This window comes from Mytilus galloprovincialis, chromosome 8, assembly GCF_965363235.1.
Source record: "Mytilus galloprovincialis chromosome 8, xbMytGall1.hap1.1, whole genome shotgun sequence".
In the NCBI taxonomy this organism is placed as follows: Eukaryota; Metazoa; Mollusca; class Bivalvia; order Mytilida; family Mytilidae; genus Mytilus; species Mytilus galloprovincialis.
The window spans coordinates 96,439,071-96,511,159 of NC_134845.1; the positions used below are offsets into that span (position 1 = coordinate 96,439,071).

General features: G+C 34.4%; 4 protein-coding genes across 7 annotated transcripts in view; 2 read left to right on the forward strand and 2 right to left on the reverse strand.

The window, feature by feature from the left end:
• Nucleotides 1-627: 627 nt before the first annotated feature.
• Nucleotides 628-12,649, reverse strand: LOC143042890 (uncharacterized). The gene is made up of 2 exons (XM_076215393.1): nt 12,091-12,649; nt 628-6,125 (listed from the first exon to the last, which is right to left on the reverse strand). The coding sequence occupies exons 1-2, from the start codon at nt 12,331-12,333 to the stop codon at nt 4,008-4,010; spliced, it is 2,361 nt and encodes a 786-aa protein (XP_076071508.1). The 5' UTR covers nt 12,334-12,649; the 3' UTR covers nt 628-4,007.
• An 11,040-nt stretch (nt 12,650-23,689) lies between these two features.
• Nucleotides 23,690-43,058, forward strand: LOC143042891 (uncharacterized). 2 transcript variants are annotated; one of them, XM_076215395.1, is made up of 6 exons: nt 23,690-23,847; nt 36,333-36,413; nt 40,433-40,526; nt 41,306-41,430; nt 42,054-42,209; nt 42,450-43,058. In XM_076215395.1, the coding sequence occupies exons 2-6, from the start codon at nt 36,338-36,340 to the stop codon at nt 42,974-42,976; spliced, it is 978 nt and encodes a 325-aa protein (XP_076071510.1). In that variant the 5' UTR covers nt 23,690-23,847; nt 36,333-36,337; the 3' UTR covers nt 42,977-43,058. The 2 variants fall into 2 exon arrangements, with proteins under 2 accessions (XP_076071510.1, XP_076071511.1); XM_076215396.1 differs by lacking the exon at nt 23,690-23,847 and adding an exon at nt 35,729-35,884.
• Nucleotides 25,814-32,828, reverse strand: LOC143043852 (uncharacterized). The gene is made up of 3 exons (XM_076216036.1): nt 32,692-32,828; nt 30,220-31,261; nt 25,814-25,842 (listed from the first exon to the last, which is right to left on the reverse strand). Exons 2-3 carry the CDS (start codon nt 31,151-31,153, stop codon nt 25,814-25,816), a joined length of 963 nt encoding a protein of 320 aa, XP_076072151.1. The 5' UTR covers nt 31,154-31,261; nt 32,692-32,828.
• An 11,906-nt stretch (nt 43,059-54,964) lies between the features above and the next one.
• Nucleotides 54,965-72,089, forward strand: part of LOC143042892 (fatty acid hydroxylase domain-containing protein 2-like) — a 24,853-nt gene continuing 7,728 nt past the window's right edge. Inside the window, exons 1-4 of one of the 3 annotated variants that reach the window (XM_076215397.1) lie at nt 54,965-55,060; nt 57,147-57,295; nt 59,398-59,501; nt 64,747-64,868. In XM_076215397.1, the coding sequence (XP_076071512.1) occupies nt 57,150-57,295; nt 59,398-59,501; nt 64,747-64,868 (372 nt within the window). In that variant the 5' untranslated portion in view covers nt 54,965-55,060; nt 57,147-57,149. Of the gene's footprint in view, nt 55,061-55,097; nt 55,184-57,146; nt 57,296-57,861; nt 57,923-59,397; nt 59,502-64,746; nt 64,869-72,089 lie in introns of those variants that run through there. The other 2 variants (XM_076215398.1, XM_076215399.1) reach the window with 2 other exon arrangements.

The following is a 72,089-nucleotide window of genomic DNA, read 5'->3' on the forward strand; positions in this document are numbered from 1 at the left end:
TCCCAGTCTTTTTCATTTCTTTTTAATAACAGTGATCTTTGACCTGTTGGCAATAAAATATATAGAGTTCCATCGTTTATTTGTGAAAGTTCCCAGAAAGCAAGTTAAAACCCAAGATCACCACCCAGATACCATTGTTTTAACTTTATCTACGTTTAGTTACCTTGACATTGGCCCTTCAATCACTAGGCTCTTTCTCAAGAACCTTGACATTGGCCCTTCAATCACTAGGCTCTTTCTCAGGAACCTTGACATTGGCCCTTCAACCTTGACATTGACCCTTCAATCACTAGGCTCTTTCTCGTCTTCTGTATTTTACATTTATATAGTTAAGTTATTTTCCGTCCACAAACCATTTTTCTAAATACTTTTAATTTTTTTATGAATGGTGACCTTGACATTTTCAAGACTTTGATTTTACACTGCTGGGTATCGAACCCACGACTGTCGAGCTACCATAGGAACGTAGAGGTGGTTAAAAGAACCAGAAGTTGGTCAACAATGCTGGTGATATATTGTAAAGTCTCGTTGGTATAACAAGTCTCGTTGGTATAACAACTACTCCTACAAGTAATGTTGTCAAGTATCAAACATATCTCACAATTCAATGTACATTCTCACAATATATATTGTAAAATATTTTAATTATAAAAACTTAAATGTAACAAGTATGTATCTAGATTTTCCAAAAAGGAAATAAACAATTACAAATGTATGATCTACTATAGCGTACAAGTAATGAACGACAAACATTTATAACAAACTCCTGTCAAAGGTGTTGATTCCATGATGAAAGGATATTTATATAATTTCCCAAACCCTCCCCGAATCTCTGAATCAACCATACGATCTATTATTGATATTTACATTCGGACAAAGACAGACGAATTCTAGATTTTGGTTAGTAGCGCACTATATTAACAATGTTTGTCGATTTTACTGTTTTCTTCCCGTTTAAGAAAATACATTGAAACAAATCATCAGTTCTAACGTAAGTTGTATATGGTCGGATATTAAAATGACGCACCCAATTTAGATCAGAATCTCTATACTATGACAACACTAAGGCCAATAATAAAATTAAAATGGTTTAATGTTGCCTAACAATCAACATAAAAAGCAGCTTACCATAAAAAAAAATCTATGACACAAATCGTTTCGATATTTTTCATAAGTCTTTTTCTTGTCTAAATCTTTAACTCGTGTTGTTGTAAAAAAAAAGAAGCATACCTACCACCCCAACCCTAAAAGGCATGAGTATACGTAAGAAACACCAATCCAACAACTTATTATGGATGGCCTAAGGCATGGGTATACGTAAGAAACACCAATCCAACAACTTATTATGGATGGCCTAAGGCATGGGTATACGTAAGAAACACCAATCCAACAACTTATTATGGATGGCCTAAGGCATGGGTATACGTAAGAAACACCAATCCAACAACTTATTATGGATGGCCTAAGACATGATTGTTTGTCCAGCAGTTAAGGGTGGCTTAAGACATCATTGTTTGTCCAGCAGCTAACTTGGTAGGCCGAAACATCAAGACTAAAGTACCAGGCGTTAATATCACGAGGCATAATAAACGCACAAGCTCTATACATTCTATTATAACTATATTCAATTTTATACGTAAGATTCTTTGTGAAAAGACCTGTCGACTCTTAATATTTCCATTTGTGTATTCTGTACTTGTTCTACGATATTGTACATTTATATGTAATTAAGCCTTGTTCGTCTTGAACTGATGATTTGGTTTCGATGGATAGAGAAAAGCTAGATGAATACATTTCATGGACAGTCTATCTTTGCTATTGGTATTAACCATACATACTAAAATCTATTAAATAAATTCAAAATGATTACATGTTCTTTGTACAGAATGAAAAAATGCTTTAAAAAATAAATACAGTTTGAAATTTATCTACATGTATAAAAATTACGAGATCGACAACTCTCTGAAACGTACGATAAAAACTAAAACAATGTTATATAAAATGTGGAATATTTCAACCAAATGATAAAGATTCAATTTCCCTTGAATTTGTTTCACTTTTTTAGTGTCAGTCACTTGCAGATAATTTTGATGAAAGCTGTCCCACCATTATGATCATTGTGTGATGTTCACATGGGATATATCTCAAAAGTGCTTGTTGAATTCGACCAGACCGTCACCGTCGCTGTTTACTAAAATATCTATCAAACTCAACCATCAAATTTCAGTTTTCATATGAAAGGCTTTTTATTTTCCTCGTTTAAATCACATGTACAAATACAACGAAACCGCGAATCGCAAAATAGTTCGTATGTGTTTACCGATAAAGTATAAAATAAGATGTGGTAGGACGCCACAATTAAAAATATTTTGGTTTGCCCAAACCCTACCCAAAGGTTGAGACAGTGGGTAGGTAGGTAGGCATTTTCTTTTTTTTTCAAAAAGAGAAATTGAAGTATCAGGTGTTTATTAGTCTTCATGCCTATTTGATTAAAAAAAAAACTTCTTCAAATCAGGACAATAAAAGAATTTGAGTAGGCAGCTTTTTTCTGGGTAGGTAGCGTTTGGGCAAACAAACCTATTCTTTTTTATGGCCTGATTGCCAATGCCAGTAGAGTCCATACTGAGTAGACATGGGTAATTGCACGGCCTTCAGCAATGAGCAAAATTCATACAGTCTATTCAAAAAAGACCACAATGACTGTTTGGTGTAGCATATACGATGTTATAAATGGTTAACTCACTTAACTGCCGATATTAGAAAAAACACAATATCAACCAATTTGCTCGATTTCTAAAAATATAAAGACTAAGACCTCATTCTATCAATTTTTGTTGAGCACCAAATTATTTCTCACACATCAAGCAATTTTTCTAAAGTTGTGCTTTCCGAATATCAAATTATGTGATTTTTTGGGTAAATTCTGCATAAATTCAACAAGCATGACATATATATGTTTCATCTATCTACAAAAGTGATATCATGTGTAAACAAAAATCAGAGGAAATTGTCCCCATCTTTTTTCTTATAATTCCTTTACATATAATACAAGCTAAAAATCTGCCGAGGCCACAGGAAAATAAATTTTTAACTGTTAAACACCAATATTTTAATTGTTGTGTACAAATTATCAATCATGATAAGAATTTCTCTTTAACAAAATTATCTATTTTCACATAAATTGAAAGAATTTAATTACAATGATAAACGTGATAAATGTCACCCTCAACCCCCCAAAAAAATAAAAATGTTGGAACCAAAAAAATGCAAATTAATTAAAGCGTACTATTATTTTTACCCATTTGTAAAGAAACACAAAGTTTTTCACAGCGTTTGACAGTTTAATTTCAAAGAGTTATTGGAGTTTTATATTGTGATACCATGAAAACAGACGACACCTTGTTTCCAGTCTACATCTCTCTACACTCAGATTCGTGGAATAAATGCATTCATCAATAGGTGTAAATCTGTGTGTCATTGAGAGAAACATTAACATGATTAAGGTTACATGTCCCTTCACACACACAAACAAAATTTCATTGAAGTCACAAAACATGTATTTCATTATTGTGGCCTTTATATGACTGATAATAACAAAACATCAATTTGATGTGGCCTTTATCTGTTTTCTACGTTTCATTTGATTTAAATTTTCCCTGATTCAACATTCTTGTGATAAAAAGTAATAAGAAACTTATCTTCTACAAAGATATACACACTTCGAGGTAGTCTCCGGTTTCTTAAGTACTTTTGACTTATATAATTATCACAAACCATCTCAAGGTGTACGAAGTCATTTTACAGTAATGGATATATGCGTATTATGCGACACAATTCCGTCACACATGAATACTTATTTCGCATTGTTTAATTACCCACAATTCTTAAAGTCTCTACCTAATATGTACAAGTAACTCCTGAGATGAACCTTAAATATTTCTCGCAGTGGTTAAGTTTTATGATTTCGCGTAAAATTAAACTCTATGAATATGAATATCCACATTTATTCACAAGTCCCGGTTACCACTTAGAATTTCATCCAACCAAGCAGCATCACTGCTGACACCTGTACTTTGTGCAGCCATATTATCTATGTAATCGGAATTGCCGCTTTGAGAAGCACTATCTAAGATGTTCATGAAGTCATCTTGTTGTGGTGGACGCTGATTAAAGCTAGAGTTGTTTTGATTGGCCATTGCCATTCTTTGAGACATCTGCATGCCCTGTTGTTGCATCATCATGTGTTGTGCCTGCGCATTGTTTTGCATCATAGCTTGAGATTGCAATGCCGTCATCTGCATAGGCCTTGTCTGATTAACATTAGTCACAGTTGTTCCAGCTTGGCCTGCATATGTGTTGTTATACATTATATTGGGATTTTGCGGTCTGGCCATTCCGTTCATAGTTCCATGCATCATGTGACGAGGCCATTCTTGTGTACGGGGTTGTGAAATATTTAAGCCATCTGGTCCAACATTGACATTCGGAGGTCTCTGGTTTCGCATTATAGCACTCGTGTACCCATGTCCATTTTGACGATTTTGACGAACTAACGAAGAGTCTATACCCCCCGGGTACGACTGTTGACGTTGTATTTGTGGCATATGATACCCTGCATCGTTCTGTGATATAACTGGCCCCGTATTAATCGTTGAGCTAGAAGGTCCTCGCTGCATGGCGGCCATTTGAGCAGATTGCATCATGCCATTCTGGATATGAGGTGTGTTTTCAGTTTTGACACTTCCATATCCAGAAGTCTGCATGGTGTTTGTTTGTTCGACCATGTCTTGCATTGTTTGTAAGGGGTTTTGTCTACTAGCGGAGTATCCCTCCGATTGTTTATATTCGGGTGGAGGTCTCATGAATTGTTGCATGTGCGCCGCCTGCATGCTTTGATGACGTTGCTCCTGTCTCATTTTTTCTTGGTACATTTGCTGCATTTTCATTTGCTCATTCATGTAACCCGGTGACTGCCTTTGTGCCATGTTGTTCGGCATTGAAAATGACTGATGCTGAGACATTGATATGTTTTGTGGCGGTTGACGCATGTGCATCTGTTGTGTTTGAGACATTTGTAGTCTCCGTGATCCGTCACTAACGTGCATCTGTTGTGTTTGTGTTATCTCCATCTGAGGACTTTGACTGAAAGACTGAACCTGATTTTGTAATTGTTGTAGGGAAGAAGGCGTGGGGTTTCCTGCTACCCCCGGATAGTGAGTCAATGGTTTCGTTCCTGCATACATGTCACGATTTCCTTCCTGATAAACAACATTACCGTTTCTCATATTGCTTATATTCTGTTGGTTACTATATCCGTAAGACGTGTCCATAGCTGGAGGGTACTGATTCGTATAGTTCCCCTCTTGAATGTGTGTATTGAATTGTTTATACTGTGAGCCCCCGTGATGTTGGTTGCTTTGATGTTGAGCAGCCATTTGTTTAAGTGTTTCAGCTGCAGGACCAGTTTCAGTCATAGTAGTTATTGCCCCCGGTTGTCTAAATGGGACGGGTGGCGTTCTTACTGGATTTGAAGGTGGACTCTCGAACATATTTCCGGAATTCCCAGCACTTCCGGGATCATAAGGAGGCTGTTTGTGTAAGCCTGGAGAACTTCCGGTCATACTGCCAAACATACTTGAGTCATTACTATCCTCTTGGGACACTTTACTGTAAATTTGGTCAAATTTTTGTAATTCTTCGAAAATCTCGTCACTTAATTTACTTTCATCTTTTTCAATTGTTTTTAATATTTCTTCCAGCTCTTCTTGATCAAGGATTTCTGAGCCAGTGTGACTTATATCAGATTTATTAGAATGTATACCAGGAATGTCATCACAAGGTTCTTGTTTACACTCAAACTTTGTACTTGTTTCGACACTAGTTGATGGCTTATCTTTCGATTCTATGTGTGTTTTGACTGTAGTACTAACGGCTACGTTTGTTTGTACTTGTTGGGAGTTTCCGCCAGTGATTTCCTGAACAATGCGAACAGACACGTCGACTCCGGATCCACCTTTAACCGTTTTCTGTGTAGTAATGGTGTCCGACTCATCAAAATCGAACGCACTAGTGTCAAGATTCTGACTCTCTGATTGGCTACTATCGATCTTTTTCTTGAGTAATTTCTACAAAGACAGAACAAAATGAATTAATCAACAAAATTAATCAAAATTCAACTAATTTGGCTTTCATTCTCTTCGATTTCTTTCCATCATCAGAGGGTAATTTATCAAAGCTACAGAATAGTGGGTTAATTCTGGGGAATATAATATCCAATACGAGGAGACATTGGTCTTTAATTTCTACACAGTTAACCACAAAAAGACACTTAGTTATTATCAAAATGTAAAGTGTTCGACTATACGTGTACGCTTAAATATATGCCATTCATATATACCCGGTATAGATGGAGAGAGAGTAAAGTCATATTGACCTGCAGTTGTATTGCTTTATACTGAAATACTGACAATATTAGACACTTGTATAATTAACATTTTTGAAAAGGAACGCTATTGATTCTCGGTGCCAGGACCTCAACATACGGGACCTCAACATAACAAGTAACAAACCTCTTTCTTCGATGCTTTTAATTATCTTTTTAATTCCATTTAATTTATATATAAAAACACCGATTTAAAAAGGACATATATATATATCACATGCAAAGTAAATACATAAAATTCGAGGATTTTTTTTCTCCACTCAGAAATAATTAAAAAATTAAGTTCGATTATTTTCAATGTTTAAATATAATATGTAGAAAAAAAGCCCAAGAAAGGTTTTAGTTTTCGATTTAAAAAGTAGAGGTGCAGTAGAAGTATAATGAGACAGTGGTGGATAAAAAAAAAATGGAGGGGGGATTCCAGGGGTTTGAACCCCGCTTTTTTTTTACACTCAATGCATTTGATTGAGGACATATAGTTGGACCCCCTAAACAGAACTGCTTGATCCACCCCTGATAGGCAAGCTCCGATGAAACAGATGTGACGGTTTGGATATAAAGAAAGGTCCCCGGTTTTCCGTCAGAGGGTTACGATCGGCTACCGTTTAAGAACGGTCAACATATCCTTATCATAGAGGCAGTCGCCATGCAGCCAATCGCATTATTATAATTAATTTCTCCGCGTCCTCATGAATATGCATGAAATCATTTGAAATGGTCGTTTAGTAAGCTACAGTATCATAATTTTAAACTGGCGAAAGTCAATACACTTTAGGTTCGGAATCTGTAAACAGGAAAAGCATATAGATCTAGTTGTGTAAGGCCGGAAATAAAACGGAATTATTTTTCATTTTTAGGATTTTGTGATAAATAGACAAAAAGTAAAAATAAATCAATTGTATTATAAGATTGGCTCCCCTGTACTTGACGAGTACGTTATTGGATTTAGTACAAATGTACTTGGCGACCGTACTATACGCGCTGGAATGATTGGGTAGATGTACAATCTACACGCTGTTACATGTATGATCATTGAGTAAATGAACGATCTACACTCTGATATGATCATTGAGAAATGTATGATCTACATGTATACATACTGATGTACGATCTACGAATTGGTGAGATAGAATTAATGTACTATATTGTATCTTCATACTGGTACAGTGTACATGTATGATCATTGAGTAAATGTACTATCTACACGCTGGTACTATTAAATGTACGATCTACACGCTGGTATGATAGAGTAAATGTACAATCTACACGCTGGTATGATAGAGTAAATGTACGATCTACACGCTGGCGATGATAGAGTAAATGTACGAAATACACGCTGGTATGATATCATAAATGTACGATCTACACGCTGGTATGATAGAGTAAATGTACGATCTACACGCTGGTATGATAGAGTAGATGTACTAAAAAAATGTATCTACACGCTGGTACTATTAAATGTTCGATCTATACACGCTGGTATGATAGAGCAAATGTAGACGATCTACACTGACATGTGGAATGATAGTGTATAAATGTACGATCTACATGTTGGTATGATAGAGCAAATATAGACGGTATACACTGGCGTGTGGTATGATAGTGTATAAATGTACATGATCTATACACGTTAGTATGAGAGACCTTTTTTACAGGTACACGTATACATTATCTTTTCACACGCAACCAAGAGATCTATTTAACAATCTGACTATTCATTTGTATGGTGTATTAAATAACTTTAACATTTTAAAGCGAAGCAATTATGTTATGAAATTAATTTAATTGAGCCATAAACGTTATATTCGACGATCGCAACAATAAAATATGTAATGTAACATGTGAAATTTAATCCATTTACAATGAACAAGTTGTTTGTAATCTTACACAATCAACGTGCAAATAGTCTGCCCTCCCCATTTTATTGTACAATGTAACTCTATGTACATGATAATCAAAGTTATATCTAAAAGAGGTGCCATTAGATGTCAGATATTACATTTGTATTAATTGGACATTCTTTTTGTCTGAAATTATATATATTTTTTGGTGGATCATATGTGTCTGATCTCAAATGTCAGGTATATATTGGTGGATCAGCGTCATATGTGTCTGATCTCAAATGTCAGGTATATATTGGTTGGTGGATCAGCGTCATATGTGTCTGATCTCAAATGTCAGGTATATATTGGTTGACCAGCTTCTTTTATTTTGGCATTAGACATGTTAGATGTCATGTCTTTATTTGACACCTTTTATCATGTTTATGTCAAACATAGATATCAGGTATTTATTGGACACCTTTTGTGTCGGACATTAGATATAGGGTATTTATTGGACATTCTTTGGGTCAAATATTATATTTCAGGTATTCTTCGTTGGACTTCCTTTGTGTCAGACATTAGAAGTCATGTATTTCATGGAAACCTTTTGTGTCAGACATTAGATTTCAGGTATTTATTGAGGGACCAGCTTCCTTTGTGTCGGACATTATATATCAGGTATTTATTGTCCAACCTTTGTATCGGACATTATATATCAGGTATTTATTGTCCACCCTTTGTATCAGACATTATATATCAGGTATTTATTGTCCATCCTTTGTATCGGACATTATATATCAGGTATTTGTTGGACACCCGTTAAGTTTGACGTTAGATGTCAAGTATTTTATATTGGACACCTTTTCTGTCTGACAACATGGACAATAGATATCATGTATTTATTGGACACCCTTTGGGTCAGACAGTCAGACATTAGATATCAGGTATTTATTGGACATCCTTCGTGTCTGACATTAGATATCAGGTATTAACATTAGAGATCAGGTATTTATTGGACATCCTTTGTAACTGACATTAGATATCAGGTATTTATTGGACATCCTTCGTGTCTGACATTAGATATCAGGTATTTATTGGACATTCTTGGTGTCTGACATTAGAGATCAGGTATTTATTGGACATCCTTTGTGTCTAACATTATATATCATATTTTCATTGGACACCTGTTGTTTCTGACATTATATATCAGGTATTTATTGGACACCTAAAAGGCCCCAATAAGACAATGTTAAACAATTCAAACGAGAAAAATTAACGGCCTTATTTATGTAAAAAAAATGAACTAAAAACAAATATGTAACACATAAAAAAATGACAACCACTGAATTACAGGCTCCTGACTTGGGACAGGAACATACATAAATAATATGGCAGGGTAAGCATGTTAGCAGGATCCCAACCCTCCACCTAACCTGGAACAGTGGTATAACAGTACAACATAAGACATGTAAGAACGAACTATAAAAATCAGTTGAAAAAGGCTTAACTCATCAGATGGACAAAAGTACAAGTGGACGTGGCCGGATACTTATACATCCTGACACAAAAAGACACAATGAACAGATCTGAGAGTACTCGCAGTTATCTGACAGCTGAGTTCAAAGCCACTAACAACTAATAAAAAAATCATGCATCTAAGACTAAACTATCAATCCGTGCACATCTAACATCCAATGGATTTAGTTTAAAGACTCATAAACAGCCAGAGAAAAACATGACCTTGTGCAATGCCAAGTTACAGGTATTGACAGATTGTAGACCCATGAATATGTATATGTATGAATATAACATGCTAGTAGTATTTAGTTTTGTGTCTGACATTAGATGTGGGGTATTGATTGGACACTCGTTGTGTTGGACATTAAATTAAGATATTTATTAGTTGGTCAGCATATTTTGTCTTGCATTAGATGTCAGGTATTTATTGGACACTCCTCGTGTTGGACATTAGATTAGGATATTTATTAGTTGGTCAACATATTTTGTATTATATTAATTAGATGTCAGGTTATTATTGGACACCCTTTGTGTCGGACATCAGATACTTTAATATTAGAAAGACCAACTATTTCCTTGGACAAAAGTCTGTCAAATCAAATGATGTACAGAACCTGTTCTTGATTGTTTGTGTGCAGTGGCAGATATTTCATCTATATAAAAAAAATCAGAATAAGAACAAATTACACAAAATTAGCCAACTAACAATGATTAATCATGATTTATAGGTGCTAATCATGATTTATAGGTGCAGAATGTCAGTGATTTGGCCCATGGACTGGTTACATGTATGTCATGCAGTCAACACTGAGGTTGTGAGTTCCAATCCTGCTCATGTGAGTGCACTCAACTCCAATCTTAATTAACTAGGATTGTCAGTTTTCCTATTGAAAGTCAGTTGTTTTCCCTGGCTTCCTTCACCAATAAAAACTGGCTGCTAGGAAATAACCCAAAAGGAGTGCTAATAAAAAGTTGTGTAAAAACACAAAAAATCAAATCCAATATAAGGTAAGACAGTCAGGACTCAGACAGCCAAGGTATTATATAAATGTAAGTTGAGCTTGAAAAAACATTTTGCCATGCAACCTTTCAACTACAGATGCCCATTAATCAGTTTGATTTTATGGTTGAGGAATTATTGTTTGCTCTATTGGCTAGTCATTTTTCTGACTAACTAAGGGTACATCTTACTGAAAATAAATTACTTAAAAATTAGGCTTAATGTCCTGCTGACAAATGAAATAGTGTTATAAAATTATTAATAATCATGATTACTGACCAGTTTTTTTGAAAGTGAAACGATTTTGAAAATTTAACAATAATTATGCATTATTTGTATTTTTTTTTATATTTTTGTTATGTACATGTATATTTATTAATTAATTTATTTATTTTTTAATTTCTTATTTTTTTTATTTATTTATTTTTTTTAATTTATTAGTTAATTAATTTATTTATGTATTTTTCTTTATTTATTTACCTACTTATTTATTTATTTCATGTATTTATTAATATTATTTATCTATTTCATTGTATCTATTAATTTGACATTTCCATGTTTATTATTATCTTATACATTTTTTTCAAAATATACATGTAACTTGTCACAAAACTGAACAGATTACAAGGGTGGAGCATTCCCCCCCCCCCCCCCCCCCTTGTCTAAATACATGTCATTAAACATGTTAAAACTTTAAAAGTTGTCCACATCATTTAAAATGTGAAATTATCAAATTTATACAAACATTTGACAAATGTCTTTAAGAGTTTTCTAATTTAGTTTTGTTGATTGTTTTCCTTGATCTAGCTATAGGTCTAGGGAAATTGTAAATCTATTAAAGGTAAAGCTGTGTGCATTTAATATTTGCAATAGGCTAGAAAACTTTAAAAGAGGAATAAATCAGTTATTACATTTTAGTATTGAAGGGTTTCTCCTGGATTATAAAATTTACAACACAATCAAAAAATAGTAGTATACTGATGATAAATAAAATGTCTTATCTTTTATTCTACTGCAACTTAATAATCAGGTCAAACACGTGTCAATTAATAGGTACACAAATGTACATTTTAATTGTACTAAAAATAAACTGGCTAGATTATTCTGTTATAGGTGACAAATATCCATTTACGCCTCTAGGGTACACTATGTTTTTAATTAATTGAACAACATTTGATCTTTAAGGTTAGTTACCATTGGTCAGTTGTATCGTGTGGCCACGTGACTCGGTCAATCCCATTCAACAAAATGTCAACATTGGGGTCACAGGGAAATACTATGCAATCAATAGAAATAGTGAGACTTACCGTAAGCCCTAAATTCCTATGCTCTCCAGAACTGTCCTTTTTAGTCTTAGAAGCCTTTTTTGCTTTACTCTGTAGCCACCGTTCACGTAACAACAAAGTTTCTTGTCTTTCACGTTCATATAAGCTATTTATAGTATTGTCATATCTGGTTGCAGATTTATTTTGATGTCTTCTGTAAATATCGAATCGCCTCCTCAAGCGCTCGACTACATCCCGCCGCTTGGGGGAGGAAAAATCCCCCATAATATTATATGCATGTATGTAAAGTTCTTACGAGACCTGAATGTCCCGTAATAATCACACTGCGACCTTTAACAGTAACGATACACAACTATCTCGGATCCATTGATCGCTTTGTTTACGTCCCAAATGTATTACATACTGTTCACACATCAATATCATACAAATACACTATGCACATGTATTAATGTAAATTCATAAGACAGATAACTTTTTATGTAATTTCCTTTCGTAAGTGTAGCAAATGTACCGTACAATATTCCAGATTAATATTTTACGGCACGCTTTCTATTTTGGACTGATCCATCCATTGATTACAAGGGGTGTTAGGTTGTGTGGGAACTCATCGAATTGTGACGTTATCAGCTGGGTCAACATTACCTATAGGAAGTGATCGTACACTAAAACATGTCCTGTAAGGACAACCAGTACCGGTATTGTTTTACTCTCTGTTTTATAATGTTACTTTACAGTTCTATTTAAAATCTCTTCAATTTTTGTTTACTTTAATACATAAATTGTCCAGAACTGACCCTGTTGTGAGACTTTAAATATTACACAGTTTTAAATACAACAAAACAAAGATTTGTATAGTGAATAAACACAAACATTTTTATTTTCAAGTAATAATTATCTAAATAAATTACGTATTCCATTTGATATTTAACATTGCTTTTAAAAATGCATTTAAATTTATTTTAAACGTTTACTACTTATTAATGGACTATTAATTATAATTACCGTTCATTTGCATATGGTGGAAACAAAAACAACTGTCAAATAACACAATATTACATAATAATACAACAGTTTTACTTTTGAAGGACATATATATTATTATTTTCGCAACTCATTTTTAAGATTTAAGATTTCTTTATAGAGTCACCTAGTGCAGGGACTTTGCCCAGTGCTGACAATTTCAAGTCTTGATTTAAAATTTCTTTTAAGTGGGAAAGTTGTCGTTCTCAGTTATTTCTATAGTCAGGTTTTATTTCGTTAATTTGTAAAGACTATAGATTTATGTTGAGTTAAAGAAAATTGAAAGTGAAACAAAATAGACTTTCAGATTCTAGTTTTAAAAATTTCTTAATTTATCATTTTACGGTTTTCCTTGCAGTTTTACCTTCTAGATAAAACAAATGAAGCGATAGATTTGTGGGCCTTTATCATTTTGGACAAGATATATTAAATGTTTGTTTAATAGTCCCAGGTTTAAAATAAAAACTTCGAAAAATTCCACAAACGTGTTTCTGACCGCATTATGTTTCAAATATGCTTGCAGCATTGAAAAATAAAATAAAGCAATGGCTAAAAGTTGAATAACATATGTTTTTTGAATTGATTATGATATTTATTGGTGCGATACTGAGGTGTTATGCTGAGGTATAATGTGACGTGTTATGCTGAGGTGTAATGATGAGGTGTTATGATGAGGTGTAATGCTGAGGTGTAATGCTGAGGTGTTATGCTGAGGTGTAATGCTGAGGTGTAATGCTGAGGTGTTATGCTGAGATGTAATGAGGTGTAATGTGACGTGTAATGCTGAGGTGTAATGCTGAGGTGTTATGCTGAGGTGTAATGTGACGTGTAATGCTGAGGTGTAATGTGACGTGTAATGCTGAGGTGTAATAATGAAGTGTTATGCTGAGGTATAATATGACGTGTAATGATGAGGTGTAATGCTGAGGTGTAATGTGACGTGTAATGCTGAGGTGTAATAATGGGGTGTTATGCTGAGGTGTAATGTGACGTGTAATGATGAGGTGTAATGATGAGGTGTTATGCTGAGGTATAATGTGACGTGTAATGCTGAGGTGTAATAATGAGGTATAATGCACGACCGTGATGCCGAAGATGTGTCAACATGATTTTCAGATTTGGTCTAATTTCAAATGGGAAAAGGAGGTGGACAATTGTAATCAATGCTTGCCAAGCATATAAATACATAACATTAAACATGCAATCAATGAATGTTGTTTTTCTCAATTGTCACAATTCAATTAAAGAACGATTGTCATTGGATAAATTGATATTACAAAGCAAGAAATTATAGTACAATACATGTAAGGCAATCATAACAAAACTTCTGGCAAAAATACAATCATATTCTGAACGAAAGCCAGTAACTTCGAATAGACATATACTTCTATCAAACAATTTTTATCAGGATTGGAAGTTGGTCCAAAGTTTGATTTATTAGCGGTTTTCATATATTATGTAATATGGTCGTTTTTAATAATGCATACGTAAACTAGAATAATAAATAGCAGGATTTAAAATTTAAAATAAGCATGTACTACAGTATGAACATATAGATAATAAACATACACATTCTAATCATTTTCTGTGCTTTATTTTGTAATTCATTTGATTGTATAGCTCAAATTTTGGGCACCATGATTGGTTAATAAAATTATCTATCTATCTATCAATTAATGTAAATTATTAAAACAAATAATATTAAACATTTCTAAGACTTTATTAAGCATAATAATAAATTAAAAAAAAACCCTCAAAACTAAATAAGTACGGATCCAGATAAAAAAAAAAATACGTTAGCTTCGATCTTGGTCAGGGGATCAAACTTAAGCACATACAGCCTGACACACATATATCAAATATAGAAAAGAACGTTTCTGTGTGAAGGATTTTATACACTAGTCATTTTCAGACCCTCTTTAGCATGGTCGATGTGAGCCAAGGCTCCGTGTTGAAGGCCGTAGATTGACAAACATGTATAATAGTTAAATTACTTTTTACAAATTGTGATTTGGATAAATTATCTCATTGGCACCCATATAACACATCTTCTTATTCCTATGTATCGTAATGCACCATATACGGTAGTGCGACTTCTGGAGTAATGTGGCACTTGCGGCAGTGCGACGTCTTGGATAATGTGGCAGCTGCAGTAGTGCGACGTCTAGGATAATGTGGCACCTATGGTACTGCGACGTCTAGGATAATGTGGCACCTATGATAGTGCGCTGTCTAGTGTAATGTGTCACCTATGGTAGTGCGACGTCTGGGATAATGCGGCACCTACGGCAGTGCGACGTCTAGAGCAATGCGACACCTACGCTAGTGCGGAATCTAGGATAATAAGGCACCTACAGAAGTGCGACGTCTAGAGTAATGTGGCACTTATGGTAGTGGGACGTCGAGAGTAATGTGACACTTACGTTAGTGGGACGTCTAGCACAATTTGGCACTTATAGTAGTGCTAGAGTAATGTGGCACCTACGGTAGTGCGGAATCCAGGATAATGCCGCACCTGCAGTAGTGTGGAATCTAGGATAATATGGCATCTACGGTAGTGCGACGTCTAGAGTAATGTGGCACCTGTGGTAGTGTGACGTCTAGAGGAATGTGGCACATGCGATAGTGCGATGTCTAGAGTAATGTGGCACCTACGGTAGTGTGGAATCTATAGGATAATGCGACACCTGCGGTAGTGCAACGTCTAGAGTAATGTGGCTCCTACGATAGTGCGACATCTAGTTTACTGTGGCACCCAATTTGTAGTGCGACGTCTAGAGTATTGTGGCACCTAAGGCAGTGCGACGTCTACAGTAATGTGGCACCTACGGTAGTGCGACGTCTAGGATAATGTTGCACCTACAGTAGTGCGACGTCTAGAGTAATGTGGCACCTATGGTAGTGCGACGTCTAGAGTATTGTGACACCTACGGTAGTGCGACGTCTAGAGTAATGTGGCACTTATGGTAGTGCGACGTCTATAGTAATGTGGCACCTGTTGTAGTGCGACGTCTAGAATAATATGGCACCTACACGTATACGGTAGTGCGACGTCTATAGTAACGTGGCACCTGTTGTAGTGCGACGTCTAGAATAATGTGGCACCTACGGTAGTGCGATGTCTAGAGTAATATGGCACCTACAGTAGTGTGACGTCTAGAGTAATGTGGCACCTACGGTAGAGCGGAATCTAGGATAATATGGCACCTATACGGTAGTGCGACGTCTAGGGTAACGTGGTACCTACGGTAGTGCGACGTCTAGGGTAACGTGGCACCTACGGTAGTGCGACGTCTAGAGTAATGTGGCATCTACAGTAGTGCGACGTCTAGAGTAATGTGGCACCTACAGTAGTGCGACGTCTAGAGTAATGTGGCACCTACAGTAGTGCGACGTCTAGAGTAATGTGGCACCTGTTGTAGTTCGACGTCTAGAGTAATGTGGCACCTACAGTAGTGCGACGTCTAGAGTAATGTGGCACCTACAGTAGTGCGACGTCTAGAGTAATGTGGCACCTACAGTAGTGCGACGTCTAGAGTAATGTGGCACCTATGGTAGTGCGACGTCTAGAGTAATTTTGCAGCAAGTATTAATGTATTACCTATATAGTAGTGCGGTATCTATATGGTCAACCAAGTGAAAATGGGGCATCTGTGGTGATGCAACATTTAGATTAATGTGACACCGAGTGATTATGCGGCATCTATGGCAGTGTGGCATCTATGGTAGCCCGGCGTCTATAGGTTTATAAGAACCTAGTTATAACGCATCACATATGGTGGTGCGGCATCTCTGGTAATGTGACACTTAGTGGTAATACAGCACCTATGACAGTGTAGGATCTACGGTACTGTGGCACAAAGTGGTAAACCGGTACTAATTGAAGGGCGGAATCTATGGGAATGTGGCACATATCGTCTTGCGGTATCTAGTGTATTGTGGCACCTACCCGTATGTTAATGGGGCATATATAGCGTTATCATGGATATGTGTCAGGGTTAAGTGGCACCTACCCGTATGTTAATGCGGCATATATAGCGTTATCATGGATATGTCTGAGGGTTAAGTGGCATATATAGCGTTATCATGGATATGTCTGAGGGTTAAGTGGCATATATAGCGTTATCATGGATATGTCTGAGGGTTAAGTGGCATATATAGCGTTATCATGGATATGTCTGAGGGTTAAGTGGCACCTACGTCGAAGATATAAATATCGGGTAAACGGAAAAAAAAAGTCACTGGAAAAAATAGGTATAACTGCATACAAATGTATACAAATGTTTGGTTTTATTGACTCTTTTTACTCAAGATCTAGACAAATAGATCAATATTATGTAAAGCGATAACTTTTCAGACAGGTCAGCATAATTAAATTTTCTTCAAAGATAATGCTCACCTAAAAATCTTAAACACTATGTGTAATTTTATCAATGACTTATTTCTTTAAGATCGTGGAGATATAAGATCTCATATTTCACAGACATGTACAGGTGTTAGATATACGTTATGTATAAATCGTTAAAATGAAAAATGTCCTTTGTGTAATATTTAAACGACTCACAATAGAGACAGTTTATACCATTTCAAAGATATCACAACGAAATAAAGAAGCTAAATATAAATGTAATTCGTCTAAAATTTAGCTATATGTCAGATCTCCAAATTTGGAGTCTTTAAAAGCATGCAATTGACAAGGACGATGTACGAGTCTTATACAACCTCCTTGGTAGTGAGAATATATTTTGTTGTCAACCATAAAGTTGAATACGAAAATGAAATTTGCTTGTATGTGTCCGAAACAGGAGAAAAGCTCAACAAATCACTCTCTTATCTGTTTACTGGCTAGACTCGTTATAATCTATGACATAGCTCCCGAAAAATCACGTATTTGCGTTTTAATTTTTTTCAATAAATTCCAAACCCATCTCAATCGGAGCGATCAAATTAAACAGTAACGTGATATGTATGCGTCTTTATCTTCTAAAGAGGTCTTAGGGTATACCATAATCCAATCGTTAACTTTTGATCTCCGTCAAGACGTTTACATTACGTGTTTATTTCTTTACTTGGATGACACGTGCACCAAAGATGATTGACTGATAGTAACATTGAAAATGATAAATGTTAAAAGTAAGGGAGAAAATAACTGTGTTTATAATTGGTTGTCTCGCCGGTAGATCAACTACCCATGGATATGTTTTGATACCTTAGGACACCACAATGATATTAACACAACTTGTCAATGCTGCATACGAGTTATTATAACTTATCAGTGGGTAGATGATCTTAAACACTCTTATTGTAAGCAATAGGTATAGCAACACTTAATTTGTATAATCCTAACGGTGTTTCTGGGGGTCCATCTCTTCAGTAGGGTCAAATACGCACTATAGACAGCTTTCTTTCTTTATAAAGAACGTGTACAATTAGAACGGTGAAAGGAGTTAAAAAAAAAAGGGGGGTATCCCGACTTTTGTGCAAGGTATCTATGATGAGTTTATTTACAACCACTGGGTCGATGCCACTGCTGGTGGAGTTTCATTTCCCCGAGGGTATCACAAGCCTAGTAGTCAGCACTTTTTGTGCTGACATGAATTATCATTGCTATGGTTATATTTATAAATTTACTGTTTACAAATTTTTGAATTATTTGAAATACTAAGGCTTTTCTACCTCAGGCATAGATGACCTTAGCTGTATTTGGCAAAACTTTTAGGAATTTTGGTCCTCAATGCTCTTCAACTTCGTACTTTATTTGGCCTTTTAACTTTTTTGGATTCGAGCGTCACTGATGTGTCTTTTGTAGACGAAACGCGCATCTGACGTATATACTTAATTTAGTCCTGGTATCTATGATGAGTTTATATACATTGAATAGGCTTGAGTGTCCTTTAAGCACCTGCCCTTGGTGACTCCTGCATATGAACAACAATACTATTTGCTCATATGCATTAGCCACGACGAAGGACTTCACTCAAAAGCTTTTTTTTATAATGGATGTGATGCTGCTTCTGGTGCATGGTCAATAATCACCAAACATACAGGTTTTGATATGTGACTATATGTATTATTAACTCAATTTACATGTTTTTTGTCAAACGTATTTCTATTTTTATTTATGTTTATTGTCTATTGCAATTGTGTGATAAAAAAATCAATGTACTAATTATGCCTGTAATGGGTCCACTATTGGAAATAAAATATATCTTATCTTAATATACCTTATCTTATCTTATATTATTGAAAATAAAAAATTAAGAGTGAAAGAGGACACTGAATAAAAACTTCTAATCTGATTAAAAACCAGACCTCGCCTGCTCGTACAGACGAGTATAACGAATAACGAAATCAGAGAACTACATCTTAATTAGATTGGCTAACTTCTAGACTATAGTATTAGAAAAGTTTTTCTTGCTTGCCAGTAACTTCCTATTTTTAAGTCCAAACCCACGTCACTGAAGGAGATGTCATTTAATGTTTTAATTAAGCTGCTCAAATGTTCCTGGGAGCATGGTTCAATGCCCGACAGTAGATTATAAGGTTTTTTTCTTTTATATTCCCATGGTAGATATATGAAACAGAACTAATTAAGACCTATTTGTTCAAAAAGTACCTAAACAATTAGCCTAATCCATTTTGGGTCAACTTTTCCAGAGGAAATTGAAACCCTAGATTCTTTATAATTTCAAAATTTACCAGAATCCTAGACAGGTTTCAAAATTTGAAAGTTTTATTGTCAAGTCAAACCCCTCTCTCATATGTATTCTCATTCAAAATTGCTTTAATACAAAATGTTTCAATTATAAGCGATACCATGATAATTTCTCTTTAACGAAGCAGCTAGTGTAATCTTAGAACTTATTTTTCATTTATACTTTGTGCATACCTTATTTTAACCTTTTGCTTTAATCGATTCATTTGTCACAAACAGACCAATTTTTATTCTTGTGTGAGTTTCATCCTCAAAATGCGTGAACATAAAATGTTACTTATTTTTGAGTACACAGGTGTTAAGTGAACAGGAATATTATGTAGTGTGACACGAAGAAGTGTTTTACAGATTTTTGCCACTTTATTGTAATTTGATGGAAAACTTTTTTAAAGGAACAATTTCGAAAGGTTGAGATTTTTTAAACAACATCCTCCTTTCAATGTGGGGTTAATAATCTAAATGTTACCTCCTTTCAGAATGATGCATGTTAGAAAATATAATAGGTTAAATAATTTTATACATGTACATCATACAATGAGATTTTAAATATTTCCGAATGATCGAAGAAAGACAACTCAAATTCATTTAATGTCATCTCGATAAATAAAATGTTCCGAGAACAAAATCAAGGAGATATTCGAAAGGAACTATTACAATGTCATCACAAAACCCAAACAAAGACGATGAAAGGAGAGAAAAGTTCATAAAACCCAGACAAAGACGATGAAAGGAGAGAAAAGTAACCCAAACAAAGACGATGAAAGGAGAGAAAAGTAACCCAAACAAAGACGATGAAAGGAGAGAAAAGTTACCCAAACAAAGACGATGAAAGGAGAGAAAAGTTCATAAAACCCAAACAAAGACGATGAAAGGAGAGAAAAGTTCATAAAACCCTTCCCAAGAATTTATATTGAGCAACAGGAACGACACCAACAATTATAGTCTTGACTTCTTCCGCTCGTGACGTCATTTAGTATAAACCATGAAAGATAATCCTTGATAAAACTAAATACTTTGAGGCCTTTTATTTATTTGTAAAATTGAAATGCATATTGCCTAAAAAAACTAAAATAGGGGGAAATGAAATACTATAAGTTTGTCAAGAGTCATCACAACATAGTAGTCGTGTATGATTTACAAACTATCAGATAAATACCGAATTATATGCAGATAATAAAAAAAATTAGTTTTCACCTCTTGAGACGTAGAATCTAACACCATGAGCAACACGTACATTACATTTCGATGAAAAATGAACTTTAAAAAACCAATACATTGTAACTTAGTAATTAGCATTAGTTAAATTTTATGATAGGAAATAATTTCTGTATAAATCATAAACGGGAAAATTCGCCAAAATTAGTACATGTATTATATCCTGAAACTTTATACATATAAAATCTCATTTTCGACACGGAAAACTGGGGAGACGTGTTTGAGAAAACGTTGCAATGGAAACGTCTGCATTTGCTTGTTGGAAATAGATAATGATTCGGTTTTAATATTCCACTTAGTACATTATTTGGTGCTTACAATTAGCTTGGTCGCCTTTTCTCTTTTGAACCTTAATTTTCTCTGTTTCAAAACCGCTATCCCGTGTCTGTCAAACATAGCTAAGACCCTGCATGTTGCGTTCTGCACGATGTATCCACCCATGTTCACATGAGGTGGATGTAAGCAATCATAGGTAACCGTACATCCTTCAAAAAGAAGAAAATAGTTATACCGTATATTCGGCAATCAAAGGCTTAGACTTGAAAAATATTGACAAAAATGATATCTAATATGACACACACGAACCAACGACAGAATTTGCTAATAAAATCCAATCTTCCAAAGAGCGAAAACACTATGAATTGGCACACGGAAACTACTGACAAGACTTGAACAATTACATGAACATTTGACACGGAAACTACTGACAAGACTTGAACAATTACATGAACATTTGACACGGAAACTACTGACAAGACTTGAACAATTACATGAATATTTGACACGGAAACTACTGACAAGACTTGAACAATTACATGAACATTTGACACGGAAACTACTGACAAGACTTGAACAATTACATGAATATTTGACACGGAAACTACTGACATGACTGGAACAATTACATGAACATTTGACACGGAAACTACTGACAAGACTTGAACAATTACATGAATATTTGACACGGAAACTACTGACATGACTTGAACAATTACATGAATATTTGACACGGAAACTACTGACAAGACTTGAACAATTACACGAATATTTGACACGGAAACTACTGACAAGACTTGAACCATTACATGAATATTTGACACGGAAACTACTGACATGACTTGAACAATTACATGAATATTTGACACGGAAACTACTGACAAGACTTGAACAATTACATGAATATTTGACACGGAAACTACTGACAAGACTTGAACAATTACATGAATATTTGACACGGAAACTACTGACAAGACTTGAACAATTACATGAATATTTGACACGGAAACTACTGACAAGACTTGAACAATTACATGAATATTTGACACGGAAACTACTGACAAGACTTGAATAATTACCATTTAATTTGGTGGCGATGACACCATTAGTATCTTTATCTACATCTAATTCATCAATTAAATGTATATGCTCAGGACCATACGAGTATTTGGACCATACCCGTATGGTCATGACCATATGGGTATATACTCATATGGTCGAGGGAATTAACATTCTGTTACAGTTTACTTTTAATACTTCAAAACTCTTCATATGGTCTGCCCGTTCATTAAAAAGACGCTTTCATATAGGTAATTTTATTATTATATTATGCTAAAAAGATTAGCTAAATAAAAATTAGAAGTTTCACATAGTTAATTTCACTTAATTGTCAAAACTATAATAAACACATTTTATACCCATGGTCATAACCGATGGTCAATACCGATTTGTTATTACGAGTGAATGAAAAAAAATTCGGCTTAAATAATTAAATTTCAAAACTTTCTTAATGAACTGTTACACAAGAAGTCACTTGAAAGTAACATAGTTTATTTAAAATGTCTTGTAAATATGGTGTATTGTAGTCATAACTTACGATATTTGAGATCTAGAGCTTCTTAAAAACACCATAAACATCAAAATTGCTAAAGACCTCGGTGTCACTGTACGCAGCTGCAAAAAGGCTAGCTTTTCACTCGCAAACAAAAGGTGTACATGGAAAGGATCCTGCACAACCAAGACTTGCAAATGCAAAAAGCCATGATACTGTGTGGCAGCAAATGTCACCCAAACCTACATGTAAGAATGTAACTAGCGATGAAAACTAACTATGGCATCAATATTTAATTTTAACGTAGTTTTTGAATTATAAAATTAACAAATTGTCATGTTACCATCAATGTTTTTTCTTTTTAAAGATAAAGTTTATGTATTATTGAAACGTTTATAATGTAATTTGAAAAAAAAATACCTTTATGGTCAAAATACTCATATGGTCCGGCCCGTTAATAACAAAACGAGTATTATACTCATATGGTCCGACCATACGCGTATGGTCCAAATACTTATATGGTCCGGAACATATATATTGAAAGGAATTGCCAAAAAAATACCACACATCATATTAAACCATCAACATTTTATTATTACTTAATGTGTAAAAACTTTTCTATTTTTCAATGTTTGTAAGTAAGCATTCAACATGCTAATTTCTTAAGTTATGATTTTTCACATGGTGGAAAACAACTTGAACGATATCGTCTACTGTATATAATAGACAGTTTTATTTATTGGACAAAACTCCCCGAAGCGTGCCTCTATGTTTAAATATTTTAAAATTGTATAAAACCTTTTAATGCCACTATTCACCCGTGAAGAAATTTGATCTTTAAAATTCTCTCCATACAACATTTATGTCGGGATGATGTCATGGTTTTTATTAATTATGTCAGTTGACAATATTATGTGCATGTGATTGTTTATTTATTCGTTGCTACGACCAAAAGATGATTACGATGGAGATCAATATATAGGAAATAAAAATGGTTCAGGTAAGTTGTACAGGTGAATCACATCCGGTTAGTTATTAAATTTGACAATCATTATTCTTAACAAATAAATGTTTAAACTCGCAATTAGAAAATAAATGAATAAGAACTTCCGCATTCTTCTTGGAGGTCGTTACATTGGAAAGTCGCAAAAACCTTAAAAGTAGGTCAAACATAAAGGTCGTATTATTTCAATATCAATTATTGGTCTATATATTGCATGTGTCTCAAGACGTGAACAGTGCCCGATTTTTTGTCAAATTGTCAAATTTGCTATTATGAGTAGCTGTGACGTATTGACTATTCCCGTGTCTGTATTTTATTTTTCATTTACATGTTGTACTGTTAAATCAATCATCCTAAATCAGAACGATAGTTGTATGTGTGAGTGTATGCGAGTGGGAGAGAAAGGCTTTTTATTTTTTACTTTATGTGATTACATGCTTGTTATGAGTCCTATGATTAGGAAATAAAATATCTTTATCTTTATCTTATCTATTCCCAACATCTCGTTTCAATCTCATGGTTAAATTTATTTAAAACGTTTTTTTACAACATGACGATTCCTAGTCCGACATATTTACCTGTCACTGTCAAATCCATCATTACGACTGTTCGCCGATGTCTGCTTACTATACAGAACCATCAAACAAACTACTGCAAGAAGACATACCAAACAGAGAAGATTGGCCAAACAAATGGGGTATACGATTAACTAAAGATAATGCTACATTCTAAGCATCAAAAACAAAAGTCAGAGATTCTACACACTAAACAGCCACATACTCCAACAAGTCCAGAACAACCCATACCTAGGAGTGCAGATATCACAACAAGTCCAGAACAACCCATACCTAGGAGTCCAGAACAACCCATACCTAGGAGTCCAGAACAACCCATACCTAGGAGTGCAGATATCAGCAGATCTGAAGTAGAGAACCCCATATTGCAAATGTTGAAAAAAAAGACAAACTCAATTGTACTGATAAGTCGTTGAGAGTTCAACTGTTTATTGGTATAGACCTCCGGAGAGGGTAAAAAACTGAAAATACAAAATAACAAACATAAGCATACTATTGAGTTAATAAATGTCAAAAAGTAGTACATTCACAAAGAAAATGGTTCCATAGTTCGATACAAGTAACTCTTGTACACTACACTTCGAAAAACAACATCAATTTATCAGAAAAAGGTTACACGTAAGTATCTATATATGCAATAAAAATGACAGGTTGCATATGTCAATGACTGTAGTTTACATATCGTGCACGATGAAAAATTACACGTTAAAACTGTGCGGTACTGTAGTTCTAGAAAATTCGAGCGTGACCCTTGTCTACATCGATAAAACACAAAAATAAATCCTAATATGTGGGATTGACAAATACAGAATGGAATTTAAGGGGCAAATGCATACATAAAAAATACAAACAGTACTGTAAATTCACAGCGGCAATATTTTTTCATGTCGTGCGTAAATGAGCACCAATAATCAAAAATGAGTTTGCATAAAATGTATAGTTCAACAATATGCACAACGATATAAAAAATGAGCACAAATATAAAAGGTAAACTTACTCTAGTGGTGGATTAAACTTCAAATAGAAAAACAACGTGCTTCAGTTTTGACAAATATCGAGGGATAAAAGAGACTGGGGAGTGAAATGATACAAAAAGGACGACATGGTCAATTCGGCACTTTACCAAAACAGTACACTCCTCCTCTGATTTCATAGGAAATCACTACATTTTCAAAAATAAAAGGATAATATCATATGAAAAATTAGCATGTTATAATAATTGCTTATGTATCAAATGTGGTTGATTAAACACAATGTCACTGTCATAGTCACTCGGCTTCAATAAGCGAAATAGTCCTAAGTAATCGGTATGAAGTGTAAGTTTCTGTTAACGGTAGTTGCACTATTCCGATTAAAGTATGTATCTGTGATTGCATCTTTTGAAGCATCTAAGAGGGTGTAGTTCTCTTGTTTAACACTGTTTACACATGAAAGTCCAATGTACTTCTTCTGTGTAGGCAAATGTTCAAGTTGGCTCAATGAAGGTAAACTTGATTCCCATGTTTGATTAAGTGATTCTGGGAATGGATTATTCCAATCACAAGAAGATGAAAGCCTTAAGGTTGGACTTATAAATAACTTGTCCTTGATAATCATGGGTGTTGCTAAGCTAATTGGGTCATACATGTACAAACTGTTTACTGTTGACAGAAATCCACGGCGTGGAAATGGCTTGTTGTCGGAAGACACTCTTAAGATGAACTCGTCTAGTTCTGTGTCCCAGGAGAGACCTAAGTTCATCTGTAACAAGAGATTTGCAGATCCAAGGTGGAGGTCCTTGAGATTTGTGGCAAGGTCATCTGATTGATATGCTTCGAGCACTGATCTGCAGTTTGAAGCGACTGTATCTAACTCATGAGTGGGCTTTTCAGAGTTGCAACCTAAATTCATATCAAATGATTTTGTTCCATGGTTTGATCTTTGCGTACTGTTCTCTAAAAGAGGTTTGTCTGGTATAAACTTCTCGAAAGTTGGGTCTAAACCAACTGGTGTCTCACTATCACACGGAAACAATAAAGCAGATTGTACATTGCCGACAATAACGGTTTTGTTCACGTTGACATGTTGCTGTTCCTGAAATCTTCCCAGACATACATTCCCCACAATAACCCATCCTAAGCGCAAACGTTGTGCATACGGTACCTCTTCGACTCCTACACGATGTTCAATAACATGGTGTGCTCTTATTAGGTCACGGCCTATTAGCATCTGTATTTCGGACTGATTGTCAATGTCAGGAATACAACTTGCTATGTCCATCATGTGTGGATAACTTGAAGCTACGACAGATGAGGGTATTTCCTCCCGATTGTTAGGAATGTCGTTACACTCTATTATTTCAGGTACGTTAAGACAGGATGACCCGTCCATTGACTCTATTACGTATCCGGAAGCCCTTCGTCCACTACTGACGAACCTCCCTGCACAAGAAGCAAGTGCGTATTCAAATTCTTTGCCATTTTCTCTGAAGAAATTGAAGAAGTCTGAATTAGCTAAAGTTCTGTTACTTTGGTCGTCTAACACGCAGTAAACTTTTTTGAAATGTTCTGGTCTATCAGAATGATATACTTTGGCGAGTACTATCTTTGAGCAAGATTTACTTGTATTGTATAATGAGTCACATATTTTAGTGCATATGCTGCTAATCTGTTCATTTGAGTTCTCCTCCTCGTGCTTTTGCTGGGGTTCACTTTCAACATCTATGTGTAAAGCTGACGGATGGTCACAAGAACCACAAACACTGCACTTGACATTCTCTTTACATTTGTCACGGAAATGTTTCTTGGGACCGCAACACTTGAAACACAAACCTTTCTGCTTAATTAAATCAAGTCTTTCTGATAATGGTTTAGCACGAAAACCACGGCACGTGTTGAGTGTATGGTTAGTTCCGTGAAGTGGACATAAGTCCTCATTCGACTTCTGAAACGGTGGCCTGTTGTCGTTGCTACCAATGTCGGTTTTGATGCTTGACACTTGCGTGGGACTTTGAAATCTGGTTTGCTTTGATGTGGTTGGTTTTGTGTCTTGATTGTCATAAATGAATCCAGGGTCATTACGCACTTTAGCAATGTTTTGCAGGAATGGCACGAAAAAGGAGAACGGCAGATATGCTCCGTTGTGTTTTGACTTGTAACCATTGGCAGTAGTCGTCCACTTTTCTTGAATGTTGTAAGGTAGCCTGGTTACAAAACGATTAACACCAAGGGAGGAATCAAAGTAAGCAAATATGGTAGAAAACTTTTCATCTCTACGAATAGACTCTATCTCTGCAGCCAAGTCTGCTAAGTCGTAAAGTTCCTTTCGGTTATCGTTTGAAAGTTTTGGAAAGTTAACTATACGTGAATGAAGTGAAGATTCAATAATCTCTGGACTACCGAACCTAGCATCTAAGCGTTCCCATATAAGGTGCACTGCAGTTGCTGGATTATGAGCATTAGCACATCTTATATTCTGAGCATACTGTTTTGAGCTTGGTCCCAAATACTTTGTTAAAAGGTCCAACTGTTCCAATGGATTTGTATCTAACTCAGTCATTATGTGTTGAAAACTAATTTTCCAAGATGAGTAATGTGACGGCTGGTCATCAAATGATATGAGCCTAGATGTGATTAAATCTTTCTTCACCATGAACTTGGCCAATTCATGTGCTTCGTTCCTCTGAGTTGGAACGAAAGGTTGTGCTGTAGGATTCAATGGTTCTAAAGAATGAATAGGAATATTTACATTGTTCACTTCAAGGTTATGTTTGCTCAAATGTAAGGAGTGGTGTGAGCACTGTTGCTCCACAAATTCTGCTGTACGTTGTTCTGTAATGTTACGTGTATCTGGTATGTTAGCACTACGGTACTTTCTTTCAGACATTTTGTTTTCATTGGCATGTTGAACTACTGGATCGGCGATCCTTGGTGGTTCGTAACTTTCACCATAGTCTTTAAGATCGAAATCCAATGCCTTCTTAACGGCTTGTAATCCCGACTCAGCTTCGTCGACGTCTCGCTTCATAGCGAGGACATTTTTCTCTGCTTTGAGTGTAGCTTCGCGGTGCAACAACTCCGCCTCCTCTTTAGCATATTTAAGTCGTGTCTTAGCGGTTTCAAGTTTCACTGTTTGTTTAAGAATCTCTGATTGAGCACTTAGTGATGAGTGTCTTGTTGACACAGTATGACGAGAACTATGTTGGGAGCTACGACTTTTATGAGTTCGTCCACTATTTTCTATTGATCTTCTAGGTAGCAATTCACTTAGATGTTGTTTGACAACTGATATCTTAGCCTTTAAAGCATAGAATGACACTTTAAATGATGCATGCTCACTTTCACTTTCTCTTGTCCTATATGATTTTAAGTAATCAAAATATCTGTTAGCTTCTTTCTCATACTTTTCTGACAGTTTCAGAAGTTCCTCTCTGTATGTTGACGCTGTGGACAGGTCCACCACTGGGTTATCTTCAACGTCTAATAAAATAGCGTCTATATGTCGTTTTATAGTTCTGAGGATATAGTGATGTCTTTCATTAGATTGTTCGAAAAGATGGTCTCCATCTGATGTTAGTGTTCTCAAAGATCTGAGCTCTCTGTCAGAAACGGATTCTGAGTGTGACATGTTGAATCTATCTTGGGTTCATCTCTTTGATCTAGATTTTTTACTGTACTGATAAGTCGTTGAGAGTTCAACTGTTTATTGGTATAGACCTCCGGAGAGGGTAAAAAACTGAAAATACAAAATAACAAACATAAGCATACTATTGAGTTAATAAATGTCAAAAAGTAGTACATTCACAAAGAAAATGGTTCCATAGTTCGATACAAGTAACTCTTGTACACTACACTTCGAAAAACAACATCAATTTATCAGAAAAAGGTTACACGTAAGTATCTATATATGCAATAAACAGCTGCGCCATGAGCGCATGATACGCCCGACGTCTTATGTGGAAGTCTTATGCAATAATCATCAATAGTTTATGAGAAAGTTTTAAGCAATAACCATATATTGTTTTAGAGACACGGCGGGACATGTGAAACCCCCGACCCTGTTTTTTTTTACAAAAACTAAATATTACCAAAATAAAATTTTGAATCAAAACCAAAAAGTATACAGATCTTTAGATTAATAGAACAAAGTGTGTAAAGTTTTAAGCAATAATCATAAATCGTTTTTGAGATACGGCACAACATGTAAAAAAAACCCTCCCCCTTTTTTACAAAATACTAATAACTCAAAAATGAAATTTTGAATCATCACCAAAAAGTATACAGATATTGAGATTAATATAACAAAGACATGTGTAAAGTTTTAAGCAATAATCATAAATAGTTTTTGAGATATGGCGCGACATGTAAAAAAACCCTCCCCCTTTTTTACAAAATACTCAATAACTCAAAAATGAAATTTTGAATCATCACCAAAAAGTATACAGATATTGAGATTAATATAACTAAGAAGTGTTTAAAGTTTTAAGTCATAATCAAGAATCGTTTTTGAGATACAGTGCGACATGTGAAAAAAACACACCCCTGTTTTAGTTATAAAGTGCCGTAACTCAAAAAGTTTAAATCTTATTTTCACCAAAAAGTATACAGATCATTTGACCATCATAAGAAACAACTGTATTAAGTTTCATGAAATTTGGATAAGTCGTTCTCAAGTTACGGTGCGACATGTTTACGCCGGACAGACGGACAGACGGACAGACGGACAGACAGACAGACAGACAGACGGACGGACACCGGACATTTGTATACCATAATACGTCCCGTCAAAATTTTGACGGGCGTATAATAAAAATGACTGTAAGGTTGTGCTGTAGGATTCAATGGTTCTAAAGAATGAATAGGAATATTTACATTGTTCACTTCAAGGTTATGTTTGCTCAAATGTAAGGAGTGGTGTGAGCACTGTTGCTCCACAAATTCTGCTGTACGTTGTTCTGTAATGTTACGTGTATCTGGTATGTTAGCACTACGGTACTTTCTTTCAGACATTTTGTTTTCATTGGCATGTTGAACTACTGGATCGGCGATCCTTGGTGGTTCGTAACTTTCACCATAGTCTTTAAGATCGAAATCCAATGCCTTCTTAACGGCTTGTAATCCCGACTCAGCTTCGTCGACGTCTCGCTTCATAGCGAGGACATTTTTCTCTGCTTTGAGTGTAGCTTCGCGGTGCAACAACTCCGCCTCCTCTTTAGCATATTTAAGTCGTGTCTTAGCGGTTTCAAGTTTCACTGTTTGTTTAAGAATCTCTGATTGAGCACTTAGTGATGAGTGTCTTGTTGACACAGTATGACGAGAACTATGTTGGGAGCTACGACTTTTATGAGTTCGTCCACTATTTTCTATTGATCTTCTAGGTAGCAATTCACTTAGATGTTGTTTGACAACTGATATCTTAGCCTTTAAAGCATAGAATGACACTTTAAATGATGCATGCTCACTTTCACTTTCTCTTGTCCTATATGATTTTAAGTAATCAAAATATCTGTTAGCTTCTTTCTCATACTTTTCTGACAGTTTCAGAAGTTCCTCTCTGTATGTTGACGCTGTGGACAGGTCCACCACTGGGTTATCTTCAACGTCTAATAAAATAGCGTCTATATGTCGTTTTATAGTTCTGAGGATATAGTGATGTCTTTCATTAGATTGTTCGAAAAGATGGTCTCCATCTGATGTTAGTGTTCTCAAAGATCTGAGCTCTCTGTCAGAAACGGATTCTGAGTGTGACATGTTGAATCTATCTTGGGTTCATCTCTTTGATCTAGATTTTTTACTGTACTGATAAGTCGTTGAGAGTTCAACTGTTTATTGGTATAGACCTCCGGAGAGGGTAAAAAACTGAAAATACAAAATAACAAACATAAGCATACTATTGAGTTAATAAATGTCAAAAAGTAGTACATTCACAAAGAAAATGGTTCCATAGTTCGATACAAGTAACTCTTGTACACTACACTTCGAAAAACAACATCAATTTATCAGAAAAAGGTTACACGTAAGTATCTATATATGCAATAAACAGCTGCGCCATGAGCGCATGATACGCCCGACGTCTTATGTGGAAGTCTTATGCAATAATCATCAATAGTTTATGAGAAAGTTTTAAGCAATAACCATATATTGTTTTAGAGACACGGCGGGACATGTGAAACCCCCGACCCTGTTTTTTTTTACAAAAACTAAATATTACCAAAATAAAATTTTGAATCAAAACCAAAAAGTATACAGATCTTTAGATTAATAGAACAAAGTGTGTAAAGTTTTAAGCAATAATCATAAATCGTTTTTGAGATACGGCACAACATGTAAAAAAAACCCTCCCCCTTTTTTACAAAATACTAATAACTCAAAAATGAAATTTTGAATCATCACCAAAAAGTATACAGATATTGAGATTAATATAACAAAGACATGTGTAAAGTTTTAAGCAATAATCATAAATAGTTTTTGAGATATGGCGCGACATGTAAAAAAACCCTCCCCCTTTTTTACAAAATACTCAATAACTCAAAAATGAAATTTTGAATCATCACCAAAAAGTATACAGATATTGAGATTAATATAACTAAGAAGTGTTTAAAGTTTTAAGTCATAATCAAGAATCGTTTTTGAGATACAGTGCGACATGTGAAAAAAACACACCCCTGTTTTAGTTATAAAGTGCCGTAACTCAAAAAGTTTAAATCTTATTTTCACCAAAAAGTATACAGATCATTTGACCATCATAAGAAACAACTGTATTAAGTTTCATGAAATTTGGATAAGTCGTTCTCAAGTTACGGTGCGACATGTTTACGCCGGACAGACGGACAGACGGACAGACGGACAGACAGACAGACAGACAGACGGACGGACACCGGACATTTGTATACCATAATACGTCCCGTCAAAATTTTGACGGGCGTATAATAAAAATGACAGGTTGCATATGTCAATGACTGTAGTTTACATATCGTGCACGATGAAAAATTACACGTTAAAACTGTGCGGTACTGTAGTTCTAGAAAATTCGAGCGTGACCCTTGTCTACATCGATAAAACACAAAAATAAATCCTAATATGTGGGATTGACAAATACAGAATGGAATTTAAGGGGCAAATGCATACATAAAAAATACAAACAGTACTGTAAATTCACAGCGGCAATATTTTTTCATGTCGTGCGTAAATGAGCACCAATAATCAAAAATGAGTTTGCATAAAATGTATAGTTCAACAATATGCACAACGATATAAAAAATGAGCACAAATATAAAAGGTAAACTTACTCTAGTGGTGGATTAAACTTCAAATAGAAAAACAACGTGCTTCAGTTTTGACAAATATCGAGGGATAAAAGAGACTGGGGAGTGAAATGATACAAAAAGGACGACATGGTCAATTCGGCACTTTACCAAAACAGTACACAATCCTAGTATACTCACTAGAAGGAACTTACGGTACTGTCCACAAGAATGCAAGTAAACTTTATGAGACCCCTACAGTACAGAAGATTTAAACAAACTGGAAAGAATACAGAGGCAATCAGCACACTTAATTCATTACACAGAGGCAATCAGCACACTTAATTCATTACACAGAGGCAATCAGCACACTTAATTCATTACAGGCGACTACAAAACAATTTTAAGAGAAGATTACCGCGAAACAAATATGCTTACCAAAGTAGAACTCAAAGAATTACAACACAGACGCACAGGTCAAACACTAATAGTTTTGTACAAAGTGGTTGGGGAACTAGTTCCTGCTATTGATCTAGACGACTTCTTAAATTCACCAACTGGTTCCTGCTATTGATCTAGACGACTTCTTAAATTCACCAACTGGTTCCTGCTATTGATCAAGACGACTTCTTACAATCACCAACTGGTTCCTGCTATTGATCAAGACGACTTCTTAAAATCACCAACTGGTTCCTTCTATTGATCTAGACGACTTCTTAAAATCACCAACTGGTTCCTGCTATTGATCTAGACGACTTCTTAAAATCACCAACCGGTTCCTGCTATTGATCTAGACGACTTCTTAAAATCGCCAACTGGTTCCTGCTATTGATCTAGACGACTTCTTAAAATCACCAACTGGTTCCTGCTATTGATCTAGACGACTTCTTAAAATCGCCAACTGGTTCCTGCTATTGATCTAGACGACTTCTTAAAATCACCAACTGGTTCCTGCTATTGATCTAGACGACTTCTTAAAATCACCAACTGGTTCCTGCTATTGATCTAGACGACTTCTTAAAATCACCAACTGGTTCCTACTATTGATCTAGACGACTTCTTAAAAGCACCAATTCCAAGTCTAATCATCACACCAAATATGTTTGACCATTACCAAGCAACTAACATAAATGAAAAACAAGTGAGTAACAATACTAGATTTTTGACATTCCGAGTAAAACGCCGCAACATTCAAATTTTTGTCAACAAAAATTAACTGGAACCACCGAGAAGACACAGTGTGTGCGCAACAAGCGTAGAGAGCTTTAATTAAATCTGCTCTCGCGAAACGTCAATAAATCGACGACGCCTTCACCCCGTTTATAAAAGGCAGCATTGGTAACCAAGACGTACCCAAACAGATACAGATATTGAAGACACCCTACAATTCCAATAGTCCCAACGGTCCACAACGCAACCCGGTAAAGTAAAATTTGCTACAATGATGTATGTGGTATAAATTATATATTTGTTTGAAAAATGTTTGCGATGGCCCAACCTACCGACTAACATGGCGGACATGGTTAAAGATACACCATAGAGGTTAAATGGCATTTTTCAAAAATCTAGGCAAATTGACTATAGATCAGAACAAAATGAAAGTTGCAAAATTGCTTTACTGATGATTTTCCTCAATTTTTGCCTATTATCTTGACAAATATAGACTAACATAGCGTTTTGCGATTTTGCTTTTTAACTTGAAAACTAAAATAGATAAATAGAAAAAAAAAGGAATAACTTGCATATTTTTCAATTATTTAGGAAAATTTAATCAATATTTAAACCTAAGCTCCTGGCCCTTTATCACGAAGCTTGAAATAATGACCTATTCCAACGGCTCGATCATCTCTACCACTAGATACAACACAGATAAAAAGACAAGAAGAAAAACCGAGCATACAAACACCAAATGAATCTTATCAGAAAATGAGAAACTTGAATCGCTCAAAAACAAAATAACCATAGTAATTTGTACGCCATTGACATGACATAAACCAAGTTAACCTTTTTTTCATTTTTATACGCCCGTTTACGGAACGTATTATGGTATACCGTTGTCTGTCCGTCCTTCGTCAACATGTCAGACATTAACTCCAAAAAGGCTTTAACCAATTTGCAAAAAACTTTTATGAATTGAATTTGTTTTAAATATTCATTGATGTAGGCTCCGTTTGTTTTTAGTTTTTTTATTATATATAAATTTAAGATACTATTTTTCTAAGTTATGGGTTTTATTCATTAAAAAAGGGAGATTTTCCAGTTTGTAGAAAATAACTCAGAATGCTTTCAACATCTTGCAAGAAATTTTTGAATTTTTGTGAATTGCTTATACATTTATCTATTGACATGATTTTCGGTTTTTATAAATTCAAAATTTTATGTTTCCGACTTGCAGGATTTTATTCATACAAAAGGGGATGGGGGGGGGGGGGGGGGATTTCCAGTTTTCGGACAATTACTCAAAGATGCTTTAAGCAGTTCTCATGCAACTTTGGTGATTATTATTTATGTTTATTGATGTAAGCTTCCTTTGGAATTTTATAAATTTTACATTTCCGAGTTATGGGGGTTTATTCATTAAAAAAAAGGGTGTTTCCAGTTTTTGGACAATAACTCAAAAAAGCTTTCAGAAATTCCCATGAAATTTTGGTGAAATGTTTATATCTATTAATATTCATTGTAAGCTCCCTTTTTATTTTCATAAATATCAAATATGACTTTGAGATGTAATTTAACTTTATTCTTTGAAAATGAGACGGGCGTATCATGCGCTCACGACACAGCTGTTCATTTATATTACCAAGTGTGGATATTTGATAAAAATTAGAACGTATCAGTATTAAGTTAAGTGAAGGTCGAGTGTTTACGGTCTAGTACGAGTGTTTACGGTCTAGTACGAGTGTTTACGGTCTAGTACGAGTGTTTACGGTCTAGTACGACTGCAATAATTTAGAACGGCTGACAATATCAAATATTAAATTATATATATAGATTATTCTGTCACGATATTTGTTAATCCAACCTTATATACCCTTCATAGATTTAAAGCCCAATTTGTAAACTCTTTGTTGGATATATCACCGATAAATATAAAATGTCTAGGTACTTGTTTAAGTAGTGTATATATAAATGTTATTTACGTAGTGTATACATATATATATCTATATGTATGTAATTAAAACAAAAGTAAATTTTATCCACGACTTATAGAGACAAGCATTAGGAACAAGTCACAATGGTAAGACATTAATAATACAGTCTTATATGAAATAAAACTCAGCATTTGAACGGATCATCTTGTGTCTTAGCGACAGGGCTGTCGACTCGTTTTGATGAACAGCTACAAATGGATGGACAATTGTGTTAATTGGCGAACATTACTTATCTTATGTAAATACAGAAGGAATAAGATCCTCATACTTTTCCTTTAGTTATACAATGTATCTATGCATTGACAATGTGTAAACCTGCATGCCTGGTCAAATTGGAAATGGAGAAACTTATGTCAAAATGAGCATTCGTTATATCGATAAAAATGATTAAGATCGGCCAGTATTTCATACTAATGCATATTGTAACTTTATGCAAGTAAACATGCTGTCCTCCCATACAAATGCTTGTGAACGAGATATAGACGGAGACAGTTTACAGTTTACAGTTTACATAATGACTTTTATTTGTTACAGATGGTATGGCAAAAGATGGATACTACATAAAGAGGATTGTTATTGTCACTTTGATTATATTTTCTGTGTTTACATTACAAGGTGAGTGCTCTTATCGTACCTCCTATACATTTCTAGGGATATGATTGCTTAAAAGCAACTGCGTGGAGATGGTGTATACATTATGGCATATAAGGTTAGTAGGTAAGCGGGGTTTATTTCAGCAGTGGTGTTACGTCCCTTTATAATACCAAAACGGTACTGAGGAAAAATCTTTAAGGTTTCAACAGATGATGAAAGATTGAAATAATTCATAAAACACATTTAAAGATAACAAGTTGCCAGTGTTATTGCTGGCATTTGTTTTTGAATGATCAATGAAAGTATAGTTTCTTTCTGCATACGGCATTGGAGACTTGCTCACTATGATAGGACACTAGTCTATGGCCACATGTTATGATAGTCGGTAAGGTAAATTCGTTCTCATCCCATATGGAATTTACTGAACCAATATATACCGCATTAGGTCACTAGCACACAATGTAACTAATAATACCAATAGATCTACAAAATGGTAGGTTTGAATAAAAGAAAATTATGTAGAATATTCCTTCAGAAATCTACTAAATAAAAATTAAAATAGTCTAAATTGTTCGTAAAACTAGGTTTTAGTCGCTTTCGGTACTTTGATATCAGTTCTTTCTGTCTCTTGTTTATAATTAAGTCACTATGGGTACTCAGAGATTCTTATCCTTGTGGTATAAATGGGTAGAAAGAATATGATGAATTCACCCTTGAAATATCACCACGATCACCACGATCACCACGATCACCACGATCACCATGATCACCACGATCACCACGATCACATGAAGAAGAAAAAACAACAAACAAACATACTTTGTCAAAGTCTTTCACGCTACTGTAGAACATATATTAACATTATCTCTAACACACAAATCTAACTCACGCTACTGTAGAACATATATTAACATTATCTCTAACACACAAATCTAACTCACGCTATTGTAGAACATATATTAACATTATCTCTAACACACAAATCTAACTCACGCTATTGTAGAACATATATTAACATTATCTCTAACACACAAATCTAACTCACGCTATTGTAGAACATATATTAACATTATCTCTAACACACAAATCTAACTCACGCTATTGTAGAACATATATTAACATTATCTCTAACACACAAATCTAACTCACGCTATTGTAGAACATATATTAACATTATCTCTAACACACAAATCTAACTCACGCTATTGTAGAACATATATTAACATTATCTCTAACACACAAATCTAACTCACGCTATTGTAGAACATATATTAACATTATCTCTAACACACAAATCTAACTCACGCTATTGTAGAACATATATTAACATTATCTCTAACACACAAATCTAACTCACGCTATTGTAGAACATATATTAACAATACATTATCTCTAACACACAAATCTAACTCACGCTATTGTAGAACATATATTAACATTATCTCTAACACACACATCTAACTCACGCTATTGTAGAACATATATTAACATTATCTCTAACACACAAATCTAACTCACGCTATTGTAGAACATATATTAACATTATCTCTAACACACAAATCTAACTCACGCTATTGTAGAACATATATTAACATTATCTCTAACACACAAATCTAACTCACGCTATTGTAGAACATATATTAACATTATCTCTAACACACAAATCTAACTCACGCTATTGTAGAACATATATTAACATTATCTCTAACACACAAATCTAACTCACGCTATTGTAGAACATATATTAACATTATCTCTAACACACAAATCTAACTCACGCTATTGTAGAACATATATTAACATTATCTCTAACACACAAATCTAACTCACGCTATTGTAGAACATATATAAACATTATCTCTAACACACAAATCTAACTCACGCTATTGTAGAACATATATTAACATTATCTCTAACACACAAATCTAACTCACGCTATTGTAGAACATATATTAACATTATCTCTAACACACAAATCTAACTCACGCTATTGTAGAACATATATTAACATTATCTCTAACACACAAATCTAACTCACGCTATTGTAGAACATATATTAACATTATCTCTAACACACAAATCTAACTCACGCTATTGTAGAACATATATTAACATTATCTCTAACACACAAATCTAACTCACGCTATTGTAGAACATATATTAACATTATCTCTAACACACAAATCTAACTCACGCTATTGTAGAACATATATTAACATTATCTCTAACACACAAATCTAACTCACGCTATTGTAGAACATATATTAACAATACATTATCTCTAACACACAAATCTAACTCACGCTATTGTAGAACATATATTAACATTATCTCTAACACACACATCTAACTCACGCTATTGTAGAACATATATTAACATTATCTCTAACACACAAATCTAACTCACGCTATTGTAGAACATATATTAACATTATCTCTAACACACAAATCTAACTCACGCTATTGTAGAACATATATTAACATTATCTCTAACACACAAATCTAACTCACGCTATTGTAGAACATATATTAACATTATCTCTAACACACAAATCTAACTCACGCTATTGTAGAACATATATTAACATTATCTCTAACACACAAATCTAACTCACGCTATTGTAGAACATATATTAACATTATCTCTAACACACAAATCTAACTCACGCTATTGTAGAACATATATTAACATTATCTCTAACACACAAATCTAACTCACGCTATTGTAGAACATATATAAACATTATCTCTAACACACAAATCTAACTCACGCTATTGTAGAACATATATTAACATTATCTCTAACACACAAATCTAACTCACGCTATTGTAGAACATATATTAACAATACATTATCTCTAACACACAAATCTAACTCACGCTATTGTAGAACATATATTTACATTATCTCTAACACACAAATCTAACTAATAAATCTGAGAATCGAAATAGAGAATGTATCAAAGAGACAACAACCCGTCCAAAGAGAAGAAAATAGCCCAAGGCCACCAATGGGACAGTAGCAAAAATGCGGCGGGTTAAACATGTTCTGTGAGATCTCAACCCTTCCTTATACTTGGTTAGGTATATAGAAGATGGTTGAGACAGATTTTCATGAAACTTTGCAAAATGAATGTAGAAAGATAGTGGTCCATATAAACAAATACGGTTATTTGCATTGTCATGGTTACCAAACAGTTAATTTAAAGAATTATCTTGGACTATTACATCAGGAATTATACAGTAGAATATTAGTTACATAGAGTGCTAGTGACCTAATACGATATATATTGTATTAGGTCACTAGCACACTATGTAACGAATTTTATCTTACCGACTATCTTAACATGTGGTATTTAGATTAGTTGCCTATAAATATGATCAACTCTTCAATACCGTTAGTATTAAGAACCTACTTCCATTGGTCTATACAATAACAAATGCCAACAATAACAACGTATTAGCTTTAAATTTATTTCATTCATTAATTTCAATCGTTTATCATCATGATTGCATTGTCTGTTGAAACCTTTAAAGTTTTTTCTTCAACACCGTGTTGTTTTTATAAAGGGACGAAACACAACTACTAACCGTGTATTGAAATAAGCCCCGCATTCCTACTAACCTAATATTGAATATACTCGGTCTCCACGCGGTTGCGTTTAACCAATACTTTAAATTAATTCATTTGACAGAGTTGAACCTTTTTTTTGCCAAAATATAAGATATATGATATCTGAAATAAAGTTGTGTCAATCCTCCTTTTAATGTACATGGGATTTCATTGTACGTCTAGTACTCATAATAAACTCATCATAGACTCTTAATTTTACACTTACGCCAGACGCGCGTTTCGTCTACAAAAGACTCATCAGTGACGCTTCATAATATATATGTTTTCAACAGGATTAAAATCCTCGTATTAAGTTTCATGGCACTCATTATATATGTTTTCAGCTGGATTTTAAACCTGTTAATACACAAGGTTTTATATTTTTTATGCTCATGTAATGTGATGTATTATTTTCTTTACTATACAGCTATGTGTTGGAAAAAACAGAAGTGTGAATATTATATAGCCAAACCATATGCCTCAAGTTTTACATTACCACAAGTACATGGTTCTTATCCAAAGTAAGTTATGTCAAAATGATGATGTATAACAAGTACAGGGTAGTACTTATCCAAATTAAGTTATGTATTGACAATAAAATTAACGGTACCAATTTTCTTGCACCAGATGCGCAAATGATGATGTATATGTAATGGTTTAAAAACACAACATACCTAAACGTCGATCAAGGTCCTAATTTTACTAAATTATAATAGCTTGTAAAACATATTTTAAATTTCACTGTAGCTTTTGTGGTACATAGTTGCTTAATAAATAAACGACAACATTATTGAATGTTTACGGAATTTAATATTCATGTGTGACTACAAGTCGTGTGAGAGCTGTGGAATTACAGAGCCGACTACAAGTCGTGCGAGAGCTGTGGAATTACGAAGCCCACACTACAAGTCGTGTGAGAGCTGTGGAATGACAGAAACCACACTACAAGTCGTGTGAGAACTGTGGAATTACAGAGACCACACTACAAGTCGTGTGAGAGCTGTGGAATTACAGAGCCCACACTACAAGTCGCGTGAGAGCTATGGAATTACAGAGCTCACACTACAAATCGTGTGAGAGCTGTGGAATTACAGAGCCCACACTACAAGTCGTGTGAGAGCTGTGGAATTACAGAGCCGACACTACAAGTCGTGTGAGAGCTGTGGAATTACAGAGTCGACACTTAAATCTTGAATTGTCTCCCTTTTCTGCTTTTTTGTTGGTTTTACGACTGTGAAATGGATTGGTAAAATGTTTCTGGATTTTATTATATTTATAGTGTGTTTTTTTTTAATTTTAGGGACTTTTTTCATTGTTGGCAGATACGAGCTGATAAACCAAAAAACGAAGTGAAGATTTGCTTTGAAAGTTTTATGTTGGAACCTCATCATCATTGTGACCACGACAACCTTATGATATACGACGGTGGGTATACTATAACGACAAACTTGTTATATACGACGGTGGGTATACTATAACGACAAACTTGTGATATACGACGGTGGGTATACTACAATGACAAACTTGTGATATACGACGGTGGATATACTATAACGACAAACTTGTAATATACGACGCTGGGTATACTATAAAGACAAACTTGTTATATACGACGGTGGGTATACTATAACGACAAACTTGTGATATACGACGGTGGGTATACTACAATGACAAACTTGTGATATACGACGGTGGGTATACTATAACGACAAACTTGTGATATACGACGCTGGGTATACTATAAAGACAAACTTGTGATATACGACGGTGGGTATACTATAACGACAAACTTGTGATATACGACGGTGGGTATACTATAGAAACTTGTGATAAACGACGGTTGGTATAATATAACGACAAACTTGTGATATACGACGGTGGGTATACTATAGAGTAAACGGAATATATTTCTCTTATAGTATCAGCATTATTTAGTTTCCGGTGTGAAATTTATTTCTCTTGTTGTTGAAGTTTCAAATGATTATTCGAGAGGCTACTTAATGGTACCAGAAACATTCACACATCACTTGATTTGTTTTATGTTTTAGGTGAGGATGATACAGGCAGACAAATCGGTAAATACTGTGGATCTACAGCTCCAAGCGATATCATCAGTGACGATGGTGTCTTATATTTTGAATTTTACTCTGACAACTACGTAGAATATGAAGGCTTTACATTTACCTTCGTTTCAGGAGAAAAAGGTTAGTGTTTTGGATAGAGGATATTGATATTCGGTTGTGGTGGGGTGGGGAACGATGGGGGGAGGGGTGGAGATTTTAAAAACGAATATCCTGACTTGGTTTGTCACGCATAAACAGGACTAGCGGAAGGAAAAATGAATTTCATATGACTATATCCGCATAAATGTTTTTTGTTTTATGTTCTGATGAACGTTCGGCGCCCATTTTGTTTGACATGTGATATTTCTCTTATATTTTTAGATGATTTGCGCGAGGCATGTGACAAGAAAGACAAGGAAGACGAAGAAGACGAAGAAGACGATAAAAACAAAAAGCATTCTCTGACAACAAAAATCGTTGGTGGAATAATAGGGGCTTTAGTTTTGCTTACCGGAAGTGTTGTGCTTATTTGTTTGTGTGTGTCTTCTAGACGATGTTCTTGTCGACCGGGAAGTGGAACTATTAACCCAGATGCAAATTCAGAAGAAGGGAGACGTCAAATTGCGAGGCGGCGTCGAAATGTGATTCGAACAGACAGAGTAAGCCATGGGGAAAGTCTACCAAATCCAGAAACAGAAACCACGGATACCGATATCCCATTGAGCATTATGTTACCGATATACTCGGGACCAACAGAACCACCGCCATATAACGGACATGACGTCATTGAGAGACTACCGTCTTCCCCGCCACCACCGTATTCCCCAAACGATCCCAACCCACTGATTGTTAGTTTATGTGATATTAATATGCCTTGTGTTCCTGACAATACAGCTGTGAGGTATTAATGATTATGTGTATGTGTGTGTATATGTGTGTAGGGGAGGTGGTCGTAATTATTATTCTTGATAAGGGAGCTACCATTTGATTTTTATGGGGGGGCTAAGATGAAAAATTTTGTCCTGTTTTTTTTTTAGTTGTAATCTCTGTCCTGCCTTTTTATTTTTTACTCTTTTCGGTCCTGCCTTTTTTTTTACTAGTTTATCCTGACTTTTTTTACACAAATTGTCATCCTGCCTTTTTTTTTTACCAAGTTGCTCATCCTGCCTTTTTTTTTTAACTCAAAACTCCTGTCCTGCCTATTTTTTTCAAATTTCATCCTAGCCCCCCCATAGAAATCAAATGGTAGCTCCCTAAGTCAGTATAGGATATTTGTAAGTTGTTTTAAGTTATTTTACTTCGTATTACGTATTTTTATTCCAACTTAAAGGTAGCAACAGCGGCAACTGTTTTAATATTAATGAAGGTAGTTATACAATGATATATTTATAAACAGAGCCAGAAAATATCACACGTATCCAACTAAGGAGCAGCGCTTATATTGCTGTTCCTCGTCCAAAAGTCACATTTAGCCTTTTGACACGAAGCAAAAACATCACATTGCTACTAGTCTTGGAGAGCGCATAGCAAGGTATAATATAAAAAAGAAGATGTGGTATGATTGCCAATGAGACAACTGTCCACAAGAGACCAAAATGACACAGACATTAACAACTATAGGTCACAGTACGGCCTTCAACAATGAACAAACCAGATTTCACTCCTTGTTCCATTGTTCATTACATATGTCCGATATTCACGTTAAGGTCACTCCGAATTCATCCAATCAGTGGATGTATTTCGGATTTGCTTGCTGAAATGTTCATCTTAGTCAGAAGAACAAGCATTCAATTCGGAGTGGTCTATTATAAATAATGTCTATCCGAATGACCCTTTAGAGAGTGGCCTATCATAAATAATGTCTATCCGAATGACCCTTTAGAGAGTGGTCTATCATAAATAATGTCTATCCGAATGACCCTTTAGAGAGTGGCCTATCATAAATAATGTCTATCCGAATGACCCTTTAGAGAGTGGCCTATCATAAATAATGTCTATCCGAATGACCCTTTAGAGAGTGGCCTATCATAAATAATGTCTATCCGAATGACCCTTTAGAGAGTGGCCTATCATAAATAATGTCTATCCGAATGACCCTTTAGAGAGTGGCCTATCATAAATAATGTCTATCCGAATGACCCTTTAGAGAGTGGCCTATCATAAATAATGTCTATCCGAATGACCCTTTAGAGAGTGGCCTATCATAAATAATGTCTATCCGAATGACCCTTTAGAGAGTGGCCTATCATAAATAATGTCTATTCGAATGACCCTTTAGAGAGTGGCCTATCATAAATAATGTCTATCCGAATGACCCTTTAGAGAGTGGCCTATCATAAATAATGTCTATCCGAATGACCCTTTAGAGAGTGGCCTATCATAAATAATGTCTATCCGAATGACCCTTTAGAGAGTGGCCTATCATAAATAATGTCTATCCGAATGACCCTTTAGAGAGTGGCCTATCATAAATAATGTCTATCCGAATGACCCTTTAGAGAGTGGCCTATCATAAATAATGTCTATCCGAATGACCCTTTAGAGAGTGGCCTATCATAAATAATGTCTATCCGAATGACCCTTTAGAGAGTGGCCTATCATAAATAATGTCTATCCGAATGACCCTTTAGAGAGTGGCCTATCATAAATAATGTCTATCCGAATGACCCTTTAGAGAGTGGCCTATCATAAATAATGTCTATCCGAATGACCCTTTAGAGAGTGGCCTATCATAAATAATGTCTATCCGAATGACCCTTTAGAGAGTGGCCTATCATAAATAATGTCTATCCGAATGACCCTTTAGAGAGTGGCCTATCATAAATAATGTCTATCCGAATGACCCTTTAGAGAGTGGCCTATCATAAATAATGTCTATCCGAATGACCCTTTAGAGAGTGGCCTATCATAAATAATGTCTATCCGAATGACCCTTTAGAGAGTGGCCTATCATAAATAATGTCTATCCGAATGACCCTTTAGAGAGTGGCCTATCATAAATAATGTCTATCCGAATGACCCTTTAGAGAGTGGCCTATCATAAATAATGTCTATCCGAATGACCCTTTAGAGAGTGGCCTATCATAAATAATGTCTATCCGAATGACCCTTTAGAGAGTGGCCTATCATAAATAATGTCTATCCGAATGACCCTTTAGAGAGTGGCCTATCATAAATAATGTCTATCCGAATGACCCTTTAGAGAGTGGCCTATCATAAATAATGTCTATCCGAATGACCCTTTAGAGAGTGGCCTATCATAAATAATGTCTATCCGAATGACCCTTTAGAGAGTGGCCTATCATAAATAATGTCTATCCGAATGACCCTTTAGAGAGTGGCCTATCATAAATAATGTCTATCCGAATGACCCTTTAGAGAGTGGCCTATCATAAATAATGTCTATCCGAATGACCCTTTAGAGAGTGGCCTATCATAAATAATGTCTATCCGAATGACCCTTTAGAGAGTGGCCTATCATAAATAATGTCTATCCGAATGACCCTTTAGAGAGTGGCCTATCATAAATAATGTCTATCCGAATGACCCTTTAGAGAGAAAATGAATGCCGAAGTGTGTGATTGTGATACTGAAATAATGTTTATGTTGACAATTATAGTAAGCGTGAAACAAGTTCATTATTTATTAGTCGTGTATATCTTTAAAAATGGACCAAAGAGAAAAATTGACCATGTATATTTTTTAAGGATGTAAAATTTATTTTAGTATACCGGTAGTCAGAAGATTGACCACATGCATTTTAAATCTACCAAAATGAAATCAATTAGACTATATGAGTGTTTGAATACATGTGGAACCTAAATATGATATTTTATTTTGTGATTAAGACGAAGTTTACGTAATTGGGATGATTTTCGTATTTTAATGAAATGGTACATACATGTATACTAAGTTTATAAAATAAGGAGATTTGGATGGCTAATAGATAGATATATAGACAGATGGATATTTTATTCTCTAAAAACTAAATACAAGTTTACAGAGAAACATACAATATTCTATATTTAATACAAATACATGGAGATAAATGTCCAACAATCCATGTATGCGTTTAGAAATCATTGAACTGCATCTGTGTATAGCAAAAATAATATGCCATGTATCATTTATATATATACTTTAAGAAATACAATCAATCAAAAAAATTACGAATAAACACAAAGTATATTAAAAGCACCAAACGGAATGCTTTTTATTTTCATTTTAAAGCCTTTATAAGTACTGTAAATTAACTGCTAAAGTCTAGATACGTGAACATCGCCTTAATCTATAAAAAGCAGCATACAGGTGTTTTTGAAATTTAATTTGTCAAACGTTTTATTTTGATTTTGAGTTTTGAAATGGACAATCTCTGATTATATTATTTTGTTTATACACTGCTTCATGTGTAGCCAGTGTTCTTTTGAAGGAACAATATCTGATTATGTTATTCTGTTAAAACACTGCTACATGTTTAGCTTGTTCTTTTGAAGGAACAATCTTCGAATATGTTATTTTGTAAAAACACTGTTACGTGTGCAGCCAGTGTTTTTTTGAAGGAACAATCTTTGATTATGCCTATTTTGTTAAAACACTGCTACGTTTGCATAGCTTGTGATCTTTTGAAGGAACAATCTTTGATTATGTTATTTTGTTAAAACACTGCTACGTGTGCATAGCTTGTGTTCTTTTGAAGGAGCAACATTTGATTATTTTATTTTGTAATAACACTGCTACATGTGTAGCCAGTGCTCTTCTAAATGAATAATTCTTGATAATGTAATGTTGTTGATACACTGCTAAATGTATAACACGTGTTCTCCTTAATGAACAAATATATAATTTTACTTGTTTATAAACTGCTAGCCAGTGCCCTTCTTAGTGATCGAACAATACGCTACTATAGTCAGTGCTATAAATGAACAATTTTTGATAATAGTATTTTGTAAATACATTGCTACATGTGAAGCCAATGTTCCTATAAATGAACGATCTTTGAAAATGTTATTTTGTTGATCCACTGCTACATGTGTAGCAAGGGTTCTTATAAATGAACAATCTTGGATAATGGTATTTTGTTGATCCACTGCTACATGTGTAGCCAGTGTTCTTCTAAATGAACAATTTTTGATAATGGTATTTTGTTGATCCACTGCTACATGTGTAGCCAGTGTTCTTATAAATGAACAATCTTGGATAATGGTATTTTATTGATCCACTGCTACATGTGTAGCCAGTGTTCTTATAAATGAACGATTTTTGATAATGGTATTTTGTTAATACATTGCTACATGTGTAGCCAATGTTCTTTTAAATGAACAATCTTGGATAATGGTATTTTGTTGAACCACTGCTACATGTGTAGCCAGTGTTCTTATAAATGAACGATATTTGATAATGGTATTTTGTTGATCCACTGCTACATGTGTAGCCAGTGTTCTTCTAAATGAACAATCTTTGATAATAGTATTTTGTTGATTCACTGCTTCATGTGTAGCCAGTGTTCTTTTAAATGAACAATCTTTTATAATGGTATTTTGTTAATATATTGCTACATGTGTAGCCAGTGTTCTTATAAATGAACAATCTTTTATAATGGTATTTTGTTAATACATTGCTACATGTGTAGCCAATGTTCTTTTAAATTTACGATCTTTGATAATGGTATTTTAATAATACGCTGCTGGTCAGTGTTCTGTTAAATCGCTATATAGTAATTGTTATAGCTTACAAATGTATCTTTTATAAAGAATTCATATGAAATCGATTTTGAGTTTTATTTATAACAGTACTACTTGTTTTAGTCACATTCAGACGTAGACTTGCTGGCTCATGAATTGACTATAACTATCAAAATTGTTCATTCACAAATGTAAACATATGTTTAATGGTCGGGTATGCGACACAAAAACTATGAAATTATTTGAAAGATTAGATAAAAATGAATAATCCACCAGAATATTTTCCAAGGTTTTGTCCATTTGTCCTTCTGATCTTTCTCTTTGGTTAAACAGACCTAGTGATGTACAGTCATACCTTGGTTAAACAGACCTAGTGATGTACAGTCATACCTTAGTTTAAGATTCTTTTATGTTGTATTTGTTGGGGTTAAAAAAAATTCGCTAACATATATTTTGAAAAGAAAGAAAGCAACGTTTTATTGTTTGTTTTCCATATTCCGATAATATTTTCTATGGTAAGTTATGATGTTTAAACTGCTCATGGCAATGTTGTCCGTACCATATAAAAATAAAACAGCCAATATTTGACTATGAGGGAGAGGTGAAAGATTCCAAATGGACATTGAAAGCCATTAGTCGGAAATAATCTAACAACGCCATGGCAAAAAGAAAGAAGAAAAAAAAAACACACAAAAAAAATAAAAACAAAAGTAGACTAAACATAACGTAGAAAGACTGAGCAACGTGAACCATATCATAGATTAGACCGTTAGTTTTCACGTTTCAATGGTTTTACACTAGTAAATTGTTTGGGGATATATAGCTTGCTATTTGGTGTGAGCCAAGGCTCCGTGCTGAAAACCGTATCTTGACCTATGATGGCTTACTTTTATAAATTGTGACTTGGATGGAGAGTTGTCTCATCAGCACTCATACCACATCTTCCTATATCGAAATAACGGGGTTGCTCTGGAAGGGTAAGCAGATCCATTTCTTTATGTGGCAATCATACCATAACTATCTATTTATATGAAATATAAATTTAATAATAATAACCTCTTGCAGAATTTCATTGTCAAGCGGTCTGTCATACTTGTTGAAAATGGGTTGCATTGAACCCCAAGGACGCCACATTTTAACTGTTATATTTGAAATAAGTCTGTATTATAATGTGTGTCTATTCGTGCAAATATTGAAACAGTTAATGGGGAAGAATAAAAAGAAATAAATAGACTACAATATACTCCGCTTTTGTTCCTATCAAGTGGCCTTGCTGTCTGAGTAGTCGCCTTAATTTCAGCTCATAGAAAATAAGTTTGTTTATACTGAAAAAACGGAGCAAAGTAAACGAAATTTGTGTGAATTAGAACTTTAAAAGTATCGGTTAGATATATACAGATACCAGTGTGGACAAAATTCTGAAATGCAAGATAATATGGCACAATATGTTCATTATTCAATGTGTGATGTAAATGGTGGAAGTCAATATATAGGACATGCTAATGATCAGCTGTTGTATGAACATACTGTAAGTACTGAACACTTGAGACCCAATCAATGAGAAAAAGACAATTTTCTGATGAAAACAATCACAGTTTAAGGGGAACACAATCACAAAACAACGAACATAAGAAATCTAAACAATGCGATAGTAACAACATGTCCAGTGCACCTCATGATAACGCCCATACAAACAGAATAGAAACACTTTTACTTCAGTTATCATCGAATTTAAATAATGTTAGTCAAAAACTTGAAAGAAGAATTGATGAACTAAAGACAAATTTTGAGGAGAGGGTTTCTCAAAAGTTATCAGAGAAAATATCTCAAATCATTGACAATAAATTAAAAGACAAGATAGATGAGGTGAAGTTAGAGGTAAAATCAGACATTGAAATAATGCAAGCTAGAATCAGGGATTTAGAGAAATCATTGGCAGAGGCAAACAGCTCAAAGGGTGAAAAGTCAAATATTAACCGTAAAAATAGATTTGTTATAAAAAACTTACAATCAGAAGAAAATGAAAACAAAGAAGTGACAACAAACAAAGTCCAAGCCCTTTTGAAAGATGGTCTCGCCCTATCACATATCTCTCTTAAGTCAGTAGAAAGAAAAGAAGCTTATGGTAAATCGACAGGACTGGTCATAGTGGAGGTTGAAGACTTTGAACACAAACAACAAATTATGAAACATAAGAAAAACCTAAAAAACAGTGAAAAGTATAAGAAGGTGTATGTAGAACATGATCTACCAATGGAAACACGTAACTTCCAAGCCACAGTTAGAACTGTTCTTAAAGAAATCGGAAGTCAAAATAATTATATGTTTGCCGGTAGTCGCCTAGTGAAAAAGCAATAGGACATTTTGCGGCTTGGTGTCTGGAATTGTAGGGGGTGGTCTCTCAAGGATAATGACAATGCAAAATTTAGAAAGTGTGATGTTTTGGCATTAACTGAAACTTTTTTACGTGGTGATGAAAGATTGAATATTCCTGGCTTTACCTTCTTTGGTCAAAATCGAAAACATTTACATAGAAATGCTACCCGGGGATCTGCGGGGGTTGGAGTTCTTGTGAAAAAAGACGTCCTTCATTCATTTAATGTACTACTTTTAGATACGGAAATTGAGGGAATTATGTGGATAAAATTTAAATCAAAATTCTGTGATATATCGATTATTGTGGCTGTATGTTATTTGCCGCCAGCAGAGTCAATTAGGGCGCCAGATTCGGATATGTATTTTCAAAATCTGTTACAACAAGTTCCACGAAATGTAGTAGATTTTTGTGAAAACCATCAAGGTGATAAATTTATAAATTTTCTATATGACATAAATTTTGCAATGTTGAATGGCCACTTCAATGACCACGAATTCACATATATTGCGCCCGCGGGACGCTCTGTCGTTGATTATATGTGTGTACCATACGAGGATATAGAATATGAACATAGTTTTAGTGTTTTAACGATGTCCAAATGTATAAATGAAATTAATTACATGCCTGAAAAAATCCCAGATCATTCACTGTTACTTTGTGATTTAATTATCGGATGTAAATATGACTCTAATACGACAAATTACGATATTAACTCGGATGATCAAAACAAGAAATTTAAAGTGACAAATCTACCAAACGATTTTATGAATAGAGATGAAATAGTTACAAAAGTCAATGAAGTTATCATGAATATTGAAAATTCAATTCGAATTACTGAAAATGTTCAAACTGCGTATGATGAATTTCAAATGTTGATACACGGGGAAATGGAAAACAAATTACCCAAGAAATCTTTTAATAACGGAATAAGTAAACGTAAAAAACATTGTATAAACCATATTGGAATGCTGATTTAACGAATCATTGGAACAAGGCTTGTGAAGCTGAAAAAAGATGGTTAAAATGGCAAGGTTCAAATAGTGTTAAAAAGAAGTACAAAACAGAATTTTGTGATGCTCAAAAAACTTTTGATAGAATAAATCGGAAATATAAACGGAAATATGAGAAAGACGAACAATACAAACTTGAACAGAAACTGGAATCGTTTAATAAAGATGAATTTTGGAGGTCCATCGGCATAACCGGAATAGTAAATGAACCGAAAACATGCGTGCCATGGGCAGTCGTTGATGAAAATGGAAACGTGAAAACGGACAAAGAAGGCGTTCTGAACAAATGGAAAAACGATTTTCATACATTATTTACAAGTGAATCTACAGAAAACCAACGAGCAAATGACACTTTTGATTCAAATTTAGATGTAACAAAGTTAAATGAGGCAATTACACGAGAGGAAGTTTTACTAGCCGTTGCGTATGCGAAAAACAAGAAAGCTGCGGGGATTGATAATATACCAGCCGAAGTTTTAAAGAATGATGCCGCTATTGAATTGCTGTACAAAATTATTCTGGGTTGTTTTGAACTCGGACAGGTACCAAATGAGTGGACAAGTGGGATTATAAATCCAATTTTAAACCTGGAGCAAGCGACGACAGATGTCCTCTGAATTACCGTGGCATAACTTTAATATCCGTACCGTGCAAAATATACTGTACAGTACTTAATAATCGTCTAAGCAAATGGCTTGGAGAAAATGACTGTCTCTGTGATGAGCAGAATGGATTTCGGCGTGGACACAGTTGTGAAGAACACATTTTAGCATTATATTCAATTCTAAATGACAGAAAAATCAGCCGTAAATCAACATACGTATGTTTCGTAGATATGAAAAAAGCGTTCGATACTGTAAGGCGGGATTTGCTTTGGTACAAGCTTCAAGTTATGGGAATTCGTGGCCAATTTTTAAATACAATAAAATCATTATATGAAGATGTTCAGTGCACGGTTCGAGTGAATAATATGCTAACACCGTAGTTTGATGTGTCATCTGGAGTTAAACAGGGATGTATTCTCTCGCCTACATTATTCTCTGTACATATAAATGACTTAGCCGACTGTATCAACAGTCTTTACTGTGAAGTGTCTTTAAGTGAAAGAACATTAAGCATTTTGCTTTATGCTGATGACATTGCCTTAATCGCACCGGACGAACAAAGTTTACAGCGCATGCTTAATGTCCTGACAGACTGGTGCTCATCTTGGAAGTTGTCTATAAACCCAGAAAAGACTAAAGTTGTTCACTTTAGACCGCAATCGTTTGATATTTCAGACTTTAATTTTACATGTAGTAATTATGATTTAACAATAACTGATTCTTATAAATACCTTGGGATCTGGCTTGACGAACACCTTACATTTACAAAAAATACCAAGGAACTAGCAAAATCAGCAAGCCGAGCTTTAGTGGCTGAGTTTGGACGTTTTATTTCATCCGGTGGTATGTCATATAAAGTTTATACAAAATTGTACAACTCAATGGTGGAGCCAATCTTAATGTACGGAAGTGGAATTTGGGGAACAAAATCGTTTAGCGTAATAAACTCTGTGCAAAATAAAGCCTGTAAGTACTTTTTATCAGTTGGTAGAAATACGTCTAATATTTCTACTATGGGCGACTTAGGATGGACTTCATGTTTGAATAAACAGCGTGTTTCATGCGTTCGGCTTCTGTGTAAACTAACACGAATGGATCAAAGTAGAACCGTATATGATATTAGGAGTTGGATATCACGTCGACGAAAAGGCTGGAATACGGAGGTGAACAAGATGGTGAACTTATTGGAAATTAGAAACATTGTTAGTGATGTATCATTAAGTACAAAAGTAGTCATGAAAAAAGTTACTGAACAAGTTAACATCTTAAATAATACAGAATGGCAGAGAGAACTCTTTAACGATCGCGGAAAAGACAATGAAAATAAACTTAGAACATATAGGCAATACAAAGGCAACTGTTCCGTGGAACCGTATGTGTCAAAAATTATTCCACGGTCGTACTGACGTGTAATGGCCCTGTTTCGTGCAGCCTCGCTCCCGTTAGCCATCGAGACTGGAAGATACACCAAGCCGCCAATACCTGTTGAAGACCGTTTATGTGTTTATTGCTCTGACAAAAGTGTTGAAACTGAGAAACATTTTTTATTGAACTGTTGTCTATATAATGACTTAAGATTTGACCTTTACTCAGAATGTTCACAACATATTAATAGTTTTGAAAATTTGAATGACGATTTAAAATTTATACAAATCATGAATATGCTCCGTGTCACGTTAAAAATGTTAATAACTTGTAAATCTCTTTATATCATCGAACCAACTTTTAACATATTTTTTTGAATATATTGATTTATCTTATTAATGATCTTGGTGCATATTCAACCTTTGCTTCATATCCTTAGTGCAGTATTTATAAATTCATCAAGCTTCATTGGATTCAATCTACAATATGACAACCTGACACATTAAACAAAATCGGCGCGTGCCATATACAATGTTAATAACTCTTTTATTTCTGAATATATTTACACCAACATTTAAATATATGCTCTTTAATCAAATCTGTATCGTACTGAATGACCTTGGTACTTATTTCACTGGTCCATCATGGGCTTAGTGCATTTCCTGGACCTTAGTACACGAAGGCGGCCTAGGTGGTGTTTAGACGTACCGATATTGTATACCCTATAATATCTATCGTATTATCATTTTAGAAAAATTATGTAAGTTTATAAAAACAGTACAGGTGAAAGTCAGTCCTCCAAGTTAAGTTACGTTTTGTTTTGTTCACACATGTGCATGCTTATATAATCATATATGTAATTGTAAATATATATTTTCTCTGTAACTATGACATGTAGTTTTGTGAGAATAAAGTTCATTCATTCATCGAAAGAGTTATCGGTCCTGAATAGGACTGATATAGTTGGGCATGATCGATGGAAAGGAAAACGTGCGCAATAAGAAAAGTTTGGTCGTAAAACCCCAGAGTAGTCAAATTTCTGTGAAACTTGGATCAAAGGTCAAACGTAAAAATTTAAAGAACAGGGAGAATTTTCTGATAATTTTTTTTAGAATGCCAAAAAAAGCGATTCAATCTCAAGCATATGCTGCAAAGGATGTCAAAACTACAAGTTTGACTATTTATATGAATGGCTGCCGTTACAAAATGGCGTAAACCTTGAAGAACCTACTGATTTTTTTTTCAATTTATGACATAACTAATGTAGAAGTGGCCTTGAACTTCTCACATTCATTAACTTTCAAATTGCTGATCATTTTTCACTACAATATATATGTCAACACAATTATTTTTTTAAGTATAAAACACCACTTTATCAAATTATTTCAATATTTTTCTATCTTTAAAAGAAACAAAATCCAAGCTTCCGAGCTTCATACAAAATGTACTTCGGTAAACGCTTTTATACACCCCAATGAAGAGGGTGGTAAAAGGTTATTTTCATGCAACGTGTTTTGCCATTTTTATTTCACGTGCAGCCGTGAAAAAGGTTCGTTATTTTCCGTGTTTCGTGAAATCGGTAAAAAGACCAGTGTACAAGACTTTTTTTTTGTTCGTTCATCGTGAAATGGCAATTTTATTTCGCGTTCTTCCGTGCAAATACCCCCCTTTACGCCCCTCAATGAAGTTACAAAAAGAAGCATTCAATTCTTAAATATCAAAATACCACATTTCCAATTTACTAAATCAACAACCTCATGTACTCATATTACCTTAAATTATGATAGAGCGAAGCAGTCTTCAGCTTTTCAGAAAGCTCAAACTTGTGTATTGTTTAGTTTGGTAAACTATGAGCCTCTTGTTTGTTGTGTAAATTAGTGCGCATGTCAAAAACCAGTTTCCGTTTGTAAATAAACAACTTTTTGTAACCACGAGTGTCTACGCAGTGGTTCACGTAAGTAGGATAAACGACACAATGTATAATTGTTGATAAAAAAAATCAAATAGTTGCGTACTAATTAATATTACTTCTCACATAATTTTGATAAGATGGTATTAACTGTCACAAGATTTGAAGGTATGTAATATTGTCAAGGTGAACTTTGGACCCCATATACATGATACAATTTGCTATTGTTAAAAAATATCAGTGGTACCAGCGGGATTCGAACCTTCTACATAAAGCCGTCGGCGGTCTAGACTATCCGTCTCAGCCAATGGATAACTCCCCTAACTCAACCAGGTAGACTAGTACCTTTAAATATCCTGAAGTTGAACAACATTGTATTTTATAACATCATCACGTTTAACCTTTAGTTAACGTTTTAGCTTGTATAACTAATTTTGACCTACATGTACATGTATAGCTGTACAATGGAGGATAATGGAATGTAACCAGACTGTCAAAATTTAAAATCAATACTACATGTATGTATCTATACTTTTAAACGAGAAGACCTCATTTTGTGTGTCGCTTCTCTTCCTTTCACAATAAATTAATCATCATGCCTCTGTGTTCTATATAGGTTACATGCATAGTCGCATTTGTCATTCATTCTTATGATTATTCAGATGGAGTTATTTTTGGAGAAAAACGACAAAAAAGGAGTCCAGATATTGATTCCGTCATCAGACTGACTTTTAGTCATAGATAAGACTTCCAGTTTGAAACATGCACAAGTACAACCAATCATATGATAGAAAACAAAAATGAAAAATAAATAAGCCAATCCGAGCTTTCTACATATCATGTTGTCTAGATCGCAAAAACCACAACTATTATACCTCCTTATAGAGGACAATTATTTTTCACATTTATCTACATGTAAACTACGATTATACTACTTTAATATATGGAGACTCTCTGTATTCTGTCTACTGTTTTCTTTGAAATGTTTACTATTTAAGGGGTCTTACCAGTTGCATATATATATATATATTAAAATAAGTAAAACAGGTGGAAACAAAAATATGTCCATAGTTCACGGATGCCACATCGGCACAATATTTACTAAGTTTGAGTTGATTGGACTTCATTAAAAACTACCTCGACCAAAAACCTTAACCTGCAGCAGGACAGATGGATGGACGAACGAACGCACAGATTAGAAAATATAATCAGCGCCCATAGATGGGGCATAAAATTCATTGTTGAAAATAAAAGTAGTGAGTTGGCAAAAATAAAAGTAGGGTAGAGATAAGAGGACCTTTTTTTGACGTCGTGGTCGGGTGATTTTAAGCTCGGGATTTGGGGATTGATCCTTACGGGATCTGGGAATATATTTTTCGATTTCTAGATTTCGGGGTATGAATTTCTTCATCAGGACCCCTCCGACCACCCCTCAAATTAGCCTAAGTCAGTCTTAGTCATTTATACAAGATTCATATCCTACCATTGTCATGTAAATAAGGCTCCCAAAAGAAAAAGCACTGATGGATTGTCCTAGAAGCATATTTTATTAGACTAATAATGGTCTATATATAATTATAAGCAGTTACATTTATTTCATGTTTAAAGTGGTGCAAATTTTTAATTTAATTTGACTTTTACCAAAAGATGCATTGTAGCAAAGGAGAAGAATAATTGTGATCTGAGGCTAGAAACACAAAAATAAATGAATTTAACAGAAAGGAAACAAATATCGGACTTTGGAAAAAGGGAGAGGGCTTTTGATACATTTGTACCTTTTATGAAATTCTCCATGCATATATATATATCTTTTACAAAAAATCATCCTATAGCAGTTCACAAGCTGTATATGCCCGCGAAATGCAGGTGTGTTCTAGTAGTAGTATAATTTTCAAAATTATCATTATTATTCATGGATTACCCTATTTAGTTGGGTTAGTTTTCATCATACATTTCTAATCAATTTTCCAGAATTCAAAATTATTCCAGATTTAAATAATTCCTTGTTACTATAAAAACAGCCAAGTAATCACATAATCAAAACCCCATCAGGAGGCTCACCAGTTGATGGATTGTTTATCCACCAGGAGGCTCACCAGTTGATGGATTGTTTATTTGTTTATTTTAACAGAAGATGGCTGAAGTACAACCTTCCATACCAGTTTCCATGGTTACAGATCAAAACAGAAGAGTTCAGCTTGTTGACTCTGTAAAGAAAGCCTTGTTTGTTATAGGATCACCACTTCTCATATTTATAGCATTCAGGAATTCAGTTGTATGGTGAGTTTGTTTGTTATAAAAAGAAAATGTAGGATTACCACTTCTCATATTAATAGGTTTCAGAAATTCAGTTGTCAATGATTGTATGGTGAGTATGTTTGTTATATAGGATCACCAATTCTCATATTTATAGCATTCTTCAGAAATTCAGTTGTATGGTGAGTATGTTTCTAAAAGGATCACCACTTCTCATAGTTATAGCATTCAGAAATTCTGTTGTATGGTGAGTATGTTTGTTATATAGGATCACCACTTCTCATATTTATAGCATTCAGAAATTCTGTTGTATGGTGAGTATGTTTGTTATATAGGATCACCAATTCTCATATTTATAGCATTCTTCAGAAATTCAGTTGTATGGTGAGTATGTTTCTTATAGGATCACCACTTCTCATAGTTATAGCATTCAGAAATTCTGTTGTATGGTGAGTATGTTTGTTATATAGGATCACCACTTCTCATATTTATAGCATTCAGAAATTCTGTTGTATGGTGAGTATGTTTGTTATATAGGATCACCAATTCTCATATTTATAGCATTCTTCAGAAATTCAGTTGTATGGTGAGTATGTTTCTTATAGGATCACCACTTCTCATATTTATAGCATTCAGAAATTCTGTTGTATGGTGAGTATGTTTGTTATATAGGATCACCACTTCTCATATTTATAGCATTCTTCAGAAATTCAGTTGTATGATGAGTATGTTTGTTATATAGGATCACCACTTCTCATATTTATAGCATTCAGAAATTCTGTTGTATGGCGAGTACATCCACTTCATTAATTGGAACTTTTGTGAAGAATTGGTCTCATTAACAATCATACCTCATCTTCTTTTAAATTCTATAATTGGACAACAAACACAATGCAGTCATGGCAGTGATATATAAAAAAAGTCATTCAATAAGTAGTCGTAGCTGAGTAAATACTGCATCCAGGCTTCAGCTGGCCCCTAAACAAAACGGTGCACTAATTGACAGTGAAAATGGACATCACACTAAACTCTGAAACATTTAAATGAACTAAAATTAAAAAAAAAAGTATTACAAGATAAACAAAGTCAAAGGCTCCTGACAAGGCCTTGTTTGTTATAAGACAAGTGTATTGAGTAGTATTCAAAATCAAATTCACGTTCTTAACAGATTATTAGGATTGGCTATCAAAGGCATATACAAACCTACCCCACCCCCCTTTTTCTCAATCAAAAAACAAACAAAACAACCAAAAAACAAACAAACTGTAGGAAGCAATAATGAAAGTAATATTTCAGTTTCCACATACAGACATTTGAATTATATAGTTTCAAATGAGCTAGACACTTCCTACAACATGTACAATGTACCGTAGTTAGTAGATACATGTATATAACCTGAAGATACATGTTTATATGTTAGTATAAGTCATCAGATTATCAGGGTTATACATGGAATCATTTATAACAGTTATGAAATCATGTCTTCAAATCTATTGATTTAGTATATATATACTATATACAGATGCATAATCTATCAACAATACATGTAGCAAACAGGATAGAAAGAACAATACAGACAAATGACAGAGAGAGGTCCAGTTATGAAAAGAAAAATCTGAATAAATATATTTTATTGTACATTTTTTCATTAAGAGCCTCAAATTTATGTATTTTATGAGGTTGATGACATGAGATCTCCAAGACGTTATCATATTGAACATTTTCAAAGGAGATTATATTGAAAAATTTAAACTGAGATTTCTTTGAACATTTATAACACACATATTTAATAGAGTTTACATGGAATAGAATGTTATAATGATACTGCATAACCATTACAAGGCAATAGACATCACAACCTGGAGATTCAGTATGGAATAGAATGTTATAATGTTACTGTTTAACCATTACAAGGCAATAGACATCACAACCTGGAGATTCAGTATGGAATAGAATGTTATAATGTTACCATATAACAATTACAAGGCAATAGACATCACAACCTGGAGATTCAAACTGATTCTTTTCCTTTTATATGATAAATTTATAAAGCGTTACTGGTGGAGAACTAGTATAAATATTGTCAAGTCTCTCCTGATTAACTGTCAATATCTTACCATATTTAGGCATACTCAACAATTCTGGGGAGCATCAGGGAATTTCTGGCAGAATCTATGGGACAGTGTATATGACTTGTTTGGAAGGAATGATCTGGCAGTAGGCGTTATAGGTAAGATCTTACTGTTTTGGAAGGAATGATCTGGCAGTAGGCGTTATAGGTAAGATCTTACTGTTTTAGAAGGAATAATCTGGCAGTAGGCGTTATAGGTAAGATCTTACTGTTTTGAAAGGAATGATCTGGCAGTAGGCGTTATAGGTAAGATCTTACTGTTTTGGAAGGAATGATCTGGCAGTAGGCGTTTTAGGTAAGATCTTACTGTTTTGGAAGGAATGATCTGGCAGTAGGCGTTATAGGTAAGATCTTACTGTTTTGGAAGGAATGATCTGACAGTAGGCGTTATAGGTAAGATCTTACTGTTTTGGAAGGAATGATCTGGCAGTAGGCGTTATAGGTAAGATCTTACTGTTTTGGAAGGAATGATCTGGCAGTAGGCGTTATTGGTAAGATCTTACTGTTTTGGAAGGAATGATCTGGCAGTAGGCGTTATAGGTAAGATCTTACTGTTTTGGAAGGAATGATCTGGCAGTAGGCGTTATAGGTAAGATCTTACTGTTTTGGAAGGAATGATCTGGCAGTAGGCGTTATAGGTAAGATCTTACTGTTTTGGAAGGAATGATCTGGCAGTAGGCGTTATAGGTAAGATCTTACTGTTTTGGAAGGAATGATCTGGCAGTAGGCGTTATAGGTAAGATCTTACTGTTTTGGAAGGAATGATCTGGCAGTAGGCGTTATAGGTAAGATCTTACTGTTTTGGAAGGAATGATCTGGCAGTAGGCGTTATAGGTAAGATCTTACTGTTTTGGAAGGAATGATCTGGCAGTAGGCGTTATAGGTAAGATCTTACTGTTCTCTCACTAAGACCAATCATATATGTTAAAAAAATGTTTGCTAGGCATATAAGAAACGGACACAATTGGACACATTTGGGATTCAATCAAAGGAACTCTCTATAATCCCACCTAAATAAGGGTTAAGATAAGTCCCTCATAATTAAGTTTTCAATTGATATATTTTTTTTCATGGAAACAAATTGTTAGGGACATAGAAAAGACTTGCGTTTGTTCATTTGTCAATTTGTGCATCTGTCTGTCCAGTCTTGTCAGTGATGTCACATGTACAATTCTTGCCAGAGCGGATCAATTATTTGTCAAAGAATTATGTCCCTGAAGATATTGTTTATATGGAATATTGCATCGATTATAAAAGCTCTCATTGTCAGAATTTTATGAAACTTATATCATAGGTTGAAATCTGCAATGTCTAATCCCGCTAACATGTTTAACCCTGCCACATTCTATATGTATGTGCCTGTCCCAAGTCAGGATCCTGTAATTCAGTGGTTGTCATTTGTTAATGTGTTATATATCTGTTTTTCGTTCATTTTTATACGCCTGTCAAAATTTTGTCAAAATTTTGACAGGACGTATTATGGTATACAAATGTCCAGTGTCCGTCCATCTGTCTGTCTGTCCGTGACATTCTGTCTGTCCAGCGTAAACATGTCCCACCGTAACTTGAGAAGACTTATCCAAATTTCATGAAACTTGATATAGTTGATTCCTATGATGGTCAAATGATCTGTATAGTTTTTGGGGAAAATAGGATTAAAACTTTTTGAGTTACGGCACTTTGTAACTAAAACAGGGGTGTATTTTTTTAAATGTCGCACCGTATCTCAAAAACGATTTTTGCTTATTGCTTAAAACTTAACTCACTTCTTAGTCATATTAATCTTAAGATCTGTATACTTTTTGGTGATGATTCAAAATTTCTATTTTGTGTTATTTAGTATTTTGTATAAAAAGGGGGAGTTTTTTTTTTACATGTAGCGCTGTATCTCAAAAATGGTTTATGACTATTGCTTAGAACTTTATTTGTTATATTAATCTAAAGATCTGTATACTTTTTGTTGATGGTTCAAAATTTTATTTTTGAGTTATTGAGTATTTTGTAAAAAAGGGGGAGTTTTTTTTTTTTACATGTCGCGCTGTATCTCAAAAACAATTTATGATTATTGCTTACAACTTTGCAGACTTCTTTGTTATATTAAGCTAAAGATCTGTATACCTTTTGGTTTTGATTTAAAATTTTATTATAGTGACATTTAGTGTTTTGATTATTGCATAAAACTGCCACACAAGACGTCGGGCGTATCATGCGCTCATGGCGCAGCTGTTTATTTATACATAGATTAGGCCGTTAGTTTTCTCGTTTGAATTGTTTTACATTGTCATTTTTTGGGCCTTTTATAGCTGACTATGCGGTATGGGCTTTTCTCATTGTTGAAGGCCTTACGGATTCGAACCCCCTCTTGAAATCAAATAGGCACTGTTAAAGTCAACGTCTTGTTCAAATTGTGACTGTTAAAGTCGAGTTCATGAGTCCAACGAACCCCCTTTTGAAATTCCTGGCTACGGGCCTGAAATTACATTGCATTTGCTTTAGGCCTTCATTTCTGTAAGGTATATTTATGAATTGTTTAAGATGTTTGTATTTTTTGTTATTGTCCATTTATACATAAAATTTGTGAAACGTTGGGGATTTCTGTTTGACTCTGTTTTTTTTATTGAATGTACATGTATTTATTATAATTATGCCCTTGCAGTAACTCTGTTTTTTTATTGAATGTACATGTATTTATTATAATTATACCCTGTACATGTATTTATTATAATTATGCCCTTGCAGTAATTTTCTTACACTTTAATATGCTGGTACCCTAAAAAAAATTGGTGAGTAAAAATAAATGATACAAAAAATATCCTTTAGTATACATGTAGTTAACAACTGAAATAAGAAAGATCCAAGGCATACATATTCGCGAAGATTTATATTCTTAAACTTGTCAAAATTGCGGAAATAAATTGCTCATGAAAATGAATTGGTTTACAGTAACTATTTATTGTTTTATATTGATCATTACATTCTATACATCCTATCCTTGAACATTTCCAGTAATTTATCGATGTAATATATGCTCAGAATTTCAAGGAACAAATTGATGTAACACTTGTCTAGAACATTTCATAACTTTTGCAAGGTGTAGGAATCTAACATTTGCTCTAAAAATTGTAAATTATGTCATTGTTAAAGTCATCTCAATTTAAAGATTGGAGTTATCTTCCTTTGTCTAGAATTACTGTTTAATCAAATACAACCAATGCAATTTTTAGCTCACCTGGCCCGAAGGGCCAAGTGAGCTTTTCCAATCACTTTGCGTCCGTCGTCCGTCGTCGTCCGTCGTCGTTGTTAACTTTTACAAAAATCTTCTCCTCTGAAACTACTGGGCCAAATTTAATTAAACTTGGCCACAATCATCATTGGGGTATCTAGTTTAAAAAATGTGTGGCGTGACCCCGCCAACCAACCAAGATGGCTGCCATGGCTAAAAATAGAACATAGGGGGAAAATGCAGTTTTTGGCTTATAACTCAAAAACCAAAGCATTTAGAGCAAATCTGACAATGGATAAAATTAATTATCAGGTCAAGATCTATCTGCCCTGAAATTTTCAGACAAATCGGACAGACTGTTGTTGGGTTGCTGCCCCTGAATTAGTAATTTTAAGGAAATTTTGCAGATTTTGGTTATTATCTTGAACAGGGTTTCCCCTGGGTCAATTATTTTTTTCGCCACCTCTTTCGCCAAAACAATATGTTTTTCGCCACTTTATTATTTTTTTCGCCAAGTAACATAAATATATTTTTCCTGTTGTGCCCTTCTGTACTAAGAAGTAATTTTTACAACAAAACAAAAGCTATTATCACATGAAATTGATCCCTCATTTCATGTGTAGTCATTACATTGAAGCGTTACTCTCATTCGAGGGGTTGTTCCCAGCCTTTTGGATAGATTTTTTCATAACGGCAGTTTTCTTTTCTTGACTATCGTAAATGAAAAAGTTGAGACGTACAACTATGCTTGAAACACGTGCATGTGTCACTCAAACGACTTTATTAAAGTCAAAGGATAAAAGGATTAAAGTTTTAAATCTGAGATTTTTCTTGCTTTTGAACAATTTTCGTCACAACAACAGCTTTCTTTTCAAAACTATCTTTAAAGGGAGGGATGTCAAAAGTTTGCTTCATACACGTGCGTCGCAAAGATGTAAATAAATTCTGTATGTGACATTTATAGCGGAAGCCATTTGACCATATCCTTTTGTGAAACAATTCAATCAACACCTTTATTAATTAGTCCTTTGTTGTCGATAGCTATAAAATGCAATCAGCTGATTATTGATTTTCTGTCTAAATCTTAATGAGGTCAAGGTGAATTCCGAGTATTGTCTGATCGGGTAAAGTCCGAGAAACTCGAAAAAAAGTAAATAAACAAGATGGAGGAAAATAAATCGGTTTATATATTTCTTTCGCCAAATTCTTTCGCAAATGACGAATTTTTATCGCCACAATTATTATTTTTTCGCAAATTGCGAAAATGGCGACCGCCAGCGGAAACCCTGATCTTGAATATTATTATAGATAGAGATAAACTGTAAACAGCAATAATGTTTAGCAAAATAAGATCTACAAATAAGTCAACATGACCAAAATTGTCAATTGATCCCTTAAGGAGTTATTGCTGTTTATAGTCAATTGTTAACAATTTTCATAAATTTTTGTAAATTTTTAGGAAATATTTTCCACTGTAATTACTGGGCCAAGTTCATTATAGATAGAGATAATTGTAGCAACAAGAATGTTCAGTAAAGAAAGATCTGCAAACACATCACCATCACCAAAACACAATTTTGTCATGAATTTATCTGTGTCCATTGTTAATATGCACCTAGACCAAGGTGAGAGGCTCTTAAGAGCCTCTAGTTAATTTTACTTCCCACTGATAATTTGAAGCAATCTTTACCATTCAGTGCTTACAAGCACTTTACTTTACTGTTATTATTTCAGGAACAATTCTATTCACTAATGCCGTATTTGGGGCACCAATGCTTTATTACTGTTATTATTTCAGGAACAATTCTATTCACTAATGCCGTTATTTGGGGCACCAATGCTATATTACTTTTATTATTTCAGGAACAATTCTATTCACTAATGCCGTTATTTGGGGCACCAATGCTATATTACTGTTATTATTTCATGAACAATTCTATTCACTACTGCCGTTATTTGGGGCACCAATGCTTTATTACTGTTTATTATTTCAGGAACAATTCTATTTACTGATGCTTATATATGGGGCGCCAATGCTTTATTTCTGTTATTATTTCAGGAACAATGCTATTCCATGGGGTGCCAATGATTTTTTACTGTTTATTATTTCAATTATTTCAGGAACAATTCTATTCACTAATGCAGTAATATGGGGTGCCAATGCTTTTCTACTGATCTTAGACGCCACAGGGAAACCTGGTTTTCTGTTAAAGTATAAAGTTCAGGAAGACAAAAATGTACCAGTAAGTGTAAATACTCATACTCATAACCCAACCCTAACCCTATGGTTCGAGTACACAGTTATTTTGTTGTGCATTTGTTTTAGACAATAAATGAAAATTAAAAAAATCCCACTTGTGCTTTCTCAATAATATGTTTACAGTGTGTTGTACTAATTTTGGGACAAACTATATCAAAATTATAGAAAACATCTTTAGCGCTTACTCAAAATATTGACATATTCTGTTAAGGGTTCTTGTAATCTTTTGTCAGCTTCTGAAGTGCTTATTGTTATCTTTTTCAGCTAGACAAAATCACTACTTTACTTTAAAATTCATGACCCAAAATTGTATACAGTGTAATTTCACCCCCTACTTGCTTTTTGAGGCATAAAACATGGAAAAATAGATTTGAAAATGGTATAATCAAAATTGGCAAGTAACACACTGTCCACACTAGGGACTATATTCCTGGACAATGAAAATCAAAGGATGATAACTGTGTATTTGAGCCTATACCCATGGTTTTCTTGATGACAGCAATTTGTTTTTGTTATTTTAAAAACGTTACAAATGATAATCAATTTATTGGGTAACACTTATTAAAACTTATATATGATAAACATTGTATTGGGTTTCACTTATTAAACCTTATATGATAAACATTTTATTGGGTAACACTTATTTAACCTTAATTTATATAATTAATAAATTTTTCATTAGGCCGAGAAAAAAAAGATCGATGTTTCCGGTAACCCGACCGACCCTGCTTTTTAGCCCCCGACCCTAACTTTTTTATTGGATCTTCAAAAAAAAAAAAAAAATAATTGTATCAACCGACCCCGTTTTTGACACAGGCTTCTGATAGATGACATAATATTTTTTCTCTCTTGCTTCTACTTGCATAGAAAGCCAGTAAAACATTTTATTAATGTCAAAAGGTATTCCAAATAGGTTAAAATCCAAGAAATTTGCACAGCAGGTGCTTCAAAAACATTGCAAATGGCACACTTCCGGTTTTTGAAACTAATTACGGATCCGGACTTGGAAAAACCATGATAATTTTCCGGATTTCATTTACGATGTCAAAAAAAAAAAAAAAAAAAAAAAAAGAATTCCGACCTACCGACCCTATTTTTCAAAATGATGTTACCGGAAACACATATCTTTTTTTTTAGGCCTTAGGTAACACTTTTTAAACCTTAGATATGATAAACATTTTATTGGGTAACACTTATTTAACCTTATATAATTAATCAATTTTTGATTGGGTAACACTTTTTAATTCATTAATTCATCTTTATTTCCTCTTCATATAGATTACAAGAACATATAAACCCAGCAATGAATAACCCAAGTAATCACCATGTTATTCAGATTTGAAAAAAATCAACTGGAATTTTAGCCTCCAATCTAGATATTTTTAATTGACATTTTATTGATGTTTATGCTGTTAACTTTGATAGTCAAACTACATGTTTCCTATTTATACGCTCCTTTATAGGACATGTTATGGTGTACCCTAGTCCCCCCTTCCATCCATCTGTCCATCTGTCATCAACATGTCAGAAAATAACTCAAAAATGCTTTATCCAATTTGCATGAATTTTGGTGAAGAATTTATATCTATTGACATGAGCTCCCTTTCAAATTTTAGAAATTTTAGATTTTACATTTCCGAGTTATGGGGTTATGCCCTATATGATTTAAATTGTAATGGATAAATATAACACATAAATCACAAAAAATGTTCAGCAAAGCAAACTATTAAAAAGTCAAATTTTGCCAATATTGTAAGGTGCAGGGAGTCCTACATGTCAGATGGTACTTTATGTACCGTTGAATCCTTACCAGGGTTACTTCCCTGGATTTGTTGTGAATTGTTAGCGAACCCTTACAAATAGTAACGTATATCCTGAACTTTTATAAATATAGCCTAATGAAAATAAACAACAGATTAATTCCGGTAAGTATACTGAATGGAACCCTTAACCTAACAATAGAGTACAACACAAGGGACGTTTTATTGGAACCCAGGGGTTAAGAAATTTTGTTATAGCTCACTAGCCCAGGGCTAATTGGTTGCAAGATTTTACTAGCCCTGTTGGAAGAACTACTTGCTTAACAAAACTGACCTGCTAGCCTTAGTATGCCTTACAATTTCATAGTTTGCTGCAATAACAATGAATTCTATAAACTTAACATTTTTTATCTATTGACGGCTTTGTAAAGTAGATCTTTGCAAATTGGATATTCAAAACTTATATCAGCAAAAAATATTCCATTAGCATATATATTCAATAAATCGATAATTGAATATTCACTGAAAATTCTGATATAATGAGTTGACCAAATCGGAGGATGATACAAGTCTTGACCCCTGCTATACGTAGGTATGTAAAAGGATTGGAGGGGGTTTTATCAGATACAATAGCATCATCACAGTTGTGTAAAAGAATTATCAGCACATGTTTCAAATTTATATCTGACAAAAGTCAGGTTTCTGCTGTCAAAAGGGATTCACATTTATATTGCAATAAATTAATCAGAAGGAGGTAAAATCAGGTTGCATAAGCAATGTACAATACCGCCCCTGTATTGACACATCGATATTGAAAGTACGCGATTGGTTCTATTTTAAAACTTGTACAAAATCAGTTCAAACTCTGGGAATCCCGGATGACGTCTGATTGGATAAGATAGAAAAGTGTTGAGGGGATTTCCCCCTTTCAATTTTAGAAACGCCAAGACTGTTTTGTTACTAGTCCGTCGGGCATTTTGGGTTACAAGTTTTGGTTGCCCGAGGTCAAAATGTTGTAGTCCCGGGGGTCGGGCTAGTGGATTTCTTAACCCCTGGAACTGTGACTTAACCTTACTTCAAAATTAGATATATGACTGTTCACCTATTTGCCTTTTAGTACTTAAGTTCCATGATTCAATAGTAATTACTAATATATGAAAATATGATTTCCAGTGTGGCCCTAGCCCTTGTTCAGGGCCAAGAGTCCAAAGGGACAGTATTACGTTGTCACTTTTAATGCTGCTCCTCACCATCGATAGATGCCCTGTGATAAACACCACATATTGATTTGGTACTTGCATCTGTATCAAGAATTAATGTTTTGGAGAAGTCAGGATGATTGAGGACTGTGGTACTGACTAACTTGACTTTCAGCTTTTCAAAAGCTGCCTGACTTACATTTGTTCATTGTCGTGTCTCGACCCTTTTCATTCATTTGGTGTAGGCTCTTATCTGTATCGGAAATAATATTTTGTACCGGCGATAATAGCTACACAAACCTTAGAAGGATCTGTGCTCTGTTACATTCTTGGGGACTTGCTATTTGTTTATACACTTAATTTTGATCGGGGTCGGTGGCAACACCCTATTCTGGAACAACACGTCTGAGATAGGTTACCTTCTTAGCCAACAAATAACACTTTTTAGGTTTGAGTTTAAGCCCTGCGACTTGTAACTTCTCAAAAATCTTGCGAAAAGTATATATCATTTCATCAAAAGTACCCTGCCATAACATTCTTCATTAGCCGCTAAAAAAATGGCGTTTGACAGACCAAATGGCATACAGTGAAACTGAAAGAGACCCATCTGTGTGGCAAAGGCTGTTTTAGGGCGATCTGATTGCTCTACCTCAACCTGCCAATATACAGAACATAAATCCAAAGTAGAAAACCACTTGTTTCCTGACAACTGTTCAAAAGAATCATCAACATAATTATTCGTGATGAAGGATATGCATCTTTGATAGTACGTGCATTTAACCGTCTATAGTCTACTAAAAACCTAGTGATCCCATACTTCTTTCTAACCATGCAAACATATCCCAGAGGACCATGGTTCTTCCTAAGGCTCAACTATTTATCTTATCAACATCTCGTTAATATGTTGATCTTCTTTCTTCCTAAGACCTATTGGGGTACGCAGTTGTTGCTGCTTCATTGGCCTTGCATCACCAGTGTCAATCCGGTGCTTTACAATATTTTTTTGTCCAAGATTAGAATCCAAAGCTGCAAAAAGATGCTTAAATTCCTAAAACAACTATGTGACCTTGTCATCAAGACTCTCACTAGACCTATCTACTTTTCCAACTCATTACTAAGATTACAATCCTTATCATTGTCTACCTGACTAACAACTTCTGATTCGCTGATATTTCATACCATAGTACCAACATTTAGTACTTGGACACTGTCATTATATTCAACAGCATTATCAGACATCACAAGGTCTTTCCTCACTTGGTTCAATAATGCCAGTAACCTTAAAAGCTGAATCATAGCTCAGAACTTCGCCCTGGATAACAACCTCTGATCATTGGACTATGCTAGTTGTTTCTTTATCTGTCACCCCATAAACGTCTTAGAACTCTCCCTGTAGTTTTTGTTGATCATCCCTTTCCATCACTGTATTGCCTAAATTAATTTTTAAACCTTTTATTGGCAGAAAATCTAGTCCAAGACTACCTTCCACTGACAAACCTGTTATAACAATTCAATGACCGTGTGAAAGCTTCCTAACTTAACGTCAAAAGAAAAAATTGCTTTACCAATGATTTATAAAAACTCTACATTACCTAATGTAACTTACTGATTGACCTGTCGTACACTTGGCCTATCACCTGACTTAAATTTCTCAAAAAGAGTATGCTACACCAAATTAACTGTAGCTCTTGATTAACAAGAAACTTGGTATGAATTTCATTTATGAATAACTCTACATAGTGCTCTGCTTCATTGTTAAGTGTATTTGAGCCGAGGAATAAAGATTTACGTTTCCATTTACCACTACGGTTGTTCATATGCCTGGCCGAAGGTCCTGGTGATCCTTGGTTGTTCAGCCTCATATTTCTAGTAGCATCACAATGTCTAGCCCTGTAACCGGGTTTTCAACAATTAATTCAAAGTAACTTCGACCTTTAAACTGGCCCAGGCATGTTGGCTTTATTCTTTAATTCATATAACTCTTTATGCATATTTGCCAATTGATTATTGAGAGCTGCATGCATGCCCTCAATTTTATCTGACAACCTATCATATGATAAGATTCTGACGCTCTAACCACCTTTTCATTATTGTCTTCAACTCCTAAATGGGCTTTCCCTATTTCAAATTGCTTTTTTGCCTTGTAAGCAGGCATAGGGTAATCGTAATCAGTAATCATAATCAGCTGTAATCGATTACATTTTGCAGTGTAATAATATGTAATCAGTAATCATGCCATTTCTGATTACAAGTAATTGTAATGTAATCGATTACATTGCAAAAAACAGGTGTAATCCTGATTACTTTTAGATTACTTTAAGATTACATTCATATGATTACTTGCTGATTACAAATCTTGTATATATATTAAAAATTGTTTTTGATAGAACGATGAAAATAAGAAAATGTAAAGCTTGAATAAAAAATCATGAAACTAGTATTCACAATGATGGGACCTTGTTTCATGTGATAAATTGTATCATCTATATAAAAAATTTATATAACCAAGTGTTTTATTTTGTTAACAGTTTACTAAAGGAAATTGCCTCTCCAATATTTCATTGTGAGATTTCACAAGAGCTCTTATGATACAAGAATATGCCTTGAAAGCATTTTTTTCCTTGATTGAAAGTTCTGATATTAACTCCAATTTTATGTAATTTTACCCAATACTTTAACATAACTACATTGCAATTAAAATACAGAAAATATTTAGTTCCAATTTGACTTTGATGGTCGACATAAATATATGAGCCCACTTAATTCAAAATGGAAGTTAAAACCAGATTTCATTTATTGACAATCATCAGTATAAACAAGTACATGTACAGTGTAAACATATGGCATAATATTACAAATAATATACATAGAAAACAGTAGGTGACGTCAGAAGTTTCATCAATACAAAATATCTTTTATTACAATAAAGTGTTGAGAAATGTATATACTTTCCTAAGTTACAAAGCTGTTTTGTGTTTTCACCTGACAATAATTCTATTAATTATTAATTAGATCAAGTTTTAAAAAATTTCAAACAAATAATAACAATCAACCATTTCTAACTTTATTGATATTGTTATTAAGACAATACATTTTAATACCCAAGCTCACCTATTGTTTGTAAAAAAAAATGGAAGTAGTGATTAACACCTGTAAAAACATTAATGGATGTGTCAATTATGTCCCAACAGACAATACAACTATACTTAATTAATTTTTCCTTATTTGTTCAGCTCTTTTGTTAATTAGGCAGTTGGTTAAAAATTTGTAGAAAAAAATGAAGTTATATCTTTTACATAGAGAAAGGACATGTACACTTGTCTATGGCTATTTTTATCAAATTGCACATGTTACACTGTACTTCATGTCTATGAATTCTTTTAACTAATTTTTGAATAAATTAAGGCTTTTAAAAAAATCACCAAAGTTAGCTTTTTTGTGAGGATAAAAAGTTATAAAAAAACCTCTGATATTGCAATATACAATGTAATCATAAGTAATCTAAAGTAATCATGATTACTTTACAGAAAAGTAATCTAATGTAATCGATTACATATGAAAAAGGGTGTAATTGTAATGTAATCGATTACATTTTATTAGCAAAGTAGTTGTAATTTAATCGATTACATTTTAAAGTAATCGACCCCATCCCTGCTTGTAAAACCTTTCTACCTCTACAGCTTAACAGATAGCGGAATTAAGGTCAGGGGGTGATGATTGTGTGAATGTCATATGCATGTCGTTAATAATCAATGAATCCAAGAAGTGTTCTTTAGCTAATGTTTCCTTAACTTCTCCTGGAGCAGTGGGGTACGCTCTATTCAACAGACGGCGTATCGTTTGACCTAACCCAGAAAGGGACTCTAAAGCCCTCTGCTTCCTTTCTTTCAATTGTCCCCTGTACAACTCTGACTGATTTGGGGGAGCAAATCCATCATCTAGTGATCAAACCAACTGGTCAGAATGAATTTTCTTGTCTTCTGATAAATCCCCCAAAACACATTGAGCCTGACCCTTAGGGAAGCCGCTAAGTATAAACTTTCTTTAGGTTATCCCAATCGTTAATATAGGAACATGCCTCATAATGTGACCATTAGTACTTCCAATCACCTGACCCATCGTATGTTGCACCTTAAAATCATTTTGCTTACTCATGGTTGTCCCTGGTTTGTTCCCCGGTGACTTCTAATAGGACAAATTGACCGGGGTTTCCTTTACAATTTGATTATCTTGAGGTTTCAACTG

Coding starts and splice junctions, on each gene's coding strand:
- LOC143042890 (XM_076215393.1), bottom strand. CDS start 12,333: ATGGGGGATTTTTCCTCCCCCAAGCGGCGGGATGTAGTCGAGCGCTTG. Junction 6,126..12,090: donor ATAGGAATTTAGGGCTTACG/GTAAGTCTCACT, acceptor CTGTCTTTGTAG/AAATTACTCAAGAAAAAGAT.
- LOC143043852 (XM_076216036.1), bottom strand. CDS start 31,153: ATGTCACACTCAGAATCCGTTTCTGACAGAGAGCTCAGATCTTTGAGA. Junction 25,843..30,219: donor TCCTACAGCACAACCTTACA/GTCATTTTTATT, acceptor ATGTGTAAACAG/TGTTAAACAAGAGAACTACA.
- LOC143042891 (XM_076215395.1), top strand. CDS start 36,338: ATGGCAAAAGATGGATACTACATAAAGAGGATTGTTATTGTCACTTTG. Junction 36,414..40,432: donor TTCTGTGTTTACATTACAAG/GTGAGTGCTCTT, acceptor TTTACTATACAG/CTATGTGTTGGAAAAAACAG. Junction 42,210..42,449: donor CTTCGTTTCAGGAGAAAAAG/GTTAGTGTTTTG, acceptor TTATATTTTTAG/ATGATTTGCGCGAGGCATGT.